Genomic DNA, 72,089 nt, shown 5'->3' with positions numbered 1-72,089 from the left:
TCAACAGTGCTCATGGCCTGAATACAAAGTAAACACATGTGGGACCTGTGCAGCAGGGAAACAGTGGCCTGGCTGTAGTGGTTCTGGTTTCTTGCTCCATACGAATCGAATCAAGGCCCCTGACATTGATTACTTCCACCAGCTATTGCATTTCCTTCTATTCTCTTACCATTTCCTCTCCAACCACAAGACAGATTTACCCTTATGGCACAAAACGCAGCCTGCCCCGGCCCTGCTCTGCCTTCACATGAGTACTGTTTGCTGGAATCTGCTCATCTTTTTCATGGATAATCTTCAGGACCATGTTTTAAACACCCCTATTCTTTTCCTTATTTGTTTGGGTGGGGATTTTTTTTTTTGTTTGTTGTTCTTTATAACTGGGGTTTTTTTCTGTCATGATCGATGCTCCCTCTCTCACACTTTTGATTGACTATTCCATAATTGGGTTGGGGGGGGGAATGTGCCACATAAATTGTGTTTATTATTTATAAGTATAATGATAATAATAATTCTGTATGTCAATCCGGCACCAGTCACACCAAGTCAGGATACTACTGAAATATTAAGGCCAGAGGACCTCAAGGAGTAAAAGGGTGGGAGGAGTTTTGCAAACCCCTAATTTCCAAGGACACCAGTCCTTTCAAGGCCTTAAAGACTAGTAGGAGCACTTTGTGCAACTGAGCTATCTAGATGTGTTTCATGCCAGTTGCAAAGGGATTTATTAGACATAGGCTTCCTATCTTCTCAGTCCAGAAGCCTCTTTTTCAAGTTATGTTCGCATTTCTAAATCCTGTAAATCTCTTCCCAGCCCCTTCCCCTTTGTTAACAATACAACACTTCATATTGGTGCTTCTCTGTTTGCATCGAGTGAGTTATCACATCCCAGTGTGATTTTAACATCTTGTCATCTTCTTTGTAGCAAATCCTATAAATACTCACCCGATTCCCACTGCGATGAACTATTTGCTGAGTTCCAGCCAACACTGAGAGTTTGTGATCTGGGTGGATGTGCTGAGATTGCAGCAGGGTGATATATTTCCCACCTCGGCCAATAAGTGCATTTTTTTGATACTGCTGGTGAATAGGGAGCTCCCCCATTCACAACTGTAGAAAACTATAAATGCATTGGGGGTGGGGGTGGGGCAAGAAACTGAGAAAAGATACTTCAATTAAACATCATCCAATGCAACACTAGTCTAAACTATTATCTATTTTATGGTTCTTGTCCTTTCAAAGCATCACATAAGTTTTATGGGATACCCAGTGGGAAGAGGACAATTTTATGTCAATTCTGTAGCATTTTTAATCCTAACTGATCTCAACTACCATTTTCATACTGTATATCTCTGACTACAGGATATCATCATTTTTGCCACTACCATGAGAAGATCTGTATTGAATTCCTGGTTTAGGTTCCTCCATTTACTGCTGCTCATCAGGGTGTGCTCATCACCTTCTCTTCAGTGGTGATTAAACAATATATTGGAAAAAGCTGAACACCCTACCTTGATCCCTAGGGGAAAAAATGGGAAGTTATATAACAGTTCTGGCTTGGCAACCAGTTCTTTTTTCACTTAGTCCACTTTACACTGAAACTTTGTGTTGGGCAAGTTTTGGAGTACTAGAGGTAAGCATTTACTTTTTTTTTTTTGTGTGTGTGTTTTATTTCATTTCATTTTGTTTATTTGAGATGAAATAAACAGCATAGATGAATAAAAAGCAATACAAGAAGCAAATCAGATCCCTATCCACCAACACCTCAAAATTTAAAAAAATTCAAGGTCCTCCCCCGTGCCTGCTTTAACACTCCCGGATGCCTCTTCCCCATCATTGGACTTTAAAGTCCAAATGGGACAGAAGCAATCCCAAGTCACTTCTGCCCCACTGAGTTGGCCTAAGTGCTGTTAAGTAACAAGGAGACAAAGTTGAAAGATTCCAAATTACCTCTCTCAACTATAAAGTAGGTTGTCAATTCAAACAAAACACACACTTTGAAATGTCTGTATATAAATTCCAGAAGTCTAAAAATAAGATGGGAAAGTTAGAGTGCATAGCACTGGATGAAGAGGTAAATATAATGGACATCTCAGGGACCTAGTGGAAGGAGGATAACCAATGGGACACTGTGATACCAGGATACAAATTATATCCCAGTGATAGGATGGATCAAATTGGTGGAGGAGTGGCGCTATATGTTAAAGAGAGTATTGAGTCAAACAGGATAAAAATTCTGCAGGAAACAAAATGCACTGTAGAATCCTTATGGATAGAAATGTACAGACGGACAATGAAATACTAAAGGAAATTAGGTAAGCTAATAAAATTAGCAGCAAAGTGTCAGTATGCTTTTGGTGCGGTATCTGGAAGTGTCAGAACCTGTGCATAAGACAGACCACTTGTTTGTCCTTCACGGTGGAAGGAGACATAGCGAACCAGCTTTGCAGGCTACCATAGCGCATTGGATCAAGGAGGTGGTCATGGGACCCTATATAGAGGCAGGAAAGCCATTACTCTTTCAGATTAAAGCTCACTCCACTAGGGCTCAGGCAGTATCCTGGGCAGAAACTAGACTGCTGTCTCCTGCCGACATTTGCTGGGCGGCGACGTGGTCCTCCTTACACACCTTCTCTAGGTTCTATCGCCTGGACCGAGAAGATGCTAACCAGACCACAGGCAGCCTCCCGTCCCTAACAGGAGTAACTTTTGTACATCTCTTTGGTCCTGAAACCATTTGGCTAGACGCTAGGACATGGAGAAATTACTTACCTGATAATTTTGTTTTCCTTAGTGTAGACACAGATGGACTCAGCATCCCATCCACAGCTGCCCAAGAACGGTGCCAAGGAATCATCCATGAAATGAATATTGATTCCAAGAGGTCGCCTAATCCCTAGATCAGGGCATCTATAATCTTGCTGGGATTCAGTGTTTATGTTTGGTTCAGTACAGTTATGGTTATCTGTTTTTAATCAAGTTTTAATCAATTCTTTTCAATAGTATGTCCACAATGGCTTTTGAAGAGAATACTGAAGGGCTGAGGTCACTGCAGAGGTGTATCTAAGGTGATGTCAACTTTGAAATCTAATTCCGTCTCCATCTGCTAGCAGGGGAGCATATAACCAGTGGTTCTGAGTCCATCTGTCTACACTAAGGAAAGTGAAATTATCAGGTAAGTAATTTCTCCAATTTAGGGCAGTAGGAGAGGTTTTGATATTTTTGATTCCTCCCAGTGCTATAACCCCCACCTTTTGGGGGGATAGGCTTTTTGGGGGTATATAGAATGTTGGCTCATGCCCAGTGCTTCAGAGGATTAGTGGGTCAGGAGCTAAGGAGAAGGAAGAAGGCTAGAGATTCATCCAGGATCTCAAGGTATACTTCTTGTAACCCAAAGGACTGTGTCAGAGATCTGTTTGCCCATCCGACCAGTTAACAGATTGGGTGAAGAGAAGGATGTAGACTTTTGAGCCAAAAACTCATGAGACTTGTATTTTTTGAGAGTTTGCATTACAGTTGAAGAGTTTGACTTTTTTGAAATCAGTTTGGATATTGTTGCTTGCAGATATTTTTATTTTTCAGCCCAGTTCATGCCAGAACTGGAACTACATTCATTATTCCATTTTCATTGTGAGGATATTTTCAATCAGGATGAAGGTCCAAGAGCAGGAAGGGAAGTGAACTGAAGAAGGATGGACAGAGAACCCATTTGCTTTCTATTGATCATTGGATGTACACTGATTCTCTGCTGTTATTTTTCCACAATCTGGTACCTTCTGGAGATACGTATTTGATATAAAGTGTGAAGTGCTTACTGAGAAAGTGATTGCCAGTGCCAGGGGCCCCTGAAGAGAAGCCTTCCTCTCTGTCCAGACTTGAACCCAGACCTGTAGCACCCCAGTTAGGATAAAGCACTGAAACGGGGGACTAACTACAAATGGACTATGTTGACCAATGGCATGCACAGTTTAGTCTTTCAATGTATGGCTCTTTTTCACTGGACACTATAATTTTATTTTACTATCTAGCTGTTCTTTATCCTTTAAAGGCAGGGATCACAAATCCACTTGTTTTTGACCCTTTTGGCTTGCACCTTGCTTTCTGGCTACCCAAGAAATTAACCTGATAATCATAGATTTAACAAAGTGTTGGAGGAGCCATTGAGGATCACTAACTTTACAAAGGAAAATGGAATTAATTCTGTAAAATGCCTTCAATTTTTTACCAGAGGAAAGAAATAGACTACAACAGAAAGAGTTCATTTCCTGCCTCTATTCATCCTGACTGTGAGATACCTGGGAACCTATGATTAGTGCAAGCCCTTCATGCTTCAAAATTCACCCCGAGGTGTGCTTCAACAGTTTAATCCGAGTATTGTTAGCCTGGTATGTACCTGAAATGCCCTGTAATCAGCCTTTTTAAAGAGATTATTGCCCTAAATTTCCATACAATTTGCTCTGGACCAAAAAGAAAAGGTTGGAAAAATAGAAGAGACCTTCTGGAGAGATTTCTCTGTGCACACTGATGCATGAGATCTAATTAGAAATATTCAAAACAATTAAAAAAAAATGAAAACAGAAAGTGTCACAGTAATGAGGAGCCCTGGGGAACTCTGAGGAGAATCCCTCATTCTGGTTGACAGAGATGAGGTTATATCTGCAGTTAGAGCCGAGCATGCATAATGCAACTAACTCCCCCAATATACAAGTGCATTAGCAGTCATGCTTACCATATACAGAATATGTTAACTAGAAAGAAAAAGAAGGAACTGAAGCCTTGGACAATCAGATTGTTATATTCAGGCTTGTGGACCCTTGGCCGGCGAGAGGATGGTATACCTTTCGGGGGGTCCGTAGGTTCTCTCGTCGGGTGGCGAGGCAGAACAGGAGGCAGGACCAGCTAACTCTTGGCACTGGAGACTGAGGCAAACACGGAGACGATGAAGAGACGAGATGGCGCTGTGTCTTCACCACTGGTGGGCTGCGGTCCCCCCGGGAGGAGCCCATAGGGACCCGACCACTGGGACTTAGGTGGACCTAGGGAGGTCAGAGCAACGGTGCAAAGGCCAACTGGAGCTTCGCCCTGGAAGCCCGTGGTCCCCCCAGGAGGAGCCCGTAGGGACCCGGGCTGCTGGGACTTAGGTGGGCCCTTGGAGACGGCGTCTTGAAGGAGTCCTAGGTCGAGTGCCAGAGGGTCGTCGCTCACCAGTCCGAAGTCATACACCAGAGAATCACCGCTTGCCAATCCAAGGTCGGGAACCAGAGAATCACCATAAGCCAATCCGAAGTCAGGAACCAGAGAATCACCGTAAGCCAAGCCGAAGTCAGGAACCAAGAACACCAAGAAGGGAAAGGAACCGGAGTCCAAGCGCAGGGAACTCACCGAAGCAAGCAGACTAGACAGCGAGGAAGGACGTTGCCAAGTCGAGGAATGAGCAGCGGAAGCCTTCCTTTATACTTCCCTTGCTCAGGCTGATTAGACACAGGTGCAGCTGGTTAAAGGGATCAGGTCCCTTTAAGCCTAGGAAAGGGACGTGGCCTCGCCCCTAAAGATGGCGGCGGCCATCTTGGATTTTCTTCGGGGGAAACACTGCAGGACACCGCGAGGGAGGAGCAGGGACGGCTCCTCCTGCGGCGGTCGGCATGGGGAACCCGTGCTGGAACGAGGACCTATTGTTTGTAATTGTTAGATGTTACTCTGTTCATCAGCTGTTTTGAAACATTTATTAGTTTAGTTTTACATTTACTGGTATTTCTGTGTGTGGATCTATAGCAGCTTGGCTTTTTCTGTTTTCCTAATTGGAGGTGTATTGGTGTTTGTTGCGCTGGAGGTGGACCCTTGGCTGGTGCAGGATTGGTATGGCCCTCTGGTCGGACCCAGAGAGAGCCTGCCACCAGGAGGCGGAGCACACTAGGAGGCAGAGGCTAGCTGGAGCTTCGCCAATAGCAATCCGGGGTTTCCGCAGGTTGAGCCCTTGGGTACCAGGACCGTCTGGACTTAGCTGGGCCTCAGAGGGTCTCCCGGAGAGGTAGCAGAGAGGTGTGCCCACCACTAGCAAAGGTGCGCAGCTGATGAGGAAGGGATGCACTAGACCTGGATCACTGGAGATCTCCGGAAGGAGATGGGAGGTGAAGGTCTTCCGGGCGAGATAGGCAACACCTATGGGTCTAGTAGGAGGTAGGCCACTGGTAGCGTCTGAGCAGGCTGGTCTGGTTGTCACAGGAGCGAATAGAGTATCCGAGTGTAGCGCAAGGGTCAAAGCCAGGGTATCAGTCCGAGAATGGTCAGCCAAAGCAAGGGTCAGTTCCGAGATCAGAAGGCAAGCAGTGGTCGGTTCCAGGCAGCGGTCAAACGTGGTTAGTAGACAGGCAGTGGTCAGTTCCAGGCAGCGGTCAAACGTGGTCAGTAGGCAGGCAGTGGTCGGTTCCAGGCAGCGGTCAAATGTAGCAGAGATCAGTACCGTGAAACAGTCCGAGGAGGTACGACAAGAGGAGGAGCGAAGGCAGGAATCAGGAGAGACACTGGAACACAAGGAGGACCACGGGAATGCAGGAGCACTGGAACGAGACTGGATCAGGCAAAGGAACAAGGAACAGCAAACTAGCGACACCGAAGTGTTGACCCGATTGCCAAGGCGAGGTTCTGGGGACAGGGCATCGCCTTTTATACAGGAACTACGTGATGTCATCACCAGGCACCACGGACCGGGTTCCCGCGCTGGGCCCTTTAAAAGGGAGCGCGGTCCGAGTGTGCACACCTACGCTGAGGAGGACGCCAAACTCCTGCGTGAGGAGCGCTGAGAGTCGGAAGGCTCCAACGGGCCTGGGGATGCCTGGGAGCGCCGGGGACGGCGGGAGCTGGCCGCAGCAGCCAGAGATGAGAAGCAGGAGCTGGTGGAAGGGAGCGCGAGGTGAGCAGGCCCGGTCATGGCACCAACGTGGCCGGGGCACGCAACAGTGTTTAGGCCTGGTTTAATATTTCTAGTGTTGCCTTTTTATAGGTAGGGTTGTTACTGTTTGAGTGTGTTCCATACTGCAGGTGAAATTTTGTGCAGATTAGTTTGTGTGCATTATTGCAGATCCTGGAACTATGTTAGGTGCTATATTTCTGTTTCCATTTCTCCAATTTTGTATGGTTACAGAGTGGATTTTTGGGCTTCGATTCCAGTTTCTGTCTCCATATTAGTAATTTGTGGTCTTTCTGTACTTGGTGAAGGTCGATCTTGTGTGTATGACTGAGGTATCTTAACTAGCATGTAGGATAGTAAAATACCTCACGCACGGGCCGATACAGTACAGTGCGCTCTGACGGAGCGCACTGTTAACCTGCCATTGGACGCGCGTTTTCCCTTACCCCTTATTCAGTAAGGAGCAGAAAACGCGCGTCCAACCCGCTGAACCTAATTGCGCCCTCAACATGCAAATGCATGTTGATGGCCATATTAGGTATTCGTGTGCGATTGAGTAAGTAAAATATGCAGCCAAGCCACACATTTTACTTTCAGAAATTAGCTCCTACCCAAAGGTAGGCGCTAATTTCTTTGGGCACCGGGAAAGTGCACAGAAAAGCAGTAAAAATTGCTTTTCTGTGCACCCTCCGACTTAATATCATGGCGATATTAAGTCAGAGGACCCGAAGGGTAAAAAAAATAAAAAAAATTTTGAAGTCGGCCAGTGGCTGTCGGGTTGAAAACCGGACGCTCAATTTTGCTGGCGTCCGGTTTCCGAGCCCGTGGCTGTTAGCGGGCTCGAGAACCGAAACCGGCAAAATTGAGCATCGGCTGTCAAACCCCGCTGACAGCCGCCGCTCAGGCCAAAAGGAAGCGCTAGGGGCGCACTAGTGTCCCTAGTGCCTCTTTTTGCCCGTTTCTAGCGCCGAGCCTAATTTAAATACTGAATCGCGCACAGGCGAGTGGCCTGTGTGCACGCTGGGAGAGCGGGCATTCGCCCGCTCTCCCGCAGACCTTACTGAATCGGCCCGCTTATTTGCTGTGTTTTCTCAATAGGACATGCATTGGTGGTGAACTGCTGTCTTTTTATAAGTAGGCTATTACGCCTGGGAGTAGAGGGAGTTTGAGTTGCTGTTATTGAGATAACACCAGAATATCGTTTTTGTATGGTGAGTTGTACAGGGAATGTTCTAGTTCTGATTTATACTCATTGCTGAGGGGTGGGGAGTTCCCTGTGGACACAAACTGTACATTTACATTTAACCTTATGACTGTCATGAGTTCATTGTATTACACATGTGAAAAACATCTATCAGGTGTGATTCGACAGAAAAAAGGTTGAGAACCACTGATCTATACATACTCACACATTCTCCATATTACAACCAACCCAGCATCACATAAACCCAGAGTCAGTTCCAGTCTCAGCCCTTCCATATTCTGTAACTCCTATGTGTAAACACTCCTCTATCATAGGTACTGTATGGTGGCTGATTTGATCAGGTTCTTGTGTTCTCCTCACTCTAATATTAAATCATTGATTGCCATTATTTTGTAATACATGAATAAGTCTGCTGATGTTATGATCTATGTGTGAATTAGTTGTGCATGAAGTATGTTTTGTTTTGTTGTATATTGATATCAGGCAATTGAAGTATTTTTGTTAGGTGCTCCATTCTGAGCACTTGTTTTATTTATTTTAGTTTTTTTATCCTATTCTTCCATACATGCTCAAAACAGGTTACAACATTAAAACAGTCTTCATAAACAAACCAAATAACAAGACAGATAATTAAAACAGCAAAAAGTAAGAAAACAATAAAAGCATTGCAGTGGAAAAGCAGAATATAAATTCTACATCAGTGTTGATGAAGGAAGTTACCTCTCGAACCTGATGTTTTAAGATAGTTCAATAAAAGGTCTCACCTTACAACTTGTTTGACTCTTTTTTTCCTATATAATACATATTGAAGTGGACCACAGCACTATACCTATGTGCAAATCTTTGATAAATCTAACCCTATTTCCATTCAGCTCCCCCATTATTTGTCAGGGCTTTGTCCTCAAAAAAAACATTCAGGTCATCTGGGCAAATGATTAGACCATGAATAAGGAATGTTGAGAGGGTAGTAGTTTCTTTCTACTATTCACCCGCTGGGAAATACATTCAGTACCAGGTAATGGCTTTTAATTCAGAATTCAATTTGATCCTGCCCACCTCTTTGTAAACAAGCAGCAGCTTTAAGTTAGGACATCTGCCTATCCCATCTCTGAAGGTGACAGCAGCTGTCATGTGGCACGTTAGATGTGTGGAGCTGGAAGAGCATTTTAATAATGCCCTAAACTCTGTAACACATATAATCACTGCAGAAGAGACTGGGGCTTCTACCATGCATACTCGTGCTTTCCAGCTTTGTAAACACTATGATCATAATTCTCAGAGTGGCAGTTGCTACCCTTAAGAGAATCATGGGGATAACCTGCACGGCATGGCGGGAATACTGCCATAAGAAGGCTTGCCTGGCAGACTGGATGGACCATTTGGTCTTTTGCTGCTGTCATTACTATGTTATCTACCTTATAAATGGGCCATGACCGACGGCCCGCAAGGACGTCGGTCTTAGCCAGCGTAAAAAAAAACCAAACATGGCAGCGTCGGATGGAAGCGGCAGCGGCGATGGCGGCGGCGGGTGGCAGCGGCGATGGCGGTGGCGGCGTCGGGTGGCAGCGACGGCGGCGGCAGCGACGGCAGCGAACGACGACGAGGAGCGGCGGCGGCCAGTAGCGAGTGAGAGAGGGAGGAGAGAGAGAGGGAGGGACGGACTGAGTGAGAGGGAGGGAGGGAGGGACGTGGGAGGGACTGAGTGGAGGAGGAGGATTGAGTGAAGGGGAGGGACTGAGTGGGAGGGAGGGAGGACTGAGTGAGAGGGAGGAAGGGATTGAGTGAGAGGGAGGAGGGACTGAGGGGAGGGAGGGAGGGAGGGACTGAGAGGGGGGAAGAGGGAGGGGAGAGGGAGAATGAGGGAGAGGTGAGAGACAGGGATGTGAGTAAGTGGAAGGGTAAGAAGTTGTGGAGCAGAGAAAAAGGGAGTGGAGGAGGGCTGAGGGAGAGGGGATGGGATTGAGACAGGGTGGGGAGTGACTGAGGGAAGGAGAGAGGAGGGAGTGACTGAGGGAAGGGGAGGGAGGTGAGAGTGAGGGGAAGGAGGCAGTGGGAGACAGAGAGTGAGTAAGACTGAGGGGTGGGAAGGGGGTGAGTGACTGAGGGGAAGGGGGAATGAGGGAGAAAAAGTGTAGGAGGGTGCTGTTTTCGAAAATGGACCGAAAACAAAAATGTAATGTAGCCCGTTGTGACGGGCTTAACGGCTTGTTTTATATATTATTACTCAAAAAGAAACTGTGCACTTCACTTTGTCAACCATGCTAAAAAAAATGTACCAAACAGGGCAGAAACATAGAAACATGACAACAGAAAAATACCATATGGCCTAAGACGAATCTAAAGAGACACACAAGAGTTTTGTTCCATGACACATTGAAATTCTTGGGACATTTTAGGAATGAAACAATTACATTTAAGTAAGGTACTGGGGGACTATTTTTGTGAATAAAAAACAAACAAACATAGTTCTCTACTATTTACCAGAAGGCAGAAATTAAGTTTAAAGGAGTGCATGAATGTCAAGATATGCTATGTTATGCTATGCTATAGTTAATCTTAAATTTGCTGTTTTACTTAAATGCAGTCTGGTGGCTAGATCTTTACACCTTCTGAAGAGAAACCAATGTTGAGACATGCCCTTTAAAGCTGTTTTCAGAAAAGATCTCTAATCCGTATCCCTCTATGCCCCTGCTCGCTCGCCAGGGTTTCTTCAACAGTAGCATGTCTCAACACAGGCTGCTCTCAGTGTTGCAGTTCCACTCTGGTGGCATGAATCAGTTTTAAATGAAATACATTACTCCTTAGCCAATCAAAAATTAATAGCAGATTATTCAGAGAGAGCCTGGAAATAGAGAAAAATAATATAATGGAGTTAAGTAAGTAAAAAACTGTCCCTGACTATGGAGTGTAAACTACATTTTCAAATACTCACAGGTTCAATGTATTCCCAGTGGTAGATATTGTACAATGCACATTCGGGTTCCCCCTGATTCATTATTTTCTTTTTGTTCATATATTTGGTTTGCTGTTCCATGTTTTATGTACTCTCGCATTGATGTTTTGTATCTTGTATGCATTGTGTATTTCGCTTTGAGTGGTGGTTTCAATCAGGGAAGCAGTATAGAAATAAGTTTAAAGTTCTCAAAAGTAGATAGCAGAATGAAAATTCATCCCCCTGCCCAGTAATGGAAAACAATTGGTTACTCATTGATAGATATTCAGACATAGCTGGCTAAATCTTATCTGGCTTACTTAGTAGCTGATTCACTAAGGGTTTTTCTCATAGACACAAAATTTTAAATATTTGCTATAGCTCCTCAGTAGGTGAGAGAGAGACTCTCTCACCTACACCCTGGAGGAAAGGAGGAGGAAAGGAGGAAAGGAGGAGGAAAGGAGGAGGAAAGGAGGAGCAGGGGTGATATGATTCAAACTTTCAGATACTTGAAAAACTTTAACGATCCAAAGACAATGACAAACCTTTTCCAACAGAAAAAAATCAGCAGAACCAGAGGTCACGAGCTGAGGCTCCAAGGAGGAAGACTAAGAACCAATGTCAGGAAGAATTTCTTCACGGAGAGAGTGGTGGATGCCTGGAATGCCCTTCCGGAGGAAGTGGTGAAGTCCAAAACTGTGAAGCACTTCAAAGGGGCATGGGATAAATATTGTGGATCCATCAGGTCCAGAGGACGCATATAAAGAGCAGGTAGTAAAATACTGCACGGAGCGGCAGTAGCCACAGAGGCATTCACGGAGCGGGATGCCAGTGGCCAGTGGTAGGTGTCCACCTTCATGGAGCGGAAGGATGTAGGGCTGTCATCTCCCAATTAAATAAAAAACAAAAACAAAAAACAAAACAGGGATGGGATCCATCAGGTCTAGAGGACACATATAAAGAGCAGGTAGTAAAATACTGCACGGAGCGGCAGTAGCCACAGAGGCATTCACGGAGCGGGATGCCAGTGGCCAGTGGTAGGTGTCCATATAAAGAGCAGGTAGTAAAATACTGCACAGAGCGGCAGTAGCCACAGAGGCATTCACGGAGCGGGATGCCAGTGGCCAGTGGTAGGTGTCCACCTTCACGGAGCGGAAGGATGGAGGGCTGTCATCTCCCAATTAAATAAATAATAAAAAAACCCAGGGATGGGATCCATCAGTTCTAGAGGACGCATATAAAGAGCAGGTAGTAAAACACTGCATGGAGCGGCAGTAGCCACAGAGGCATTAACGGAGCGGGATGCCAGTGGCCGGTGGTAGGTGTCCACCTTCACAGAGTAGAAGGATGAAGGGCATCCATCTCCCAATTAAAAAAAGAAAAGAAAAAAAAAGAAAAAAAAAACAGGGATGGGTTCATGGGCTTATAGGTATTACCAATTATTAGGCTTTTCAATATTTGATGATAGTTAATGTGACTTTCAAGGCATTCTTCACTTTCGGTGCATGTCCGGCATGACTCCTTGCTTCAATGACAGGGGAAAAGAAAAACTGATACTTCACACATTTCCAGCATTGCCCTCTGCTTCATGGCAGAGAGCTATGCTGCCGCTTACCCAACTAATCAAACTTAATATTTCACTTGGAAGCAGCTCCAGCACTGCTCTCTACATTAATGGTGGGGGTGAAAAGGGAATTAGAACATAAGGTTACTAAGAGCCAAGAGAAACAGTTAAGTATGAGAACAAATGTGTGAAGCTTGCTGGGCAGACTGGATGGACCGGTTGGTCTTCTTCTGCCGTCATTTCTATGTTTCTATGTTTCTATGTTTATAAGGCTCAGTCTGATACTCTATATATGGACCACTGTAAGGGAGCACTTTGATTCAGAGTGAGTTTTTGAGAGGTGGGTTGAGGATGGGGGGGGGGGGAGGTGGTATTACAGATACATTCAGAGGTATCGATTGTAAAATTGACATCATTAAAGAATTTTAGACCTTACAAGTGATGAAAAGGAGTTGATTTGTTCACTTCAGCTGGCAGAGACTGCAGTGTACAAATCAACTCCTCTTGTTAGAATTTTCATCACTTGTAAGGTCTAAAATTCTTTAATGATGTCAATTTTACAATGGATTCCTCTGAATGTGTTCTCTTCAGCTGAGAAGGTGTTAAGTATCTTAGTACATGAGTATGGAAAACTTGACAAGCTGTTCAAATTAAGTTAAAGTGACAGAAATTCAGTTGCTTTCATAGACACCTAAAAGGAAATGTTCAAAGACAAGATAGGCATTTTTGTTGTGACAGTTGCTTGTGTGCTCAGGATATCTCACATATAACTTTTCCTGTTATTTGTTTGACTTCAGAGAGTTCTTTGTACCTGGCAGAGTGCAGCTTGCTCCATACAGCATTAATAGAGTGAACCTCCCTTTCGCTGGTACACAGCAAAGTAAGAACAAAGAATTCATCACATTCTCCTCACTCATTGTCTATAGGAAAATCCTTTGATCTATTGGGTCTTGTATCCTTATGTTCACTAATCCAAGTTGATACTGTATTTGGGCAGAGTAGATGGGCCTGTTGGTCCTTATCTCATATGCTATGTTGTCTAGGCCAGGATTCCTAACATAGGAACCTATTAACTAACCTATGGTAAAATAGCACATTAACACACCATTTTACCACAAGTTATTTCCTGCAGGATTTATTCAGGTTAGCCGATGCCAGTTTGAATTACAGCACTGGTAGAGTACAAGTAATTGGGGATTTTTCTGCCCCAGGGGAGGACCAGAGGCTACTAATAGAAGGTAAAGGGTGAGAGGAAGGGTGAACCCTGGGGCAGAGTGGCCTGTACGGGGAAGTAGGGTAGGGTAAAGGAATTTAGCAACTTTTTGTGTTGGGGGCTACAGTGTGGGCTTATGTTAGAAGGGCTGAGGAATCTCCAGGAAGGGATTGTGCTGGGGGAGTGATAGAGGAGTAATTGGTTTGGAGGTGGGGGCGTTTGTGCAGGGGATGGCGAGTGTAACTCATACCTAACTGGCACTTTAAAAATTGTAGTCCGGGCAGTAGGGTGGTCATGAGATCATCGGCAGGCACGTTAGCCTGCTAATGCTCATGGGAGAAAATTAACCTCACCTTTATTTGTTTGTTTAAAAGCATTAATCACTCACCCCCTTCAAAATTCAGGGAGGGCACAATAAAATGTTCATAAAAATAACAATCAAACAAAACAAACCAAATATCTGCATGAGAGATCTAAACAAACTTGGAGCCAGATTGAATGCAAATGAACTGCCAGGTGGAGGATAGAAACTGGAGGGGAAAATAATTATTGGAAAGCTTCAATAAAAAAGTTGGTTTTTTTAATAACTTCTTGAATAGCTTTGAGTCTTGTGTGAGCCGTAAAGAAACAAGGAGGGAATTCCACAAAATAGGGCCATATATATATATATAAATAACCCTAATGTGTGGTGGACATCGAGCAAAAACTGACTAGAGGATCGAAGAGTCCGGGCTGGAGCGTGAATGCGCAGAACAGTGCTAATCCAAGAAGAATTGAGGTTATAGAGCTGCTTGAGAGTGGAAATAGTAAGTTTATATTTAATACCCGGAGAGATTGGTAGCCAGTGCAGGTTTTTTGAGACAGGGGTGATATGGTTGCTCTGAGCAGACGAGCAGCAGAATGTAGAACTATTTGTAATTGGCAGAAAGAATTTTGTGGAAGGCCAGCATAGAAAGAATTATCCACTTGGTTAACAAGATTTACAAGTAGTATATAGTGTCTTAGTAAATAAATTACAATAGATAGATGGAAAGAAGTGAGCTTGGAATACGGTGTGAAAATTATCCGGTTGCAGTAAGGGTTTTAAATGTCTAAGCATCCTTAACTTATAGAAACAGTTTTTAACCAATTTAATCTGTGGTATCAAGGAAAGATTAGAGTCGAGAGTGACACCTAGGTTACTAGGGATGTGAATCAGGCTTCGGACGATTGAAAATATCGTCGATATTTTCAAAATTATCAGAAATCGGGGGCTCCCCCGAAACGATAGGAAAACCCCACGATATTGATCGTGGGGGTTCTCTTATCGTTTTGGGGGAGGGTGGGAAAAACGGCACACAAAAATAACCCCTAAACCCACCCCGACCCTTTAAAACTAATCCCTTTGCTTCCCCCACCCTCCCGACCCCCCCAAAAACATTTTACAGGTGTGATGTGAATCGGAACCAGAATCGGTTTGGATTCCAGTTCCGATTCACATGTGGGTTTTTTTTCATCGGGCCCGATCGCGGTTTTGTTTATTGGCTGTGCCCGAGCCGATAAACAAAAAACCCGCCCTGACCCTTTAAAACTAATCCCTTTAAAACTAATCCCTTTGCTTCCCCCACCCTCCCGACCCCCCCCCCAAAAACATTTTACAGGTACCTGGTGGTCCAGTGGGGGTCCCGGGAGCGATCTCCCGCTCCCGGGCCGTCGGCTGCCACTATTCAAAATGGCGCCGATGGCCCTTTGCCCTTACCATGTGGCAGGGTATCCGTGCCACTGGCTGGCCCTTGTCTCATGGTAGGAGCACTGGATGGCCCGCACCATTTTTAAAGATGGCGCCGGCCATTCAGTGCTCCCTCCATGTGACAGGGGCCGGCCAATGGCACGGATACCCTGTCACATGGTAAGGGCAAAGGCCATCGGCGCCATTTTGAATAGTGGCAGCCGACGGCCCGGGAGCGGGAGATCGCTCCCGGGACCCCCACTGGACCACCAGGTACCTGTAAAATGTTTTTGGGGGGGGGTCGGGAGGGTGGGGGAAGCAAAGGGATTAGTTTTAAAGGGATTAGTTTTAAAGGGTCAGGGCGGGTTTTTTGTTTATCGGCTCAGGCGCAGCCGATAAACAAAACCGCGATCGGGCCCAATGAAAAAAACCCCACATGTGAATCGGAACTGGAATCCAAACCGATTCCGGTTCCGATTCACATCTCTACAGGTTACTGTTATCGCGTGCCAGCCGCAGCAGACCCGTGGCTCGGCCCCCTCACCTCTCTCAAAGTGATCCAGCGCCTGATCCTTCATCTCTGGCGGCTGTTGGCCATCGGCTCCGTTCTCGGGCCGCCCCTGTGGCCTCCGGCTCTGCTACAGATCCTGATGCTCCTCGTCGGGCCTCTCTGTGTGGCCCGTGGAGAGATGCTGTCCCGATCAATGCTGCACCCCTCCCTAGGCGCGCACATGTGCACAGTTGATCCTTTAATAGGGCCCGCAGCAGGAACCTGGCCACAGCCCCGGATGATGATGTCAGCTAAGCCCGGGCTCCGCTCTCTTAAATTGCCTTTGCAACAGGTCCCCTCGCTAGTCGAGTGCTCATTGCTTCTTCTGTTCCTGGTTTCTGATCCTGATTGCCTTCGTTCCTGTTTCCTTGTTCCTGTTCCTTCGTCTCTACTTCGGATTGCTAACCTGGTTTGACCTCTGCATCGCCTGACTACTCCGTTGCCTCTCTCTAGCCCTGGACCTCTGCATTGCCTGACTACTCCATTGCCTCTCTCCAGCCCCGGACCTCTGCATCGCCTGACCACGCTGTTGCTTCTCTCCAGCCCTGGACTTCTGCTTCTTATTTGTTTATTTATTTTTTATTTTTTATATACTGACATTCGATCTGAGATATCACATCGGTTTACATTCAGGTACTGTAGGTATTTCCCTATCCCCAGAGGGCTTACAATCTAAGTTTGTACCTCGTCCAGACCTTAGCCTTGCTTGCCATTGCTTCCAGCCTGCCGCCAGTCCTGAACCCAGCTTGCTTAAAGACACCTCGTCAGCCTTTTTCCTGGACGTGGTTCAGTCAGGCTTCGGCCTGCTCTTGCTCGGGTGCCCTCTGTCAGACTGTGTTCCTATTGGCGCCTGGGTCTCCGGGACTCCGCCTCGTCCAGTACAGACTGTTACCTACACTGGTTGCTGCATCTAGGCTGACCTCGATCCATCCATCGACGACCACTGACGGAGGACACCTAAGTCCAGCCGGCCCCAGCACCCAAAGGCTCAACCTGCAGGGAATGAGGGCTGGTATTGGTGAAGCGCCAACCGGCCTCCGTCCGTCAGCCCTCTCTGCCTGCCAATGGTGGGGACCTGTAGGATCCCTCCTATGTGTAGTGTCAACCCCACCTCGGCCCAAGGGTCCACCTCCGGCACAACAGTTACAAGCAGTAGAAAAAAATAGAAATAGTGTCATCCAGAATTTGAACGGAATTGGGTATTGTGCATGGAGGTTGACAATCCACAATGTGACTATTGTGGGGTTTTTTTAGATTTAAAACAATCGATTAGCAGAAAGCCAACAACAGATAGTTTGAAGACAGATAGAAGCAAAAATAATTGTAGCAGTCCAGGATAAATAGAGGGGGGGAAAAAAGAATTGTATGTCGTTGGCATACAATTTATAAGACACCAAGTTACCCAAGTAGACAACAGAGGGGTTAAATATACATTGAAAAGTGCAGCAGATAGTGCAGACTCCTTATTTATTTATTTATTTATTTATTTATTTATTTAAAAGATTTTATATACCGTCATTCGTGGTTACATCACAACGGTGTACAATGACTTTAAATCTTAAAAAATAACAACAGAAATAATCATCTAGATACAAATAGAAAGGTATAAAACATTTAAAACATTTAGATATACAACTGAAGAAATAGAGTCTCAAGATGAAGTGGTACCATTAAATTTGGTCTGTTATGAACAGTCTGAAATGTAAGAGGAGAACCAAAAAAAGATAGATCCAGATATATCGATTTCAGAAAGACGAGACAGTGAGATCTAAAGTATCAAAGGCTGAAGAAAAATCTAAGAGAAAGAGAATATAGCAGGTGCCAGAATCAAAATCACGGTGTATAGTGTCAAGACTAGAGAGAAGGTGTAGTTAACTTTTCACATTTTAACACAATTTATAGTATACCATTTAATATTAATGAGCTGCTTTGCATGTATTTGCTTGTAATGCAGCTCATTAATATTTTTTGGGCATTTTGCAATTTTTTTCTTGTGATATTGACAATATTCACACAAGTATTGTCAATTTTGTGCAATACATGCATTGCCGCATTATTGTGGCCTGGTAAATCGGCCCCATATAGTAGCTTTATTCAGCAGTTGATGATAGTAGAAAGGGCAGTTTTAGGAAATATACTTTAATTCTAATCATATACATTGTAATAGATTAGCCTAGGTAGAGCAAAAAATGGTAAATGCTTTTAACCATTTGGCACATGGCATAGGTAGAGAAATAAAGGAAATTAAGATGTAATCTCTAGATCAGTAGTTCTCAACAGGTGTATCGTGACACACTGATGCATTGCGAGGAGTGTCGCCGGGCCAGTAGAAGACTGCTTTCTCCTCATTAGGGTGGGAGTTGGCCGACTTCTCCTTTATTGAGCATGACAGGAGACTGCTGTCCCTTTCTTCTTCTCTTCCTGTCCCACTGGGAGGTTGTTCTCTCCTCCTTCACCCAGATCAGAGTGAGACATCATCAACTCCTGTGCTTCTGGGCCCAGTGCGACACTAGTTTTATCTTCCCCCACCGGGCATGGCAGTGATGCTACTGATGCTCTCTTCTCCCAGCAGGGCCCGGAAGTGATAGATTGAAGGAGCAAGAGAGAGAATGATATATTCTTTAAACGCATAGTTACACTGCTGACTTCTGCTGCTGCATCCTACTCTCCCCAAGGCTTCTTACCCTCATTGCTACCGTTAAGTAGAGAGAGAAATTCTGGACTGGCCTGGAGGGAGTCTGAAGTCTGCTGGGCAGGAAGAAGTAGGGAAAAATAGGTTGGGGCTTCTAGGCAGGGAGAGGTGGAGGAGAAGGGGAGGTGTGGGGGACTGCTGGAGAGAGTTGAGGTTGAGGGGCAGGGATAATTGAAATGGGGAGAGGGGTAACATAGGGAAGAGGATGCAGGAGGGGGATCGGGAATGCTGAGCAGAGATATGAGTGTGTGAGGTGATGATTCAGAGTAGTTGGGAGAAGTGAGGGATGATGAAGTCATGGAGGAGAAGTGATAGGGTGCAAGAGCCATAATATGCCAGTATTGGGAATGTGCATTTCTTCTCTCTTTGTACTTTGCTTAGTATAGAAGGAAATGTATTTCTGCATCTAGTTCTCCAGTTTTGTACTGCATGCAGAGAGGTTTCTTGGATTTCCTTTCCATTTTTTTTTCTCACATTTTTGATTTGTGTTTTCTTTTATTTTGTATTTGGTGAAGGTCAGACTGTGTGTGATCAAGTTGAGGTATTTTAGTAACATGTAAGAATTTTTATCAGTCTTATTTGTTGCGTTTTCTCAATAGGGCATGCATTGGTGGGGCACTGCTGCCTTTTCGTAGGTAGGGCTGTTGCTGTTTGAGTCCTTGGAGTTAGTGCTGCTTATACTATGGCAGGTTTGTTGGACAAGCACAGTTTGTTTATTTATTTGAATCATATTTCACTTTGTGGCACGTCCATGGGAGTAACATAGAACAATGTGCAACCTTTCTCAGACATATCTCTCCCTAGAATAACACTGGAACAATCGATGAAACTGAATGCTCCATTGACTAGGAAGGAAATTGTGGCTGGTATTCACAAGGCTGAGAACCAGGGATGTGCAGAGGGACACCATACGTTGCATTCGGGATTTGTTTTCGTCGGGGGGCAGATACGTTGCATTTGGAAGGGGGGCCACCGATACGTTCATGCATTAATTCTTATTCGTTTCCCAGCTAAAATTGAATTAACTACAACCCCTCACCCGCCTGACCCCCCCCCCCCCCCCAAGACTTACCAAAACTCCCTGGTGGTCCAGCGGGGGGTCCGGGAGCCATCTCCTGCACTCATGCCCTCGGCTGCCGGTATTCAAAATGGCGCCGATAGCCTTTGACCTTACTATGTCAGAGGGGCTACCGGTGCCATTGGTCAGCCCCTGTCACATGGTAGGAGCAATGCATGGCCTGCGCCATCTTGTGCTCCTACCATGTGTCAGGGGCAGCTCTACTGCCTCAACCTTTATCCCCTTACAGGGAAATTTAGATTTCACAGCAGAAGACCAAGTTAAAACGTTTCACACTTGGGCCAGTTTGGGTATCACTAGACTTTGTCATGGGATGGGTTATGTACGTTACAGTAAATACCCTTAATATAAGGCTTCAGGGTAACCTGCACGGAGCAGCAGTTACTACCTTAAGAAACTTGCTGGGCAGACTGGAAGGACGGTTTGATCTTTTTCTGCCGTTACTATGCAACAGTGCGGAGATACTGTGCTTTCAACCGTTACAAGAGCAGTACCAACTGAGTAGAAGAGACATTTTTGCTTACTTGCAACTGAAACATTATGTACACTCTCTCAATCCCTCACAAATTGTCTTATAACAAGAAGCAACTCAAACTGAGGAGTTTTTCTTAGTGGAAGAGTTGGAATAGGTTACCATCGGCACTTTACAAATCCCTTCATAAGGTGTCCTTACGGGATTGTTGTGCAGATTTGCTAACTTCATGGCAGAGAGTTGGATCTGATTCCCACCACTCCGGGCTTGCAGGGCTGCTTCAATAGAATTAGGCAACTGAGTAGTAGTCAGGCTCTAAGAGAGAGATGTATTTCAAATTTTTGCTTCAGTCTTAGCACACAGGGCTGGAATAACAGAGTCCGATGCTTGTTTGAAGTATATAGTGATCCCTGGCTCCCTCTCCCATGTCTTTTGAACAGCTGCATGTTATAAAATCCGGGGTCGGTGCGCGCGTACTTCAAATAAATTTTCCAATGAAAATGCTTTTCTTAAGTTCCTTATAAATATATTGCACTTGCAGGGTATGAGCATGTGTATGTATATATATATATATATATATATATATATATATATATATATATATATACACACACACACACAAGATAATTACATCTCATCTTATTTTTTTGCAAAATATGGTCAGGGAAAACAATATCACAGGTAGGTTCATACTGGAATAGTTAATAAACTGCTTTCCCTAACTGCATTACAGCAGCTCATTAATTATTAATTTGAAAAACAATTTTGCACATAAAAAAGTACATGTGAAAATGTTGTTCTTTGCAATGGCAAACATTGCATATGATGCTTGCAAGCTAAAATGTAAATAGTGTGCATTGTCCCAAATAATGCACACTATTTGGGGTTTTAGCATACCAAGCGCGATTCAAGTTTTCACTCAATAATACATCAGCATTCTTGAAAAGAAATGGAAAGGTTAGTGGTGGCATTGCCACAGTAGAAACAGTAAATAGGGATGGGGGGGTTGGGGGGGGGAGACCTCAGCTTCCTGCCAACTTGCAAAATTTGCAGATGAATTTTCACAAGAGTTACACAGGTAAATGTAACATACTAGCGTAGCAATTTTCAAAAGCCATTTACCCGCATGAAGTGCACTTACATGAGAATATCCTATGGACAAATCATTGGCATATATTGTAGCAATTTTCAAAAGCCCATTACATGGATAAAGTGCATTTACACACTTAAAACCCAGTTTTACGCATGTAAATGCTTTTGGAAATCAGGCCCTATGTATACAACAGTAGTGCACACCCACTGGAAAAATTGAGAGAGGACATTGGCTGGTTAGCAGAAAAAGTAGTACAGTTATATAAATACAAAGATTCTTTGCTTAGTTACAGCCAAATACGTAACTACTAATTTTCTGAGGTCTGACACTTCCTACTTCTGCTGCAAAACCAACTGAAATTTATAGTAATAATACATCAGCCCATGTAACACTTTGGTTTGATAGCAGCTAGCTCCCTCTAGTGATAACCAACTTAAATGATTTTGTTTGGGAGAAATTAACAAATCTGCATTTGGTAATACGCCGTGACAGTGCAAAACAAGTTCTTGTATTCATAAAACTTTTGGCCCCGTAATCCATACATTCCTTATGAAGAAAACACGGTCTTCATGTGACTTTATGGCTGATATAAGAGGCCTGTAACTCCCATGCAGAGAAATCCTAAGAACTTAATCAGAAGCTCTTTAAAGGAAGTGTTCGCCACTTTAAAACGTTCCCCTGGATTATTAGTGAAGGTAGGATTGGTTCCCTGAAAACAAGCAAGATGCAGATTTGCTTACAGTAAAGTCTCACATGATGGATCCAGCAATGGGCACACAACATAAATCTTCTGGCACATGAATGCTCACAGATCAGTCTAGAAAGCTTTCAGGAACAGACTGTATGTTATGTAGAGTACTTTATGTTCATTCTGTGACCTTTCAAAGCCACTTATCCAGAGGGCCATACATCAAAAAGATCTTCTCCATATCGTTTGCCTCCATAGATATTAGTATAAGCCTCAAGCGAGGGAAAGGCATTTTTCAAAAGCCATTCACTCAGGTGAGTACCAATTTACCCTGGTTAAAAGGCTTTTGAAAACTGCTTTCCTTCCATGTGGCTAAAAGTACAGGCATTGTTCCACACTACACACCCACACATTTACCCACAAAGTGCAAAGGCCATTCGGGGGACGGGGGCGGATGCTAGGTCAGGGGAGGGAATAATGCACAAAGTTTTCCATCAGCAAAAACCATGATGATCCATGCCTTCAGATGACCCTGAAAGCAGCCTTTTTGTGTTTGGTACTTAATCACAGAACTCAGGACAATGAAAGTGCAATTTTTACAAGCTTTTCCAAATTATAACTTTTGTAAAATAAAAGAACTGCTCGAGACCAATATTCATTAAGCCATTTAGTGAACTAACAGGCCGATACAGTAAGGTGCGGTAGAAAGAGGTGCGTTAGTGCCGCTATACAGCGCCTATACAGTATCCTGGGTGTGCTGGTACCTGTCATTTCAAATGACATTTGAAATGACAGGTACCAGGAAGTGGATCCCAACTTTAAGCAAAAGAAAACCTAAAAACCTAAAATCCAACGCACCGGGAAAGCCACTCTTCAGATCGCGACTAATCCCATCCCCCAGCCCCCGCTCACCTGCCCTGGCCGCGTCTATCGGTGCCGGTCTCCGGGGCAGCCCCAGTCCTCTCTCCCATCCTCCCGGGGGCAGCTGGCGGCGAGAGCGAGAGCAGCCCGGGGCGGATCGCGAGGCGGCTTCCAGCTGCCCTCGCCGGCGATGGTGAATGGGCGCACGCCGTGACCTCTGACCTCCAGCCGGGCGCTCAGGTCACGGCGTGCATTCATGCACCCTCGCCGGCGGGGGCTGCTGGAAGCCGCCTCGCGATCCGCCCCAGGCTGCTCTCGCTTTCACCGCCGGCTGCCCCCGGGGGGATGGGAGAGAGGACTGGGGCTGCCTCGGAGACCGGCACCCATAGACGCGGCCAGGGTAGGTGAGCGGAGACTGGGGGATGGGATTAGTCGCGATCTGAAGAGTGGCTTTCCCGGCGCGTTGGATTTTAGGTTGGGCAGGCAAGAGTTTAGGTTATGCTTGGAAACAGGTCCTTCCTTCCTGCTCCGGAGCTGTCAGCGCACCCGCACGGGAGACCGGCACCATGGACGCGACCAGGGTAGGTGAGCGGGGGCTGGGGGAAAGTTTGCCCGATCCTGTCTCTTGTCCCGGGGGGTGAGGGGGTCGTTTGCCCATGAAATTTCGTCTCTCTGACCTGATGCTCCACACTAAAGCAGGGGTAAAGGTAGGCGGTAAGTTAGCAGGTTAAACACGCGGCAAAACTGCAGGTTAAAAAAGTGATAATTGGGGTGCACGCTACTGTATGGGAGGGAATAGCTAATCCGATCGTTTGCATCTCATATACATGCCGCGGTGGGAAAGGGTTTCCTGTTGATTTAAAGAAGCGGTAAGGATGGGTTAAAAGGGATAGTGAATTGCGGGTTGGACTAACGTGGCCAAATTGTGAGTAGAAAGCAGGTTAACCGCGGCCGCACTTTACTGTATCGGCCTGTAAGTTATCCAGCTAGAGTGAGCTGGATAACTTTTCCTGTACATTTAGTGGGATAAACATCCCACTGAATATACTTGCTTCAAGTTATCTGGCTACATGTAGCCAGATAACTTAAAATCTAACCAGCTATGTTTGAATATAGACTGGTAGATTGTTAAGTTATCTGGTCTTGTGTGGCCAGATAACTAGCTACTTAACTGGATTCCTCAAAGAAATCCGGTTAAGTAGAGATCTGTAAAAAGAAAACAATATATATATGTAAAAGGGCATGTGGCCCATTTCTTCCTATCCTGTACAAAATTATAAATGAGACCCTGTTGGCCTTCCATCTACCCTCCCCCAAACTCAATAAAGTATATTTAAATGCCCTAGGCCCACCAACCCTGTTAGCTATTTAGAGAAATTGTAAATCTTCCTTTCCTCCCAGACCCTCCCACCTATTCATGGTTTAAAATGTGGTCAGTCAATTCCCCCCGACCCCTCCTCCATCCCCCCACATTGTTAAATGTTAGATTCAGCTCTGGAAGCATAAATAGTGCACAACAATCACCCTCCCTAATACCTGAAAAGTACAAACAATGCACAAGTAACAAACCTCTCAATGGAAAGCTGAGAGTTGTAGAACGAGGAGGTTATCATCTGGAGCTCCTAAAAGGTAGCTGAATGAAAGACATTAAAAAATATTTTTCACTACCCACAAGAAACTCGTTCTATATCTTCCTGTCCATTGAAAACAAATGTTGTTCCTCATGCACTATCACACCCCTGTCCAAATAGGATTTATCGATGCTACATAAATTTAAAATACAATTTAAAAAAAACAAACTTTTGGAACCTGCAAGTGCTCTTTAGCCATTTCAGAACTATACTATAGATCAGGCTTTCCAAATTGGGGGCTGGCAACCCAAATGGGGTCAAAACATTCAGCTAGGTTCAAAGTGCCTCAAATGGCAGCATTCTTTAGGCACCAGCAGCGTTAGTGGTGGAAGTCAGCATGGGGCCTGTGAGCCAGCATGAACTTACAGGTCCTGCGGTGATCCTGCTCTTGCATGAGTTTCTGCGGTAACAGGAAGCCCTGATTAGGGTCAGTTCTGGGCCTGTGAGCTGACTTTCATTACTAATGCTGTTGCTGCTTCCAGATCATCGTCTGCCTTCGGTCCAGCCATATGGGGAGGATCATGGGAGGGGAGAGCTGAGCATGGACTGGCTGAACTTGCCATGGCTCTTCTCTCCTCACCCACTACTGAACCTAGCCAAGAGAAAAAGGTTGCCCATCGTCAGTCTTCCCTCTTTTCATCAGCTGTCATCCACCTTTGGCTTAGGCTCCAAACAAAATGTTGTTACTGACCCTGGCCAGGGGAATGTTTAGAGAAGGGGCTGTCTGAAGAGAGTGATCAGATGCAGGAGGAGTTTGAGGACTGGATCCGCTGGAGAGTGATTGGCTGTGGAGGATGTGAGAGGGAGAATGAAAGAAGATTGATTGGGGATGTAAGAAGAGTTGGAGATAAGGGGGGACAGCTGGGAGCATGTGAAAGAAAGGTTGATAAGGAGGAGGGAAGGATAAGAGGTGATGGAGGATGGGGGATTAGTGAGGAGGGAACAGGAGATGACAGAGGATCAGTTAGGGGTTATATGAAGGGCTTGGGTGTGAAAGGGATGCAAAAAAAAAAAGCTGAAGGGGTTGAAAGAGATGATGGACTGGGAGATGAGAGGATAATAAGAGGGTATCTGCTGGGGGGCAAAGTTTGAGAGAGGATGCTGGGGGGAGGAACGTCTAAGAAGAGGTTGAGGGAAAGGATCTACTAAAGAGAGTGGAGAGTGAGAGGGGAAAGGCTGATGTGCAGGGAGTCTAGGAACTTTTGATGCCTCCCAGGCTGTGACCCACGTCTCTAGGCTCTTGCCAAATAGAAGTCTGCCCTTGAAGGGATGCATGAGCAGCTGACTCAAAAGTTGAATCCACAGACCAACTCCACAGCCACACAAATGTCTGGCTGCTATGCTAGAAGCCATGCTCATAGCCAAGGTCTGAACTAATAAAAAATGCATTTGCCCAAAGGCGCCCCCCTCCCCGCCCCCACCTCACTTCCAGTTGCACTGCCTTCTTCAGGTTTGAAACATTGCTTTCCTGCAAAGACTCCCGATTACGATGAGACAAGTGCAAACCAGCTTTAGTCACATGCTGCCACTTGGAGACATACTAGCCCAGGGGTGGCCACTTCCGGTCCTTAAGTGGTACAAACAGACCTGGTTTTCAGGTTATCCATAATGAATAAGCATGAGATAGATTTGCATATGTTGGAGCAGTGCATAAAAATGTCTTATGCATATTCACTGTGGATATCCTGGAAGAAAAAAAAAATCAGACCTGGTTGGGGCACTGAGAACTAGAGTTGGCCATCCCTGTACAAGCCCTATGAAAGGCGTTTGAGAACTGCCTCTATTCTTTTCTATCCTGTTTTTATCTTAGAGCGGTGGTTCTTAACACAGTCCTTAGGGCATACATAGCCAGTCAGGTTTTCAGGATATCTACAATGAATATGCATGAGATAGATTTGCATGCACTGTCTCCATTGTGTACACCTCTCTCCTACATATTCATCGTGGATATCCTGAAAACCTGACTGGCTAGTTATGCCTTGAAGATTGTGTTAAAACCCTTGTCTTGAGTGCTGCACCACCCTCCAGAGGAATTGTAATTCTCAAATCACTGCACAAGCCAGTGAATCCACCTCAGGAAAATGTAAGTGTCCTGCTTCTTGGGAGATAAGGGGAGACAGTCTCATCTTTCTTCTTTTTTTGGCAAGCAAACCCCTTTAAAACTGGATTCAGGAGAATCCTGTTCCAAAAAATTCCTTGAGTGACTAGAGCAACAGCAACCCCACACTAGTTTCCAAATACTAATCAAAATGGGATCTTGTAAGATCTTGGGACCTTCCTCCATTGTTCCCTCAGAAATGTACTGCACCCATAAGGAATGGAAAGTTAAGAACAGCTCTTCTTCATGAAACACACTGACCATAGCAGAGCTGTCTTCCCCTGCAGGAGAACTCTCAAGTCCCCCACTGGCGCTCTCCTTTAAGACATTTAGGGCTAAGGAGAACCACTAACTTACAGTACTTTTTTTTTTGTTCTACTTGCTCATCCTCAGTACCTGAAATCTCAGGATTGTTCCTCTGGGAAAGTGAAAATCTACAATAGGGAACAGAGGCTGTGGTCTATCCCAAAAAGAATGCCTATTGCAGACATCTTAAAAAGGTCCACAGAAATGCTGACAAAAGATGCAGAGGAGACTGACATCAGGGAGAGTAAACTGCCACTCTAAAAATCAGCAGCTAATGCAGCCCTAGAGGAACAGGCAGTAGGCTCCTGCAGGGTGGAAGGCAGAATTCAAACCTCTTGCTGTGCATACAAAATGGTTACTGGACAAGTCACTGGCAGGACCCAACCATGTCACCAGCCCCACTGGAACAGTCCCCCCTCCAGAAGATATACCTTCTGCTCCCCGAATTTCTCTCTTTGCACAAGTGTGAGTCAACGGACCTCTTCTCCCCTCCACGTGTACAGAGCATTGGCTTTCCTCCCTGCTTCAGAGGACATATCTGCTTCACTGTGTAAAACAAAACACCCAAGAATTGAAAAAGAGAAGCCTGATTTTTTTTTTTTAAACTGCGATGCTGGCTGAAGCATTGGTGAACACAGAGCCTCTCAAAAGCAACACACCATCCTATACAGAAATCCTGCTTTTTAATGAAATTTAGCAAGGCAGAGGGAGAATCAGAAAATAACTCAGGTTTGTTTCCTGTCTCTTCATTTATTTTGAGATCCACTCAGAGAAGAGAGGGAAAAGGAGAGGAAACAGTAACAGAATGAAATGTGGAGCCCAAACCAAATGCTTGGAAGCCCCCCCCCCCCAATTAAAGGCCATCGGCAACTTAGGGAAAAAGTACAAGGCTTTCATCACAGCAGCTGCCCTGCCCATCCTTTTCAAATGCCTAACTAGGCCTTATCTCAGAGGTGGGATGTGCTCTCCTACCATCTGCTGGAGAGAGAAAATACTAGCAGGCTGAGAGCAGCAGAGAAGCCTATGTAAGGTGACAGCAGCAAGCCTGTTAATCTCTGCCTCCATCTACTGGTTGGACATAACCCATGCATTTGGACTGGTCTGGATGAAGTAGTCATCAGGTTTTATTTGAGCCAGTCAATTAGCAGGTTTAAAAGTATATAAATAAGTTCAGTAATACCTCTCTTACAAAATAGCAACCTTTGCGCATAATTCTGAACCACACCCAGGTACAGCACTAGCCCCACATACTTGCAAAATAGAAAACACCTCATCTTCTTGATGTTTATAAAATAGCATGAACATGCTATTTTTATGCAAAATCCCTTTGAAAATTCACTGTGTGAGCAATGCAAGGAATGAAGAGCATAGGTGTGAAATAAAAAAAAGAGTAGCATTTTCTTATATTTTGAGATAGTGGCATGGGAGAAGGAAGACAGAAAGCAGTCTATGAGGCCAGCATGCTGTCAGGGACTGACCGGGGCATAGGCTGTTATGGAGCAACACCACATACTTCAAGTGGCAAACCTAGGATCAGGTACCGCAATACAGAAGGTCGAGTCAGACCCAACAATCCTAGGTTCCCAACATAAGAACATGCCATACTGGGTCAAACCAAGGTCCATCAAGCCCAGCATCCTGTTCCCAACAGTGGCCAATCCAGGCATTAAGAACCTGGCAAGTACCCAAAACTAAGTCTAGTCCATGTTACCGTTGCTAGTAATAGTAGAGCAGTGGCTATTTTCTAAGTCAACTTAATTAAAAACAGGTAATGGACTTCTCCTCCAAGAACTTATCCAATCCTTTTTTAAACACAGCTATACTATCTGAACTAACCGCATCCTCTGGCAACAAATTCCAGAGTTTAATTGTGCATTGAGTGAAGAAGAACTCTCTCAGATTAGTTTTAAATGTGCCACATGCTAACTTCATGGAGTGCCCCCTAGTCTTTCTATTATCTGAAAGACTAAATAATCGATTCACATCTACCCGTTCTAGATCTCTCAGGATTTTAAACACCTCTATCATATCCCCCCTCAGCCGTCTCTTCTCCAAGCTGAAAAGTCCTAACCTCTTTAGTCTTTCCTCATAGGGGAGCTGTTCCATTCCCCTTATCTGCTATATCTTTTGAAGCTTTTGATACGGTCCCACCCAGGAGGCTTGTGAATAAAATGAGAAGCTTAGGAGTGAGTGCCAAGGTGGTGGCCTGGATTGCAAACTGGTTGACAGACAGAAGACAATAATGTGTGATGGTAAATGGAACTACACTGAAGAGAGAGCGGTGTTAAGCAGAGTGCCACAAGGATCAGTGTTGGGACCAGTCCTGTTGAATATCTTTGTGAGCGACATTGTGGACGGGATAGAAGGTAAGGTTTGTCTTTTTGCGGATGATACTAAGATCTGCAACAGAGTGGTCATGCCAGAAGAAGTGGAGAGAATGACACAGGATTTAAGGAAGCTGGAAGAGTGGTCAAAGATATGGTAGCTGAGATTCAATGCCAAGAAGTGCAGTCATGCATATGGGGTGTGGAAATCTGAAAGAACTGTATTTGATGGGGGTGAAGAGCTGATGTGCACGGAACAGGAGTGAGACCTTGGGGTGATAGTGTCCAACGATCTGAAGTCAGCAAAACAATGTGACAAGGAGATCGCTAAAGCTAGAAGAATGCTGGGCTGCATAGAGAGAGGAATATCTAGTAAGAGAAAGGAAGTGATGATCCCCTTTGTCCAGGGCCTTGGTGAGGCTTCACCTGGAATACTGTGTTCAGTTCTGGAGACCATATCTCCAAAGGGACAGAGACAGGATGGAGGCGGTCCAGAGAAGGGCGATCAAAAAGGTGGATGGTCTTCAGAAAATGACTTATGAGGAGAGACTGAAGAACCTAAATATGTATACCCTGGAGGAGAGGAGGAGCAGGGGTGATATGATACAGACTTTCAGATACTTGAAAGGATTTAATGATCCATGGTCAACAACAAACCTTTTCCGTTGGAAAAAAATCAGTAGAACTAGGTCACGATTTGAAACTCAAGGGAGGAAGACTCAGAACCAATGTCAGGAAGTATTTCTTAACGGAGATGGTGGTGGATGCCTGGAATGCCCTTCCAGAGGAAGTGGTGAAGACTAAAACTGTGAAGGATTTCAAAGGGGAATTTGATAAACACTGTGGATCCATAAAGGCTAGAGGATGGGAATTAAGAGAAGAGCCAGGGGGGTGGTTTGCTGGAATGGGGGCTACTACCCGGTGATTAATACCGTTACTCAATAAGCCTTCACACGGTTAATGCAACTCCAACATCTTCAACAGCAAGGGGAAATGTGGAAAAGAGGATTTGCATTCAGAGAACAACCAACAAGGACTGAACTACACTCTGGGTAAACAAATATATGCGGGGGGGGGGGGGGGGGGGGGGGGGGGGTAGCTTGCTTATTGCGGCGGTTACTACCCTAAACCAATTAAGCCAGATACTTCATTTTGAATGCATATACAGCATTGCTCTCTGCTTCAACAGCAGGGGGACATGTGGAAAAGAGGATTTACATTTAGACAACATCCAACAAGGCATTGGTCTGTGCAGTCTGGGTAAACAAGCATCAGGGTAACTTGCTTGATGTGGCAGTTACTACCCTTAACCATTAAGCCTTATGCTTCACCTTTGATGGAACTCCAACATTACTCTCTGCATCAATGGCAGGGGGTGGCAGGAAATTCGAATCAAAGTTACCAACAAGGGCCCTGAACTTGGTAGTCGGTGAAACATAAGTATGGGAAAATAAGTGTGGGAGCTTGCTGGGCAGACTAGATGGGCAGTTTGGTCTTTTTCTGCCATCATTTCTATGTTTCTATACATTACCCCAAAAAAATTAGCATAATATAGTTTTTCCCCAACCTTTTTAAGCCCAAAACACACCTACATTCACAAAAATGTCTTGTGGTGCACCACCCTCCATGATCAGGCAGTGAGGATGGAGTACATGGAGAGGATTCATATGGCCAAAAGAAGAGCGAGGGAAGCATTTAAAGCCCCAAGAGCATCTCTTTCAAATTTTAAAACTAAGGGAGAGAGGGAGTAGAGACACATATGAACATATAACAATGGACCAGCTTCCTCTATGTACAAGTGCAGGAGAAGGCAGAAGTAATGTGCATCAGGCAACTGCCTCAGTTCATTACATTAACTACTGTGCATGGCTGCCAAAGCTCCTCCACTGCTACTGCTCCCAACCCTCAGAGTGAATTGCATCAGTACATCAGACAGCTCAAAATAGAGAAGATGCGGAGGTAATGTATGCTGTACAAAGCAGGGCCCAACTATCCATGCCCATTAATTACCACACTCCAGGGCTCATGCTCTAGCTAGGAAGAAGAGGCATGCATGATTACAAATGTTATCAGAAAGGAGCTCCTACATGTTTAAGACCCTTTGCTGGTATCCTTTGTTGCTGCAAGGTGCTGGTCTGGCTTCAAGTATCAGGAAGTGGTGAATTTTCTGTAGCACACCTGATCAGGTCTGAAGGCACACTGGTTGGAAAACAATGGCATATGTGCAACTAGGCCACAGTGCTGTGGTGATGGAAATCTGGGTTCGAGTTCCCTGTTAGCTGTGTAGTTACTTGTATTTCCACTAGGAAATAACATGATTCCACAGTTTAAACATTTCTGTAAATTAAGCAAGCCAATTCTTTTATGACTAGAGATCAGATTACTGTAGTTCAGGCCTTTCTCTTATCTCATTTAGACTATTGTAATAGCTTATCAATTACAATCTCAAACATACATTCATTGTTTACAGCTCATGCAGATGTTGTAGGTATAGCATACAGGGCTTTAATAAAGCAAGCACAAAGCAAACATAACTAGATCCTGGCTTACCTTATACAGGGGAAAAACAAAAGATAAAGGGCAACTTCCTTAAGAAATAAACAAGGTTTTAGGTTCACACACAACTCCAAACAATTTCAAGATACATTCAGAGTTCAAATCAGGAGATAGGAGGGTGCCGATAAGAAATGGCTGAACACAGGAAAAAGGAAGCTTAATCTCATCTCATTGTGCCAGCAGCTCGACTGCTTGCTTAGGGTTTAAACAGGGTGGATGTGAGGGGTAGGTTTCCCTTTGGCTCAATGAAGGCTTCTCTGGGTGTGTCCAAGCACTCAATAGTGGAAGGATAGGAATAGTGCCAGTCTCCTAGATCTCCATAACTACTGCAGATCCACCTGGAAAGAGTCCTGGCCTGCTATCCCTGTGGCCACCAGTCTGAGACCTGCTGATCCTGCCATGTGCCTAATAAAACTCTCCAATGGCAAAATGATGAACATTTCTACCACAGCTGATTGGGTTGTTTGAGATTAAATTGAATTGACAGAGCCTAGAGCATGGGTTATTGTTAAGGTAAAGAGTTAATAATTAGCACTTAAGCAGAATCCAGCTTGTAGCCCCATTAGATTAATTGGGAAATTATGTATATATAAAATAGCATTTGTACACCAGTGTATTAGATAAATGTGCAGCTAACATTTCTATCAGTCTAGTCCAAGAGATGTGTTACCTATTCCTGAGCTTCACAAGTAGTTTAGATGAAGAAATTATATTCTCTACATAAAGTTACACCTTCCTCTACAGAAGAGAACAAAATCCAGAGAAAACATCCGACAAGAATGCCTTACCACTTTTGCTATCAGAGGAAACTACCAAAACATGCGAAATATCAAATTAATTTTTAGAATAAAAATATTTCCATGCTTAGATTGCTTCCCTTTTAAAATGTGTTTACACTACCATTTATTTCCAAATAACACACTTTTACAGAAACAAGAGGATCTCACGAGCAGTATAAGGAAGACATTCAAGGGCCGATACATTCATCACATTTTGCACATGCATAGACTCCAACTTAAATAAAGAGGATTCTAGTAAGACTGAACTAACAATGCACTTCACAGAAAGTCAACATCTGCCACAAGAAGAAAGAGCATGAGAGAGACAAACAGGAAATGGAGCTAGGAGACAAGCGATTAGGGTTAGAAAGAAAGAAAAATAGAATACAACATCCACGGTCACTTGTTTATTTTAATCTCACACAAACTTTGAAAAGAAAGAGGGCTTTGTTTCATACAGATACTGGAAACCGGCTGTGCCTTAATGCTTGATACAATGCAAGTTTTGAACTTTACAACTATAAAACTTTATATTCATCACCAAATGGTAGAAAACCCTTGTTTTGTTCCAAATATAAACATATAAATTAGACAGGGATTTTGCTGTTTTACCCTTTTAAGTAACGAAAACAAGACTACATAATTCAGATCAGCATTCTTATGGACATTTTTTGGTTTAGAAATAGTTAATAGACTGAAGATGAAAAAACCGTAGAAAAAAATTCTCTCAAAATTTTTTCGGATGAAGGTAGATCAAATTTCACCCTCTTGCCTTTAACCCCCTTCTCATCCCATGGGAAATAAGTCAACATTTACAGATAAAAAAAAAAAGTTTAACTAAGAATTTGTTTGGCTCACTGCGTGCAAACGCATGCACGCAGACGGGCCTTAATCTCATGAGCATTTCCACTTTTCATGTGTGAACACAGTGCTGTAGTTACAAAGCATCAAGAATGTTGTCAATTTTGGTGATCAGCTCCTGGCGCTTGTTCGAGTGGAGTTTCTCATTTTCTATGTAGTTGTCCTTCTTGAGCTTTCCAGCAACAAGACGCTCAGCCTCCACAGAAGACTTCAGAACCAGCTCCTTTACCTGGCCATCTAGTTTCTGAATCTCACCCACCTTTCACAAAAGGAAACAAAAAAACATTAAAAAAAAATGCTAAGACCACCCAGAGGCAAAATACTTTTTATTTTTTAAGAGTCTTCCATAGGCTTTAGAAGACACTAATTGATCACCACATTTTTTGGCACCGACTTGTCTAAACTGTATTTTGATCGGTGCAGAAAGATGAACTTTTTATGTGAACTGTACAGGTTTTTTTCTTTGCTAAATTTGATGTAATCTGATTCAAATTAAAACTTTTTGAATGTATGCAGAACAGAAATGCAAAAATCAAATCAAATATACATAATATAGGTTCAAAAGGAACAGATGTTTCAATATAATATTTTAGACAAGCTAGTAATTCCCAGAGCTATAGCATCATACATACACACTAGTGAAAGAAAAAATAGGCAAACACAAAAAATTAAAAAGTGTTCTGTAAGTGAAACAATATCTAGTAACAAAAACAAAATGAACACTAATGAACTAACTCATATCCATATACTAAAAATAAGAAAATTGGTTCTTACCAGTAGTACTATGGATCAGTCCAGAGAAGTGGGTACTGTATCCCTACCAGCAGAGGGAGTCAGAGAACCAAAACTTTGGGCACTGCCATATATACCAGAGTGCCATCTGCAGTTAGCCAGTATTGTCCTGTACCCAAGCCCATGAGCAACCTAAGAAAGAAGCGGGAGGTAGCACCAAAATCCCAGACAACCTCACCGCTCCAGACAAATTCAGAAACAACTGTGAACAATCCAACAATCATACTTCAAAGGAGCTTCGTAAGTAAACATAGGCCAACGCTAGCCAACACAGTCTTTCGGAATCAGTAGTAAGAGGTGGGCCTCTGGACTGATACTTAGTACTACTGGAATGAAAATTAGCAGGTAAGAACCAAATTTTCTTTTCCCAGTACGTACAGGATCAGTCCAGAGAAGTGGGATGTACCCAAGCCACCCTACACCGGGCAGGCACCCGAAAGACCCGCATGCAAAACCCCTCCACCGAAGGGTGAGTCTTCCACTGCCTTAACATCCAATCGGTAATGCTTAGTGAAGGTGTGAAGAGACGACCACACCGCTGCCCTGCAGATCTCCTGCGGTGACAGTAACTGACACTCCACCCAGAAGGTAGCCTGGGCTCTAGTAGAGTGAGCTCTGAGCCTGGGGTCGGCAAGCCCCCTCGGGTATATGTATGCTGAACAAATGGCTTCTCTAATCCAACAAGAGATGGTCGCCTTAGACGCCTTATCCCCCTTTTTTGGACCACAAAAGAGAACGAACAAATGGTCAGAACGGCGGAAATCACTGGTAACCTCCAGATACCGTAACAAGACGTGCCAAACATCTAAGAGATGAAGCTCCCTGTCCTGAGGAGAGTTCCGGGACCAACGCGGAAACCCCGGCAACTCCACAGTCTGATTTACGTGAAACACCGTAACCACTTTAGGAACAAAGGACGGGACAGTGCGCAACGACACCCCGATTGTCGGAAATCTGCAGAAAAGGATCTCGACACAAGAGCGCATAAAGTCTGAAATCCGCTGGGCCGAACAAATGGCCACTAAAAACACCGTCTTCAAGTCAGATCCTTCAGGGAAGATCGGCGAAGAGGCTCGTACGAAGCGTCGCAGAAAACCCGGAGCACTAAGTTCAGATTCCAGACCGGACAAACAAGTTTGACTGAAGGTTGTAAATGTCTGACCCCCTTCAAAAAATGGGCAACGTCCGGGTGCACAGCCAAGGAATAGCCATTGAACCGGCCCCATAAGGCCCCCAGAGCTGCCACCTGTACCCGGAGAGAATTGAATGCCAATCCCTTAACTAGCCCCTGCTGCAAAAAAATCCAGCACCCGAGGGACCCCGATCGATAATGGGTCGTAGTTTTGAAGGGTACACCATGACTCAAAAACCTTCCAGACCCTAACATAGGCCATAGAGGTGGCCGGTCGTCGCGCCTGCAAAAAAGAGTGGAAATGACCTGTTCGGAGTAGCCTTTTAAACGTAAACGTCGCCTCTCAAAAGCCAAGCCACGAGAGAGAAAATTGATCCTCCCGGTACGAGAAAATGGGTCCTTGTCGAAGTAGACACGGGAGATGGGCCAACGGTAATAGTCCTTCGAGAGCCAAACGCACAAGATCTGCGAACCACGGCCTGAGCGGCCATTCTGGTGCCACCAGTACCACCCTTCCTGGGTGAAGTTCTATCCGACAAAGAAGCCGACCGATGAGAGGCCAGGGAGGAAAGACATACAGAAGGATTCCTGTGGGCCACGGACACACGAGAGGGTTGATGCCCATCGAACCCTGCTCTCGACGACGACTGAAGAAACGTTCTGTCTTTGCATTTGTCTGTGTTGCCATCAAATCCAACTAAGGCACTCCCCATCTGGCACAAATGCGGTTCCACGCGTCGGCAGATAGCTCCCTCTCCCCTGGATTGAGCTGTTGTCTGCTGAGAAAATCCGCCTGAACGTTCTCCACCCCCGTGACATGGGACACGGCGATGCCCTCGAGATGATGCTCTGCCCAGGTGAACAACAGGCGTGCCTCCAGTGCCACCACGGGACTGCGTGTGCCGCCTTGTCGGTTGATGTACACCACTGTCGTCGCTTTGTCGGAGAAAACGCGCACCATTTTGCCCTGAATCCAGGGGAGGAAGGCTTGTAAAGCCAGCCGCAATGCCCTCGTCTCGAGGCGATTGATGGACCATGAGCTTTCCATCTGCGACCAGAGACCTTGAGCTGACTTCCCCCCGCACACCGCTCCCCAACCGGTGAGGCTGGCATCGGTGGAGATGATCAGCCAATTCGGGGTGTCCAAGTCCACCCCCCCCTCCGCTCCAGATTTCCGCAATACAGTCACCATGATAGATTGATTCTGGACTCCCGAAGAAGTGGCATTGGTAGATGAAATTGTTCCGACACTGGACTCCACCGAGCCAACAGTGCACGTTGTAATGGCTGCAAGTGAGCAAATGCCCAGGGAACCAATCCAGGACCTGAAGATGATGCCACACTATGGGAGACAGTCTCCATAACAGGGAGTGGACCTGGTCTTGTAACTTCATTATTCGATCCGCTGATAGAAACACTTTGCCTTGTAAGGTATCAAATCAAGCTCCCAGATAAACCAGCTCCTGAGTGGGTTCCAAGTGACTTTTCTGGACGTTGACCACCCACCCTAATGACCTCAACGTGGTCATCACCGTGTGGACTGACCTCTCGCACTCCTCTCATGACTTTGCGCGAATCAACCAGTCGTCCAGGTACGGATGTATCAAGATCCCTTCCTTCCGAAGGAATGCTACCACCACCATCACTTTCGAGAACGTTCGGGGGGGGGGGGGGGGGGGGGGGGGGACTGTGGAGAGACCAAAGGGAAGGGCTCGAAACTGAAAATGTTGTCCCAACACCTTGAAACGCAAGAATCTCTGGTGACGCAATCTGATAGGTATATGAAGATACGCCTCCGTAAGGTCCAAGGACGCCAAAAATTCTCCTTTCTGAACTGCAGCCATCACTGTGCGCAAGGTTTCCATCCGGAAACGCGGTATGCGAAGGCAGCAGTTCACCTTCTGCAGGTTGAGGATGGGGCAAAACGGGCCCTCCTTTTTGGGGACCACAAAATAAATTGAATAACGGCCCCGGCCCTGTTGCACCTCCGGAACCAGAACAAATCACTCTGAGGTCAAGGAGTCGATGCAGGGGTACCCGGACCGCCTCGCACTTGTGGCGTGAGGCCACCTGGGACTCCACAAAGACCTCCCGGACCGGACGTGAGAATTCCAAGGCATAGCTGTCCCTGATGACCAAGACCCAGCGGTCTGATGAGATCCTTGCCCATTCCGTGTAAAAGTTGGATAATCTGCCTCCGACAGCTTCTACGACGGAATGGGCGTTCGTGGCTTCATTGGGCAGCCTTGTTGACTGCGGTACCCAGGCGCCCCGAGTCTCTCCCGGGGCGCCAACCCCCGCGAAAGGACTGTTGACAACCTGGAGTCGGCTTAGAAGAGGTTGTCGTCTTATATCAACTAGTCCTGTAGCGACGGCTGTCCCGAAAACAAGATAGAGGTGGGAAGGGCTTCTTCGACGATCTTCTGTCTTCAGGTAAACTGTTGCCCTTTGATTCCGCCAACAACTTTACCAATTGGTCCAGTTCCTCCCCAAAAAGAAGCTTGCCCTTAAACGGCAGATTGCACAGCCGGGATTTTGAGGACAAATCCGCCGCCCAGTTCCGCAGCCAGAGGAGTCGTCGTGCGGAAACCATGGACACCATACTTCTCGCCGAGGTCTGCACCAAATCATAGAGAGCATCTGCTACATAAGCGGTACGGCCTCCAAATGGGCGGACTGCAACGCCCCGCTGCTGCTGGCGCCAACACTGTCCATAGTCTCCTGAACCCAACACAGGCATGCTCTCTGCATGAGGCTAGCACAGATCGCCACGCGTAAACTCAGAGCTGAGATTTCAAAGGCCCGCTTCAACTGAATCTCCAGTTTTCGATCCTGCACATCCTTCAGAGATGCCGCCCCAGTCACCGGGATTGTGGTGGTCTTAGTGACCGCTGAGACCGCAGCGTCCACCTCAGGAACCTTGAGCAAATCCAACACGTCCGTTGACAGGGGATATTAACTTCGCCATCGCTCTCTGCCAACCTTCAGTCCCACGTCAGGAGTATCCCACTCCCTGTTCACCAGCTTTTGTACTTTCTTCAGCAAAGGAAAGGAAGTAGTGGGGCCCCTAATGCCATCTAGAACTGGGTTCACCCCTTCATTGTCTGATTCCTCTTGGGAAATTTTAAGCCCTAGCACCTCCAAAACTTGAGGAATAAGAGGGCGCAGCTCATCCCGTTTAAACAGCCGGACCACACTGGGATCGTCACCCTCCGCCGACAGGACCTCCAGGTCATCAGAAACATCCGTATCCACATCCGCCTGGTCCGGATCTGTTCCCGAGACCACCCCTGTGAGTGGAGTGGCACCCGATCCCGGGCCCTGGGGAGCCTGTGCCCCCACATCTCTTGAACGGGTCTGATCCCCGGGGAGGTGACCTGAATCCGCACCCCGAGATTGTTTCTCCGGTGGGTGTCCTACGTCCCCTTGGGGTCCAGGCCGCTTGACGGGCGCACGCTGGCGTGCCAAAAACACCTCATGCATGAGTACAAATTCCTGGGAAAATCCCTTCGGCCTTCCCTCCCCCCCCCCCCCCCGAGGGGGGGGGGGGAACTGTGGGCACCGTGCCAGCACTCCCTAAGGAGTCCGCCCCTATAGGGGCTAAAACAGGAGGAGCATCCTCCACCTGTGAATCCGTATCTAGAAGACCTTGTCCCTCCGCCCGAGAGGGGCCCTCTGACCCCAAGGAGTCCCCCGACTCTGAGGCACAAGTGGAACACAGGGAATCCGCATCCAGAACCTGACCTTGTGTACGATACACGCGGCAGGCCGGAGATTTCGAGTGCGGACCCATCAGGCACTAAGAGGCGCTAAGAGGAACAAGGCTGCGAAAATCAAACCCCCGCTCGCAGCTGCGACGCAGGAAATCCAGGCCAAGACAGATCAGTCAACTACGGGGGAGAGACTGCAGTCGCGATGCGGGAAAAAACAAGAGGCAGGTCGGAGGAAGCCGGCTCCAAAAAAAACGCTGAAAAAACACTCCCCCCACAGCCCAGCCGTGCCTACCCAGAACCAAGTGAACAGGAAGGAAGAGAAGAGAAAAAAATCCGCCAAACACCTGCGGCCGTGAAAGGACCCCGCCCGGATTTGAAAACAAAACTCACCCCTGTGCCTTCGATGTCCCCCGGACCCCAGGGAGTGGAAGGACACCGTGCTACCAGCCTCCTGTCCCGGTCGTAACAGACCCGATCCCTGTGTGCTGACTCCTTACCTCCGCTCCGAAGGCAGCTGGCCAGCCTCACAGCAATGAAACAAAGCTTTTTTTTTTTTTTTTTTTTTAAATAAACTTTTCTCCATATGCTGAAGCAGGGATCGAAGGAGCAGCTGTAGCAGTGTCAGTGGGGATAAACCAGGAGTCCCTGGAATTCACCCACCAACCCGAGGCAGGTAAGACTCAGACAGGGATTCCCAATCCCCCAGACGCCCGGCTTCCACTGAGGGATGGCCCATGAAGGGCTTTAAAAATGTTTTGATTTTACATTGGTTTTCTTTTAACATTTTTTGTAGAATATCTGTTGCCTCTATGTATATCCCCTGATGAAGCCCTGTTGGGCGAAACAAAAAAGGCCTTTGTCAGGTTTCTCCGAATACAGCTATTTCTGCATTTTGGATTTCAACATTGCTTTTATCACAGAGGATTTTTCCCTCGGTTTCAATGAGATATCCAGCACTATTCGTTCTGGATACTATCAGCATAGAAGAATATTTTGATTTTTGGACTTATAACAATTTGTTTTTTTCCAATTCATTCATTAACTATATTGAAGTATTATCACGTTATACAAGTTACCTGCCATCTGAGACTGGCTGCCTGCAGTCATTCTTTGCTATCTGTACTGTGACTATCTTTTGAAAAAACTGCTCATGACTGTGTGTATGTTTTTTGATGTTTTGCAAGTTACTGTTTGAAAAAAAATGTTATAAAATAAATGCAGATTTTTAGTATATGGATATGAATTAGTTCATTAGTGTTCTTTTTGTCTTTGTTTATGTGTATATACACACATATATACATATACACACACATACTGCAGTTAATTTCTCACTTAATGTTAATTGCTATACCAATAAAGAGCAGTGGAAGCTGAGTTCTATTAGTTCCTTTCCTACCTAGAGTTCTTTAACTAAAAAAAGGACAAAGCCCAGCCGGATATCACTAGGGCTGCCAACATTTCCAGAGACCAGGTCTAGACACTTGAGGAATGGGGGGAGGGGAAGAGGGGATAAGAGACATGATGTCCCTCATGTGCATTATTTTAGACAAGCCGTTAAGCCCGTCACAACGGGCTACATTACATTTTTGTTTTCGGTCCATTTTCGAAAACAGCACCCTCCTACACTTTTTCTCCCTTATTCCCCCTTCCCCTCAGTCACTCGCCCCCTTCCCACCCCTCAGTCTTACTCACTCTCTGTCTCCCACTGCCTCCTTCCCCTCACTCTCACCTCCCTCCCCTTCCCTCAGTCACTCCCACCCTGTCTCAATCCCATCCCCTCTCCCTCAGCCCTCCTCCACTCCCTTTTTCTCTGCTCCACAACTTCTTACCCTTCCACTTACTCACATCCCTGTCTCTCACCTCTCCCTCATTCTCCCTCTCCCCTCACTCTTCCCCACCCCCTCCCTCTCTCAGTCCCTCCCTCCCACTCTGTCCCTCCCCCTCACTCAATGCCTCCCTCCCTCCCTCCCCCTCACTCCCTCAGTCCCTCCCCCTCCCCCCCTCACTCACTCCCTCAGTCCCTCCCCCTCCCCCCTCACTCAGTCCCTCCCCTCCCTCAGTCCCTCCCACTCCCTCCCTCGCTACAGGCCGCCGCTGCTCCTTGTCGTCGTTCGCTGCCGTCGCTGCCGCCCGACGCCGCCGCCACCCGCCGCCATCATCGCCGCTGCCACCCGACGCCGCCATGTTTTTTTTTTTACGCTGGCTAAGACCGACGTCCTTGCCCGCAAATGCGCAGTAGAGCTGTGCTCTACTGCGCATTTGCGGGCCGTCGGTCATGGCCCATTTATAAGGTAGATCCTGCCAGTGAACTGCATAATTATTGTAGATGTATACGCATTAAAGGGTGATAATGAATTGACAGGCTGCACACAGGCAACAGTTTCTCTTTCAGCCTCTCAGGGCAATGAAGGGGGCCACCTGCCACTAGCTGCTGCCCATTTCTTTTCTTGTGGATTATTAGGGAGTGGTGGTGGGTAGGGCAAACTTTTTCCTTTGTCCCTCTCATACACATATACATTCATTCTGTCACACACAAACACTCATGCATGCTCCCTCTCTCTTTCATACAATCTCAGGTGGTCAGAAGCATGCTGGGCAGGGAAGAGGTGAGAGAGGAGCAAACCAGAGCTGTCAGAAGAGGCAAGCAACTGCCCAGGATGCCAGGCCCACGGGGCACTAACGTACCTCACCAGGAAGCATTATAGTGGAACAAGCATTCCTTAAGCCCCTATGTGGCTGCTGGCTCAGCTGGCCAGTCATGTCATCCAAGTAAGCATTGCTTGCCCCTACCCACCCATATTACCTACATTGCCTAGGGTACTGAGGAACCCAGCAATAGGCCTGAGGGGATGCCAAGAAAAGGCCAGGAGAGGGGTACAGTCATAGGCAGAGAGGGGAAGGGAATCACTGCAGTACATTATATGCTTTTAACATTGGGTAAATTCCAAAGGTGTTAAGGGAAAAGGCATGGGTCCAGAGTGAGACCTGAGGGGGGAAGATACAGCCTATAGAGCAATTTCCCAGACACTGCAGCTGTTGGCTGGACTGAGCAAGAGATCCTGTGAGCCATTCCCTCCCTCCATGCCACCCCCCCTACCATGCTCCCCATGTGTTTCTCTTTCCTTTCCTCCCCTTTTGTATCTGTCCCCTGTTTCTGTCTCCTCTCCCCACCCTGTACCTTTGTCTGTCTGTTCTCCACCTTCTCCTCTGTGACTGTATCTGTCTTGCCTGGCTCACTGCAGCCCCTCTCTTGGGTCCTGGCCCAGTATGCCATGAAAGAGGGGGGATCAAGAGGGCATTGCTTCAGAAATCTGTGGAGCCACTGATTGCTGAGGGCTCTGCTGTCCAATCACAGCAAAAGAAAAGAGTTGGGAGCAGGAATACAACACAGCTCTCTTCTGAGAGGCTCTGACCCTGCCTGTCTCTCCCTGTAACTAGGAAACTGTGGGGGAGAGGAGGATCCTCCAGCAAAACTGGAATTTTAGCATCCAGTTGGTGCTTCTGACTGGACGCTGCACAGCATGCCTGAAAACCTGGCAGTCCGATCCAACACCGAGCAGCTGGCAATCCTAGATATCACAGATATACCTAGGCTTCAGATTGGTATAGTTTTTTTTGTTTTTTTTTTTGGTTGAAAAAGAGTTTATTCAGTAAGAAAAACAGAAATGTACAAGTATCACTGGTACAGTATAGGACAACATAATTCAACGGAAGCTAGTACATTAGAAGTTGTCTGTGTACATGCGGTAACCAACCTCCAATTCCAACAGAAAACGTAAGGAAAACTCCTTTCAACCCTTTGTAAACTGTTATCCGTGCCCCCCTCCCTCCCTTCCCCTCCCTCCCCCCCATCCCTTCTAGCTCTAACCAACAATGGTATCATTATGGTATCATGATAATATAACAGTAATAGTAATAATAAGAGACGGTATATAATATACGATATCAGACATTTCTCCTGAAAAGAAAGTTGTAAAATTGACCCTTAAGGATGACCCTTAAAGATGACCCTGAAAGAGGTATGGGAAAATAGGAATCAATGAGAATTACCCAGTAAGAAGTGTACTGTGGTAGGTAATCATCATGTCAAGTCAAGAGGGACACTTTAAGGTAAGCAATAAGATATATGAGACTGAAGTATAGTGACTAAGATGCCCCCCACCTCAACAACCCAACAAGCCCCTGCAGGCAACAAGCTATACCTCCCCCAGTCAACCGGGATCACAGACTCACTGACTCACTGGGATCCCCCATCTTGCCCGGCTCCACGAACCTTGTTTGATTCAAAAGTGATATGTAAGGTAGGGCTTCCAGGTGTCCGTTAGCAGTTTTTTCAGATTGGTATAGTTAAATAATATAAACAAAACAAAATCCATATAGCTAAGTAAAAATGAAAGACTCCTTACTTTGTCACTCATGTCAGATCCTTCAGCTTTGAGTTTGGACTGCAGAGAAGCAATCTCATTTGTAAGGCCCTTGTGCTCTGTTTCTAAGGTTTTCTTGCCACTATTCAGAGTCGAAATGTCCCTTAACTGTTTGTATTTATTCACCGCTTCATCAAAGTGGCGGTACAGTCCCAGTCTCCTGTTGACTAGTGTCAGAACTTGTTCTGTGATGCAGGCAACCTTCATCCGGGCTTCAGCAGCTGGATCCTGTAAGTAGGAAAAAGATGGTAAGCAACTTAGGAGTAGAAACAGCTCATACCCTTTCTTTGTGTGCAATCAACTGATTCTGCTGTAAATAATGCTCACATTACCACAAGGAATCCACAAAACCATTCAGCTTCCTAATGTCACATGCATTCTATTTACAGTATGGCCTCATAACACTTAAGACAAATGCAGTATTGTCTGAGAGATGGACTATTAATTCCTGGAGGAGGGGGAACAAGGGGTCATTCAAAAATAATTCAGCCTCACCTTAGTGATAGAGAAGTCCAGTCTTACATACAAAATCACTGTAAAGAACAAAATGTAAAAAGCTCCGACTACCAGAAGAGGTTCCTGGAGCATCAGTATCTTATTGAAAGTGTAGTGCACCTGAGGAAAAAAGATGTTCCGAGATCAGGAGTTAAAACATTATCAACACAAACAGAAGGCTGAAAAAAGTGCAGAACAGGTAATGAATTGCCAAAAATTAAGGTCAGAAAATCTTCATACTATGCTTCCTATTGTTACCAAAGCACTTCTTACTATCCCATCAATCAAAACAGCAAGACTAACACAAGTAAGAGAAAGAGGACTATCCTTGGTAGGACCCATACTATGGAACACCATGCCCTTGGAGTTAAGATTACAAAGTAACAACAAAACCTTTAGAAAATTTTTTTTTTAAAAACTGGCTCTTTAAACAAGCTTATCAAAAAGAGAAAGGAGAATAGTACCCAGGGGAATGCAAGGTACAAACAATTGAACAACCATGCACATAACCAAAACCAATATATGTGTAATTTTATTTTAAGCTTTTTTTTTTTTAGTTCATCAATAAAGGATGAAAGTACAATGATAAAGCTAATCTCATATCCAAAACTGTTACAATGAGAAATGGACAGGATTTATTACACTTACCAATTAATATTTGTTTACAAACTATGTTACCGAACCTTAATGGCACCTGTGTAACTTGATATACCTGAGCATCATTTTGTGCCTTACTGTAAACCATTGTGATTGTACCCACTGAACAACGGTATAGAAAAATGTTAAATAAAAAAAAATAATTAAAAATGTCAGGCTAGGCTTAGCAGGAGGCTGCCTGCCAGACTAGTAAATGTGAGAAAGGAAAAAAAAATAGTATTTCCTGTAAAAAGTATTTAAAGAATGGCTTGTGATTTCCAAACCAAACCAGACATTTGTCTATGAAAAGACAGTATAATGCCTTAGCTTAAGCTGAATAAAATGGCAGCATTTTCTTCCTCAAAGATATAAATTAAAAATGTGCATTCTGCATTTGAAGCTGATGAAAAATTATGTGCACCCTGGACATTTAGTTATATTTATTATCGCTGCATGCTATCTTCCTTTAAAACGTTCTCTCTCAGAAGCAATTACAAAACAGAGAGAAAATATGAAATTTTAAAGTCTGCATAAATCATTTGAGGAAACCAGTTAACTTTTTTTCTATGAAACAAACAGTTGAACCTATCCATCCTACAAGTCGCAGTAAAGAGGGAAAAATGAGAAACCTACCACAATGTCCTGAATGTGCTGCTCTACCAGGTTGTTCTTGTGTGCAACAATTACAGGACGCCCAAATGTATCCAAGTAGGTATAATGCAGCTCATCCTGGGCTCGGTCTATGTCATAAGGGCTGTCTACATGGATATTCCTAAAGAGAAAATTACATTCACACCTTCATTAAAAACTAAAAGATGTGTTCCAATCTGGATTACCAATCCCAGACTTTTTCCTTTGAATCAACAGTAAAGAAATAAAAGTTTGCTCATTGTAAGATCTGTGTTTTCCATACATAGCAGGAGGAAATAGCCATATGATGTAGGTGACGTCATCTGGTGGCACTGAAAGGAGTCACTTCTCCTAGCAAGTAAATATTTTAGCTCTACTGAGCATGTGCAGGAGAGACTTACCTGTAACAAGTGTTCTCCAAGGACAGCAGGATGTTAGTCCTCACACACAGATACCACCACGTGTCCATGCGGGGTCCCTCTTTAGTCTTATAATAGAGTTTGCGAAAAATAAAATAAACCGAAACAACCCAACTCTGTGGGGTGGCAGGCGGGTTTTGTGAGAACCAACATCCTGCTGTCCTTGGAGATACCTGTTACAGGTAAGAAACTCTTTCTCCAGAGGCAAGCAGGATGATAGTCCTCACACATGGGTGACTATGTAGCTCCAGGCCATTCCAAACATGTGCAGTAGACAACCAGTGCCAACGTGCACAACTAGAGCTGCAACAACCCTAGGAACAGGCCTGCACCCAAGGAAAGGGCCCACAGAGGGAGAGTTGGGTTTTCATGGCTGGAAGAGGTTACAGAGGATCCCGCAGGGTCGGAAACCAGACCTGATGGGGCCAAATGGGGGCAATCAGGACAATGGAAGCCTGATCCTGCTGAAGCTTCTGGAGTATTTTTGAGATGAGGGGAAGCGTACAGCAGCCCAGTATCCCAGTGAATCAAGACTGCATCTGCCAGCGATCCGCTGCTCCTCCAGCCTAGAGAGTAGAAGTGGTCCACCTTCCTCTTCTCCAGAGAGGCGAACTGGTCTATGTCTGGGGTCCCCCATAAGTGAAAGATCTTGTTCGCTACCTCTTGACTGAAGGACCACTCGTGAGGTTGAAAGGCACATCTCAGGGAGTCCGCCAAGGTGTTGTCCAGCCCTGGGAGATACACCACCCTGAGGAGGATGCTGTTGTCGATGGCCCACGACCAAATGCGGACTGCCTCCTGACAGAGGGTGAAGGATCCCATTCCCCCCGTTTGTTCAGATACCACATAGCTACCTGACTGTCTGTCTGAACAAGAACTACCTTGTTCATGAGCCACTCTCAGAATGCTTGGAGTGCATATTGAATCTCGCACAACTCCAGAAGTTGATCTGAGACTGCAATTCTTGAGCTGACCAAAGACCCTGGGTGTGGAAATCTGCCAGGTGTGCACCCCACCCCATCCGAGATGAGTCTGTGGTGAGGGCGACCTAGGGTTGTAGGCTCCAGAAGGGGGATTCCCTTTTCTAGGTTGTTAGGAGTCACTCACCACTGAAGGGATTGATGTAGCAGTGTGGTGAATGCATACAGTGTCTTGCGAAGCCTGGCACCATAGCGTCCACTGTACCCTGCACACATGCAGGCGAGCAAAGGGGGTGACATGCACTGTTACTGCCAAGTGGCCCAGCAACCAGATGAACTGGTGTGCCAAGACATGAGAGCACGCGGCAACTGTTTGAGCAAGAGCCGCAAGGGTCTCCGCCCTGACCCGAGGCAGGAAAGCGTCCACCTGGGCAGTGTCCAGTTGGGCCCCAATGAAGTCCAGTTGCAAGGACAGCTGGAGATGGGATTTGGGATAGTTGATCAGAAGTCCCAGGTTTCCAAAATTTGGATTGAATTGTGCAGGGTACTCTGCACTCCCTGTCCTGAAGTGCTTTTGATAAGCCAGTCGTCTAGGTACGGGAAGACATGGATCCCCCATCTCCGAAGATAAGCATCTACAACCACTAGACTCTTGGTAAAGACACAAGGCATAGATGCCAGGCCAAAGGATAGAACACAATACTGGTAATGACTCCCATCAACCAGGAATTGAAAGTATTGCTGAGCCGCATGAAAGATGGGGATATGGGAGTATGAGTCTTAAAACTAGGAGGCAAAGCCAATCTCCCATCTTTAGAAGGAGAATCAAGGTACCCAGCAAGACCATTTTGAACTTTTCCTTTAGCAAGAAACAGTTTAGGGCCCTCAGGTCCAGAATGGGTTGAGTCCCTCCGTCTTCTTGGGGATTGTTGTAGGCTACTGTTGGGTTATCAGACGTCATGCCCGGAGCCTGTGGCTGAACTGCAAGCACGCTAATCTGACTGCCCATGTTTCCAGTGATTTGTGTTCCAGCGTGCCTCTTCCTCGGTCTATTGCCCCTGGGTTGTCAGTTCCTGACAGTGAGCTCCCCACCCTCGGAAGCTCGCATCCGTCATGAGGGTGATCTAATTCGGTGGGGATAGGCTTACACCCTTGCTTAGGGGAGCTTCCTATAGCCACCACTGGGGCCGAAAACATATGTCCATCGGTCGGTGGAGGCAGATCGAGTAGTCTTGAGACCGCGAGTTACAACATGACAGCAGGGAGTGTTGGAATGGCCGCATGTGTGCCCTCGCCCAAGGTACTTCCTTCCAGGGTTGACGTCATAAGGCCGAGACCTAGAGGTAGCTCCACACCCTGGCGTGCATCGTGTTAGTCAACTGATGCCCTTGGCACATCAGCTTTCTTATCCTCAAGGGAAGGAGGAAGACCTTGCCCTGATTGGTGTCGAACTGGACTCCAGGTACTCCAAGGATTGGGAGGGGTTGGGGCTGCTCTTGTCCATGTTCACGACCCAACTGAGTTCTTGTAGGAGGGACCTGACTCTGCTGGTCACCTGAAGGCTCTCTTCCAAACGACTTCACCCAGATCAGCCAGTCTAAATAAGGGTGCACCAGGATCCCTTCTTTCCTCAGTGCCACTGCCATGACCACCATAATTTTGGAGAATGTTCTGGAGGCAGTTGCCAGGCTAAAGAGTAGCGCCAAGAACTGGTAATGGCGACCCAGTACCACAAAACATAGGAATAGCTGTTAGCCTTGATGGCTTGGGATATGAAAGTAGGCCTCAGAGGTCCAGGGAGGTTAAGAACTCTCCCGGTTGTACGGCCATTATGACGGAGCAAAGAGTTTCCACGCGGAAGTGAATTCTCCGCAGATGACGATTGACGCTCTTGAGATCCAAGATGGGTCGGAATGACCCTTCCTTCTTGGGTACGATGAAATAACGCCCTGTATTTACTTGGGCTGTAGGTATTGGGGTTATAGCCCTCAGACTGAGGAACCTTATCAATGTGGATTCCACTGCCAGTTTTTTGTGCTGGAAGTGGCAAGGTGAAATCATGAACATGTCCCGAGGGATGCTGCAAAATTCCAGAGCGTATCCTTCTCGTATGATGTCCAGTACCCATTTGTCCAACGTGATCTCTACCCACTGCTGAAAGAGAGAGGAATAAGTCAGCCCCCAATCTCCTCGTCCCGTGGATGGGTCGGCCAAACTTCATTGGGAATTTTGGGTCAAACCTGAGCCCGAACCCGTTCCTCTTTTTGGTTGTCGGTTCCGAAAGGACTGAGACCTTCCCGATGGCCAAGATGTCTGAAATGAGGTACCGTAGGGCCAAAAGCACTGGAAGCCCCCGGCCCAACCTCTCATGGGAGAGTGGCGCTGCGACCTCTTTCTTATCTTCCGGTAGCCAAGGCACTGGAGATTCACCCCACTTACTGGCTAGTTTTTCCAATTCGCTACCAAATAGTAGGGATCCCTTAAAGAGTATCTTTTGAGAGGTTCACCTTAGAGGTCACATCTGCTGACCAATTTTGCAACCATAGCTGTCTTCTGGCAGCCACCACTGAGGCTACTCCTCTGGCTGAGGTGCGTATTAGGTCCGAGCTTGCATCCGCTAAGAAGGCTTCAGTGTGCTCCATTGTCTCTCTGGTACGTGCCCCTGAGCTATCTGCCTCCCTCTCTTGAAAGAAGCAGACACCAGGGCACAAAGGGAAACAATCTGCAGTGTTATTGCTGTCGTGTCGAAGGCCTGCTTAAAAATAGATTCCAACCGCCTATCGTAAGCATCCATCAAGGCCACTCCTCCCTCTACTGGGATAGTTGTTCGCTTTGAGATGGCACAGACCAGGGCGTCCACTTTTGGGAAACGCAGGCACTCTTTGGCTGCCGGGTCCAGAGAGTATAAGGCCTCCAGGGCATCTCATTCCAGGTCAATCAACTCCCGGATGGCTTCCAGGATCAGAAAATAGCAAGAGGCTTTCCGTAGAGACACCAGGATGGGATTCTTCTTTGGTTCCTCCCAGGGTCTGGGAGACCAGGGCCCGTAATTCATCTCTATGGAAAAATCGAAACATGGTCCGGTATGGCTCCAGGCCTGGAGGGATTTCCCCATCCTCCAATGAATCCGCATCCCTTTCATAGTCCATAGTGTCTGGGTCCCTGTCAGGGATACCCTTAGTGAGGTGAGGCATGCTGATAGGGCTGGGAGGGCGAGGCCTTCCCAGCTGGGGCTCTGGCTGGGCAGGGGCAGTAGTAGACTGCACCTGAACAAAGGCTTGAAGGCCCCGAAAGAATTCCAACCAAGAGAAGGCTGCTGGATCCATATTTAGCCCAAGAAGAACTGGGGTAGGTGCCACTGAACTGCCCCCTCTCCCTGGGGGGGTGGGGATGCTGCCCTGGAATTGCTCAGGTCCAGGATGCTGCCAGATAAGATCATGGCTGACCCATCCTCTGACTGGGAGGGGCCGGATTTGGAAAAGTTCTGAGTCCAGCCCTCCCTGGGCTTCCTCACAGTGTTGACACAGGAAGGATTCCAGGTCAGGCTGCACAGCCCTAATATGGCAGGCAGCACAAAGAGTGTCGTTTGAACTCCTTTGCTGCTGAGGCCATAATACTCTGTAGCTTGTGCATTCAGCCGGTTAGTGCCTCTTGAGCGTGCACAGGCCTGCCTTGGCGCGCATAAAATCTGAGCGGCTGGTTGCGTGCATAGTATAAACACAAGGGCCGGCCTGCACCACACGATAACGGGGGAAAATTGCGCCGCAACAAAACCATGCACAAGATGCCACCGCCACGTGGAGTGCCCACTGAGCCTGAAGTGGGGCCTAGCCCATCAGGAGGCGGTTCAACCCCCTCGGAAACTCTCTTCCTTCGCTCTATCGGGGTCAGGAATGATGTTGGTATGGTGTGCTGAGAAAGGCGACCCAAGGAAAGACTTACCGAAGCCCTTCCACATCTCTGGATAAGAGGAGTTCTTTACTCATCTGGGCTCAGCGCTTACTGGCTGAGTTCAGAAACAGTCTCTGGCTGCGGGGGGAGAGGACTTAGGCAGTCATCGCCATGCTCTGCTTCCTGCACCTGCTTCAGCAGCAAAGTCCACGCCAAGAACCGGCTACCGGACCAAGGCAAACCTCTGAGGGATCTCTGAAATCGCCTCAGAAATTCTTAAATGGGGGAAGAACCCTTAGCTATCACCGCAGGAAAGTGGGGCTCGATCTTCTCTAATTTAAAAGTAGAAATTTGAAGGTAAATTTTCCTCATCTAAAGATTACTGTGTTCCTGATAGAAGACAGATACTGAATGGCTGAGTTCACTGCAGGGATATATATATATATATATATATATATATATATATATTATATATATATATATATATATATATATATATATATATATATATAGGGTGACGTCAGCTTTGAAACCTGACTCCGTTTCCATCTGCTAACAGGGGAAGCACATAACCCATTGGTCCTGAGTCCATCTGGCTACATGCTAGGAAAAAAGTTATTACTTAAAGATGCAGAATTTTAAATATTTTGAGCAGAATTTTCCTATACGTATTCACTGTAAGTGTTCCTTCTACTTTCTCTTTCCCTACTCCCCTGGCCACTTTGCCCCCGCAGGCCCCAAACTCCTCCACCTGCCAGTATCTCTCCCCTCCACCTCTAGGCTCAATACCTTCCACTTTATCCCCATGCCCAGAATTTGACCCCACCCTCAGTACTGCCCCTCCTTCTAGTGCACATACACATCCCCCTCATACAGGCTCCCTCACTCACATCCCTCATACAGGGTCCCTCTCTCTCTCTTGCATACACACCCACACAGATAACCTGTGTGTGCCTCACACCCCCTTTCACACAGGCAGTGGGATGCGCTCTGCATGTGGCATGCCAGGGCCTCCTCTGTCAAATTGCGCAGAAAATGACAATCTTTTGCATGGGGGGGGGGGGGGAATCTGTACAAATTATGCACTCCGCAGTGGTGCAGAATTCCCCCAGGACTGATTCCCCGAGAGATTTACACAGTTCCTTTATTTTATAGGCCCTAGAATGTTGCGTGTGCAGGGACAATTTGCTTGGTCATGGTCTGGACCCAGGCATTGCTAGCACAATTCATGTCCATCTGTGAGAGGGACATCACCTTACTGCAAATTTTTTTTTAACCCGCTGTGGGTTTCTTTTTTCTAGATATCTTAAGACAAAGTTGTCTCTTTTTTTTTTTGTAGTACTGAAAAGTGCCATTGTGGGTGCTGCAGAAGCAGTGAGGCAACTAGAAAAAAAAAATAAGTGAAGAGAAATATAGAAAAATTGAGGAATTCTAGGGGAAAAAAAAAAAAAAAAAGTTATATATGCAGAACAAGTATACGTCCATGCTGTGCTCTGACAAAAACTTGAGGCATTGCCCGTGCAAGTATTTCTGCACATGCTCAGAGCTCAAAGCTCTACTAGCTAGGTGAGATGAGTCTATTTGTTACCACCGGATGATGTCACTCACATGTCATGTCTAATTCAGCCTACCTACCAACTTAACACTTATATTAATTTCATGTTCAAATCAATATCACAGACAGTAAGCCTCCTGTCATTAATACTTGATCATAATTTGCATCAGTGCGATATTCAAGGTATTGAAAACAGGAACTATTTTACTTACTTGGCTCCTTCCGGTAGGATCATCTTTACTGTTAAAGAATCTACAAGCTGTTCATCAAAGACATGGTCAATAAACCTCATCTTCAAGGCATACTGGTCACCTGAGAAAAACAACACAGTGTATGAGGAATGCTAAAGCAATGCTTCCTGAAAACTAAACAACTCCAGACAATGGATTCTGAACTACTCTGCTACTGAGTTCTGAAAGCAAAGCATCAGCCGACTTCAGACACAAACTATTCATTGGACATATAGACTCTTTGAAAAGGGGGGGGGGGGGGGGGCGGTATTTAAAATTTGTAGGAGAGTTTTCCCCAGTACTTTTAAGAATTTCTAAATGCATGTCATCAGATGTGCCCATTGGCATGAAAACAAAGGTAAATATTTACAGATGAAAATGGTATTATAGTAGCGATTTCCAAACTGTGTTATAGAAACTCTGAAAGTAGTTCACATAAAGAGTGTGAGCAGGTGGCCTAGTGGTTAGAGAAAGAAGGTGGGAACCAGGAGCCTTGGGTTCAAATCCTAACATTATCTCAGCTACCCACCTACAGCCAGATACAGAAAAGATCGCGGGAGAATGGGCGCTTGCTGTTGAGCACCGACTCTCCCAATGGACGTCCAGCCACCTCTCCTGGGAGCACAATCCTATATTTAAATGAGGGGTCATTGTAAAAGGAGGCGCTAGAAACGATTACATGCCCCTAGTGCCTCCTTAGCCCAGGAGAGGTGGCTCTGTCACTGGGTTCAGGAAACAGACCCTCAATTTTAGGAGCATCGTTTTCCAAACCCGCTGACAGCGATCGGTTAAGAAAACTGATGTTGGTAAAATTGAGCGCCCATTCTCCCAACCAGCCCAGCCGGTATATATATATTTTTTAATTTTCTATTTTTAAATGTATTTTTTTACATTTTAGGTTCCTTCGAATTAATATCGCTAGGATATTAAGTCTGAGAGTGTTCAGAAAAGTAGTATTTTCTGCTTTTCTGTACACTTTTCTGGATTGTTCATAAATGAATGCCTGCCCATGGGCAGGCGTTAATTTTTGTGTGTAAAATGTGCGGATTGGCCGCACATTTTAATATCAGAATCACGGGTAAGTAACTAATAGCCTCATCAACATGCATTTGCATGTGCAAGTGCTAATAGTTTCCAAGGGGTTTGGCCACACATTTTCAAGGCGCTAAACCCCTTACAGTATAAGGGGTAATAGAGGCCTGCCGAAAACACGCGGCCAAACCTGTGTTACGGTGTGCATGGCCGAGTGCACTTTACAGAATCAGCCCGTTAGATTGTAATTTCTTTGGGGCAGGGACTCATTACTCCAAACTTAATTAAGAATAAATATTAAGAAGATTCCAAAGTAAAAAGCCAGCAAGATTTTGTTTTATTTATACTTAAATTAAAAACCAGAAAAATTGCAGATTTTGAGGATATGAAATTATAGTTTGAATAAATTCAGTATTGCTATGAATTTCAAATACCATTTGAGGAGGCTACATCACAAAATCAAATCAACATTACCAGTTATAAGTTTTTAATATTTGCAGAATTACATCTAAAACTTTTAGGGGCTACAGATTCCAGGATCTTTTCATGACTAATGTATTTCCTATGATAGAAAATCCTAAATTTATTCGGCTCAAGTTCTCCAGAAAAGGGTTTAATGGAGATTTTTCACCAACATATACTTAGTTGGCATTCAATAATTCACACAGTTCATAGGCAAACTCTTACCAAGGTTATACAGGTATTCATAGCTTGGCAGGTTGTATCCGACGATGTAATGAGTCTTCCAACCACCAAAGAGTGGGAATCGGGGACGAATTTCCATTTCTACTGAGTCATCCAATATAAGAAGGTGGCTGGTAGAGATATTTCCAATTTCATCTCTATAATAAACATCTTGTGCAGCTGCAGGAAGGATGGTCTATATAAAAGAGAAAGACCATGAATACTGCAGTATTTAGTATATCATTATTTTGGGAAAATTATTAATCTTCCTAAAAAACAAACAAAACTATATGGCAAGTTTAATGAAAATGAAAAATTCAGGAGGAATCGGTGAGACGTGCCTCTCGGGAGAGAGGAAGACAAAAGGACAGCGAAGGGAACCCTGATTGAGACCAGAGGGCCTAGGGAGCTGAGAAAACAATTAACCTCTTACCGGCCCTGCTGACATCATCTAGCGGCGACGGGGCTCCTGATAAAACCAGAAGGGCAGCGGCGTGCAGCCGCCGGCACGCTGCCAAAGTTGCGCGCCCCTTCTAAAGCTTTTCTTTTTGTCTTTTGCCTACCCTAATTTATGGGCAGGAAAAGGAAGACAAAAGTTTACAACTTCTTCTCTGGGAGTAGTATCAACAAGAGGTCCCATGGACTCCCATGTGGTAAGGCGATTAGGACAGTTTGAAAGACATTCTATCCCGGAGATTTCTCTCTCATCAGGTTCACCAGAGAGTCCTGCCACGCTACAATCACCCCAGGCGTCGATGGAGACATTGAGATCCAACCAGCAATGTATGGTACAGGGGACTGGGGGGGGGGGGGGGGGCAGTTAATACTGTTTTGCCCGGGAACATAGATTATGCTGATATACAAGTTGGGCCGGGAGTATTACCAGCTCAAGAAATAATGTTAAGGGGAGATATGAATATGGAGTTATTAGATCCACAAAATGTTACCTTAAGTGATATTTGGAAGGTACTTATTGATGTTAAGAAAACCTTAACTATTTCTACATCGCAATTTAAGGAAGACATTGTAAAAATTAATAGTAAGATAGAACAGCATACGAGTAGATTAAATACTCTAGATGAAAATGTTAAGGTTATAAATGCTCAGTCAGCAACTTTTCAAGTAGCTAGTAATTCTTTTATTAAAGATAGTTTAGTAATCCATTGGCATTTACAAAATGTTAGAGAATGAAAATAGTTCTAGAAATTTAAGATTTCTTAATTTCCCGATGACCAGACTGTTATCCGCATTCGAATTACTTAAGAAATATTTAAACTGAAATTTTATTTCAAATTTTGATGAAAAAGGTATTTCCAAGTTGTATTATATTCCTAAATCAAAAATTCAACCTCAAGCTGGAGTAGAAGATCTAGACCCTATGCAACAGGAATCTCCAAATTTAACCTCTTTCTTAGAGGCATCGATAGATATTTCTTGTAGAGCTATTCTAGTAGTATCTTTCTGTAGAGAACAGGACAAGAGCTTAATACTTCAAAAATTCTTTAGAAATAAAGGTATTTCCTTCTGTGGACATAAAGTCCAAGTGTTCCCTGACGTTGCTCGTAACACAGTTACGTCGCAAACAATTTTTGGTATTAAAAGTAAGGGTTCTAGCGTTAAGAGCATCTTTTTATTTAAAATTCCCGTGTAAGTGTCTAGTTGTTCTTCAAAAAAATAAATTTATTTTTCTGGAACCTACCCACCTTGAGGGGTGAGAATTGTAGGAAAAGAATGGAATTTGTTTCTGAATGTATAATAATATACTATTTCCTATAATTAACTTAGGTTAAATATCTTTGTATATCCTCCCATTATTGGGGACTTTAATGCTGAGGTACAGACAATATTGCTAAGATTTTCTTTTTTTCTTCTCAAAAATGTACTAAAGTCATTTTCTTGATTTTTTGCAAATGTGAAAAAATGTGTTAAAAAATCTGAATAAAGTATAAATTTAAAAGAAAAAAAAAGAAAATTAAAAATTCAGCCACACAATTCATCTTTTTATTTCTCAAATCCAGCAAGCTTTACCACAACCCAAACTATTACAACTTTCCAGCACAGAGAGGCTGGTTGTGAGGGCAACAGGAAACCAGAGATGAAGTAGGGCTGCAATAACAAATGGTCCTTACCTACCAATAGCTAGAATACATTGTAGGTAAAATAAAGACAGAAAAAAAAAAGCTTAGTGAATCAGGCCCCCCAAAAAATGGTATTACCAAGCCAGACTACACTTTGTAAACTGTATTTTGTTGGGCTTCATCAGTTCAATTCAGTTATATTAAATTCCTTTTTTTGAAACAGAAGTTTTACTCAGGACAACACACAAGCGTGAGTTCCTGTGGAGAATGAGATTTGTTTTTAAAGTTTTATTCCATGTCTTTACATAATCCTTGTATTTAATTTCATAACCTTAGGTGCAGCACAAATACCACAGTTCTCTGTGTGCATGAATTCAACATCCTGTCCTGGGACCCCACTATCAGTCAAGTTTTCAGGATATCCACAATAAATATGAATGAGATAAACCTTTCTATATGGGATCTCCAAGGCATGCAGATCTCTCGCATGCATATTCATTGTGAATAGTTTGAAAACCTGACTTGCAATGGGGTCTCCAAGGCAGGTTTGGGGAAGCCCTGCTGTAAGCCTAAAAGAACAAGCCAAGTACTATTCTTTTAGTAATTCTAACAAAATATAATAAGTGAATTTCAAATTATAAACAGCTACTGTCTTGTACTGAGGTTTGTTTTTTTAAAGGATAATAAAGTACAAGTCTGCCCCTGGCTGCAGCACAAATGGCACAGATGTGATACCCCAAACTTTAGGACACTACAAACCACTGTTTGGCATCAGTTAATTTCATTCTGTATCGTTTGGGCTCAAATACAAGGGTCTTTTCCTCCTACATAATTTTTATGTTAGAGAAGATAAACAAATTAAAGTAAGATGTCACCTTGCTCTCAACAGGACAGATGCATTATGAGATTACACTAGTTATTCAGCAATGCAGGATTGTAAATCATTAACATTCAACCTCATATGTACCAATTATTTTTAGCCCGCATTCTAATGTCCACCTTCAGGGTAAAAAAAATATATTTTGCAAGCATGACAAAAAATGCCTTTATAAAATATTTCCCATCACAAGTTAACTATGCAAAATATGTAGAATATTTAAAAAGAAAAATAAAATCTTTCTGCATACCTTAAAAGATTTGACAGAGGATATTCCACTATCAGGTTGTCTTTGGTAGTCATATCTTGAGAAAGGCCCTTTAAGAATGGCTCCAGTGTGCTTTAAGTCAACAGTCTCTTCCACGGCAATGTTACCCCAGTGAGAGACCTCAATAACGCGAACCATGCTGCTGATAGTCAGGAATGGGCTGTTATTTTCATAGTGCACTTTAAGGGGATCCTGAAAAGGCAAAAAAGAAATCAGGAATAAAAAATGGAAGAAAGAAAATATAGTAACCAGAGCCATACTAAGGGCTATAGTTCCACCCCCCCCCCCCCCCCCAAAAATAAAAAAACCAAAACACAGTATAACCTTAAACTAGAATGCCAAAAACCCTTATAAGAAATGCTGATTTATACTAGTAGTATCATTAACTAAAACCATGATAATAGCTTGTAAAGTATATGGCGGATTTTCCACATTGAATAGTTTTAGAGAGATCTAGAGATTAGCTACAAGTTCTATTTGTAACACAGCTAGGAGCCTCATAGCAATGGTTTTGCTATGCTGGAAAACGTCAAGATAAATTAATTATTCACCTGACTGAAAGGTTCAATATCTTTAAATGGTCCATATTCAATCGCATCTTCTGCCCTGGATGGATTACCAAGCTTGGTGTAACTCTCTACATTTCGGGAGGCAAGCTTAACACGAGTAGTTTGAGTCTTGGTTGGGTATGGCGAGTAGAAATAATGATTTCCCTCAAATATAACAAACTGTTTCTCTGCCTGTGTGATGTGTGTCGGGTACGGCTGCAGAACATGTGTAAAAACCACATCTATGACCACCTTTGTCTTAGCACCAGGAGCAAGGGAAGAGGAGAACTTCACTGTGAAGAACTTTTCACTGAAAGAGAGAAATATAGAAAGCAGCAGAGGGTGAAGCTCTAAACTTCTTTCATGATTTTGTTTTTAAATCAACAGCATATCAAATCAACAGACACCAATTTCTTGCCACCAACCAAAATATCAATGCTGAAAGCTCATTGGCACATACTGGCCCATAAGGACAGTGATTTTTTCATGCATCATACATCCCCTACCCCCCCCAACATACACACTTAAAACATTTCAACTTTAATTAAAACAAAAATATTCCTCCTAGGCATGAGTAGATAACCCACGCGCCTACTGCACCATAATAAAGTTTGATAGTTACAAAAACAAGTCAAGAGTATGTGGAATGAATGTGTACCGTTCTCCCAACTCAATTTAGAGGGGGTTTTTTTGTTTGTTTTTTTAATGTAAAAAGCAGTTTCTAGCCCTTTTAGCAACAACTGGGTGACAAGAGGAAATGCGGTCTCTAAACTTTAAAATCCATGTGACAATACTCTATCATCATCATTTAAAATCTTTAAAACAGAATAATTCTAGATTTCTCTATTGCCCCCTCCCTGACTTGACATTTTGTTTTAAATTAAATAGTATGGAATAACTGTCAAAACATGGCGCTGTAAGCATGAAAGTGTTGGGTCAATTCTGCAATCCACCACATACAGAGGAATTCTGAACTCCTCTATCCTCCCATGCTCAAAATTACCGTTTAAACTCTTTAGAATTGGGACAGGTACCATATAAAACAAGTAAACTGACTTGTACTGGATACAATAAATACTACATAAACAGGCTGATCTATATTGTTCCATCATATTAGATTAGAAAATTCCTAACACACAGCATCCATAAATGTAAGTGGTATTGGGAATCCAGGATTCACATTTAAAAAAAAATGTGTTGGCTTTATAAAATTGTACATCACACACACTTTCATACAAAAACAATAGAAATGTACTACAAATCAGTTCTTCTCAAATCTATCCTGGAGGACCCGCAGCCAGTCGGGTTTTCAGGATATCCACAATGATGTATGCATGAGGAATTTTCATGCACTGCCTCCACAGCATGCAAATTTTATCTCATTCATATTCATTGTGGATATCCTAAAAACTCAACTGGCTGGGGGACCCCTCAAGACAGGTTTGGGAACCTCTGTACTAAATGAAACAAGATTACTGATGCATATGTATTTTAACCAGGTGGTAAATACCAAACAATTTGAGTGCCAAAGCAAATTCTTTCCATTTTCTTTCCAATATAGGACAATTTATTTGTAGAGCAGGAGGCTCCTAGCAGGCAAGAAAGTTTCAAGGAAAAGTGAAAACCACATGAGACTCCAAAAGGCTGATGAATACAGACATTTTAATTGGCAAGAAATACTTTAATCTAGAAAAATGAAAAGCAGCAGCATCAGCTCTGAAGTGCAAGCTTACAACAGTACTATTTTATAAGAAAATACAAATTTCTTAAATTAACAAAAGGGCAATCTCACATAAGTGAAGGGACCTTCCGTTTTCAGTTTTTTTCCAGGAATTTATCAGCATTTATAATAATCGAGAGATCGAGATCGAGAGAGAGAGAGCACGAGACTTTCATTTTCAGTTTTATTTTATTTTTCTGGAATCAATGATTATAATTAATAAAAATGAGATATTCAGTAGAAATACAGCAATTTCTCCCACTGATTTTCTCCTATATAGGACCCCACATTTATGTGAGATTGCCTTTTTTGTTAACTTAATTTGCAGCCAGAAGATAGACCTTGCCCCGCCTGGTGTCGAGCCGGACTCCCAGATACTCCAAGGATTGGGAAGGCTTGAGGCTGCTCTTGGCCAGGTTTACCCAACAGTTCCTGTAACAAGGAGATCACCCTGTTGGTCACCAGGAAGCTCTCTTCCATGGACTTGGCCCAGGTCAGCCAATCATCCAAGTATGGGTGCACCAGGATCCCATCTTTCCTCAAGGCTGCCACCATAAATCGCAGAAAGTGTTCTGAGGGCGGTGGCTAGGCCAAAGGGCAGCACTCCAAAACTGATGTCAACCCAGTACCGCAAAACATAGGAAACTGTTCTTGTTGGATTGGAATATGTAGGTAGGCCTCGGATAGGTCCAGGGAGGTTAGGAACTCTCCCAATTGTACAGCCATTATCATGGAACATAAGGTCTCCATTCGAATGAGTCACTTGCAGGTGACTGTTGACACTCTTGAGGTCCAGGATGGGACGAAAGGAACCTTCCTTCTTGGGTACGACCAAATAAATGGAATAACGCCCAGGATTTTCCAGGAATGTAGGTACAGGCATCACAGTCCTCATCCCAAGGAGCCTCAGAAGTGTAATCTCCACTGCCTGCTTCTTGTGCTGGGAGTGGCAAGGAGACATCACGAGGACTGCTGTGGAATTCCAGCGCATAACCTTATCGTATGACTTCCGGTACCCATTTGTCCAAAGTGATCTTGACTCACGTTAGTAAAAAGAGAGAGACACAGACGACCCCCTATCTCCTCGTCCCGAAGGTGGGTTGGTAAAATTTCACTGTGGTATTCAGGATGAGCCTGAATCCGAACCTGCCCCTCTCTTGGGCTGCCGGGTACAAAAGGACAGAGATCTCCCAAGGGGTCAAGACCTCTGAAATGTCAAATTTCTGTAGGAGCAAAAACACTGGGAATCCCTGGAATGATCTCTCAGGCAAGGGGCGCTGTAACTGCTCTCTTATCTTCCCGTAACCGGAGAACTGAAGATTTGCTCCATTTACTAGCCAGCTTTTCCAGCTTGCTCCTGAATAGGAGTGATCCTTTAAAGGATATCTTTGTAAGATTAGCTTTGGAGGTTGCGTCAGCTAACCAATTCCGTAGCCATAGCTGTCTGGCTGCTACCAGTTAGGCCACTCCTCTGGCTGAAGTATGGACTAAATCAGAGTCCACGTCTGCTAAAAAGGCAGCAGTGGGTTCCATTACCGTTCTGGAATTCTCCCAGAGTCATCCACCTCCTGAGAGAGAAGTAGATACGAACGAGCCACCAGAGTGCAACAAGAAGCAATCTGTAAGGTCATTGCTACTGCATCAAAAGCTTGTTTAAGAATAGACTCAATCCATCTATAGAGCTTCCAACACTTGGCCCTCTTTAAAACTTGCTTCTAGGGCATCTTATTCCAGATCAATCAACTCCTGGATGGCATCCATCACTGGAAATTAGCAAGAAGCTTTCCACAGGGAAATCAGAATGGGATTCTTCTTTGGTTCGGTCATAGAATCCGCTCCAGGAACTCCCAGCATCTTCAGGATCTGGGAAACCAGGGTCAGCAATTATTCTGTAAAAGAACCGTAACATGGTCCAATACAGTTCCAATCCTGGGGGGATTTCTCCATCTTCAAAGGAATCTGGGTCCTCCTCTTCATCCATGCTATCTGGGTCCCTACCAGGGATACCCTTGGTAAGGCGAGGCATGCCTCAGGGTCTGGCGGTAGGAATGGGAAAGGGAAGGGTCACTGGCTGAGGTTCCGTCTGGACAAGGGCAAGTGAGGCAGTAGACTGTGCCTGTGTGAAGAGTTGCAGCCTCGGGAAAAACTCCATCCAAGAAAAGGCAGTCAGATCCATGCCTAGTCCAGGAAGTACTGAGGTGGGTCCAGCTGAATTTCTCTCTCCCATGGATGACCTGATCCGGCGTACTGCCAGTTAAGACTGTGACCAACCCATCAGCTTAATGGGAGGAGCCTGGCTTAGCAAAGTCCAAGGAGGCTAACTCTTCTTGGGCTTCCTCACAGTGCTGACACAAGTTGGAATCGAGGTCAGGCTGTGAAGCCCTAAAATGACAAGTGATGCAGAGAACAAGGCGCTTAGGTTTCTTGGTTGCCGGCGCCATTGGCAGCTTTAGCTGTGCATTCAATCGGCTCATGCTTAAGAACGTATGCGCACGAGTTTAGAGTGTCTAAGCGGGGCGCAGCAAGGCGCACAGCTCTTTCTGTACTGCGCGTTTTAAAAAGTTGTGCGCGCAGGGATGTGCCTGTTATGCGCACTGACGTCCTATGAGGGCAATACAGCACGCACAGAAATGCGCAAGATGGCGCCGCTGCTGCCTACCATGCGGTGTGCCAAGCCTATAGTGGGGCCTAGCCCAGTGGGAGTTGCTCAACCTGCTCGGAAGCCCAATTCCCCTTATCCCAACGACAGTGGGAACGACATCAGTACGGCGCGCCAAGTATGGAGACCAGGGGGAGTCCTACTGAAAATTCCTCTAATCGTCTCTGAATTGGAAGGTAAGTCTTCTGAGTTGTTTTTATTTTTTTTTTTTTTTTTAAATATCTGGGCTCAGTACTTACGGCTGAATACAGACATGGTGTCTAGCTGCAGGGAGAGGGCTTTGGCTGTCCCTGCTATGCTCGGCTTCTTGCACCTGCTGCCTAAGCAGCAAAGTCCACGCTGGGAGCCGGCTACTGGACCAAGGCACACGTCTAAGGGATCTCGAAATTACCTCAAGAATTCTCAACTCGGGGAGGGACCTTTAGATATCACTGCAGGAGAACGGGCCTCAAATTTCTTCAATTTAGAATGCAGAATTTCCCCTTCCAAAAAGCATAACAATTCCCATAGGGAGAGGAACGTCCATCATCTACTGGAGATGGAGAATACTGGAGGGCCGAGGTCGTGGCAGGGGTATATGTACTGTGATGTCAGCTTTGAAACCTGACTCCATCTGCTGGCAGGGGAGCATAACCCATTGATCCCGAATCCATCTGGCTACATGCTAGTAATTCATCAAGAAACTGCTCACGTATTTTAGATTTTCAGTTTACTAAAGGAAAATTAGTTCTTACCTGTTAATTTTCGTTCCTGTAGTACCATGGATCAGTCCAGACCGTGGGTTGAGCCTCCTGTCCAGCAGATGGAGACAGACCAAAACTGAAAGGGTATCCTATACCAGGACAGAGCCTACCCTGCAGCCCTTCAGTATAACCATTGTCAAAGCAGAAAACAAACATAAGTAGGAGCAAGCAAGTAACCAATAAGCTCAAGTGAGCAACTCAATAACATTTATTTATTTATTTAAAATTTTTATATACCGACATTCATCAGGGATATCACATCGGTTCACAGTGTAACGCAAACAGACGCCTGGGGAGGCGTTTTACATCGAACAGAATTATATCGAACAGTTATAACATGTTAACATAGTATGTTAACATATAACATGTATAACATAGTAAAGAACATGGTAGAACTAAGCGCTCTTGCATATACTTGGTTCTCAACAACCAAGGCTTCTGGTGTAATCGTCCGGTGTTCAGTAGGAAATGAAGTATTGACTTCTGAGAATCTGCAATAACAAGCTTCAAGTGGACAGTAGGAAAAGAGACACAGGGAAAGGAGTCTGGACTCATCCGTGGTACTACAAAAACGAAAATTAACAGGTAAGAACTAATTTTCCTTTCCCTGTATGTACCCGGATCAGTCCAGACCGTGGGATGTACCAAAGCTTTCCTAAACCAGGTGGGATCGAGAGTCCCGCTCGAAGCACTTGTTGCTCAAAGGAACCAAAAACCGGTGCTAGTACATCCAGCCTGTAGTGTCGAGCAAAAGTAGGCAGGGACGTCCATGTGGCGGCCCTGCAAATCTCTTGCGGAGAAACCGATTGGCTCTCCGCCCAGGAAGTAGCTTGAGAACACAACGGATGAGCCTTTAGGCCCTCAGGAACCACCCGACCTTGGCAAAGATAGGCCGAGGAAATCGCCTCTTTCAACCATCGCGCAATAGTAGTCTTAGAAGCCGGTTGGCCCCGATTGGGACCACTCTAGAGGACAAAAATATGATCCGAGACCCAAAAGTCATTGGTGACCTGGAGATACCGGAGTAGAACGCGTTTGACATCAAGTCTGCGAAGATCGCCCCCAGCGGTACCCGCAATCTCCTCTGGGGAGAATGCTGGAAGCTCCACCAACTGGTTGACATGGAACATGGAGACAACCTTCGGCAAAAAAGAAGACACCATCTTGAGAGAAACTCCTGAATCAGAAAAACGCAGAAAAGGTTCCCAACAGGACAATGCTTGAATCTCTGAAACACGCCGAGAGGAAGAAATAGAGACTAGAAAAACTGTCTTGAGCGTGAGGTCCTTTACCGTAGCCCGACAGAGAGGCTCGAATGGAGCCACACAGAGAGCCCGGAGGACGAGATTAAGACTCCACGATGGGCAAGTAGAGTGAGCGGGTGGTCACAGGTGCTTGACTTCCTTCAAGAACCGAACCACGTCCGGGTGGCCCGCTAAGGGATGACCCTCGACCCGTCCAAGGAAAGAGCCGAGAGTGGAAACTTGCATGCGCAGGGAACTGAAGGAAAGGCCCTTGGAGAGACCCTTCTGTAGAAAAGAAAGAATCAACGAGACCGGAGCGGAGCATGCTGAGACGCCCGACTCCGCACAGTATCAAAGACCTTCCAAATGCGCACATCAGCTAGAGAAGTCGACTGCTTCCGAGTTCGCAGCAAAGAGGAGATCATCTCTGTTCAAAGGCCAGGCCGCTAGACAAAAGCGATTGGCCTGGTCGAAAAATACAGGCCCCTGCCGAAGCAGACGAGGAAGATGGCCTAGCCGGAGAGGTCAGTCCATCGCCAGGTTGACAAGATCCGCGAACCATGGTCTGCGAGGCCATTTGGGAGCTACCAGAACCACTGGCCCTCAGTGGAGTTCTATTCTTCTGAGAACTTTTCCGACCAGAGACCACAGAGGGAACACATACAGAAGGACGTCCGCGGGCCAAGGAAGAGCCAGAGCATCCACTCCCTCCGAGCCGTGCTCTCTCCAGCAGCTAAAGAACTGGTTGGCCTTGGCATTGCGCAAGGTCGCCATGAGGTCCAGGTGAGGGGGACCCTACCTGTCGACGATCAGAGCCACGGCTTCTTCTGAGAGTTCCCACTCTCCCAGATTGAGAGACTGACGACTGAGGAAATCAGCCTGTACATTCTCCTTGCCCGCTATGTGGGAGGCCGCCAGGCACTCCAGATGCCGTTTCGCCCAGTCGAAAAGACGGCTGGCTTCTAGGGCCACCAGGCGACTGCGAGTGCCTCCCTGACGGTTGATATAAGCCACAGTGGTGGAGTTGTCGGAAAGAACCCTTACCGCTTTGTCGCGTATCAGGGGCAGAAACTCCTGCAGAGCCAGACGCACCACCCGGGCCTCCAACCGATTGATGTGCCAACGAGACTGAACTGGAGACCAGATCCCCTGGGTGGACTGGGACTGGCAGACTGCGCCCCAGCCCGAGAGACTGGCGTCCGTGGTTCCTATCATCCACTGTGGAGATAGAAGAGGCATTCCCCGGAGCAGATGAGGAAGCGAAAGCCACCACTGCAAGGCGGCGACGGTAGAGGCTGAAAGCGGGAAAACTACGTGAAATTGTTCCGACACCAGCTGCCAATGGGATAGCAAAGCTCTCTGTAACGGTAGCATATGACCAAATGCCCAGGGGACGAGGTCGATGGTGGAAGCCATTGAGCCCAAGACCTGAAGGTAGTCCCAGGCCGTCGGAAGAGGCAGTGAGAGCAGATTCCGAACCTGGTCAATCAACTTGAGAGCCTGCGCACGAGGTAGGAACACCTTGCCGATCCGAGTATCGAAGTGGGCCCCCAGGAACTCTAACACCTGGGAAGGCTGAAGGTTGCTTTTGGGAAAATTCACTATCCAGCCAAGAGATGCGAGGAGAGCTAGAACCCGATCCACCGCCTGTCTGCAGAGAGTCTCCGACTTGGCCCTTACGAGCCAGTCATCCAGATAAGGGTGGACTAGGACTCCTTCGTGGCGGAGGGCCACCGCCGCCACCACCACCATGACCTTGGTGAAGGTGCGTGGTGCGGTAGAGAGGCCAAAAGGCAGCGCCCGAAACTGAAAATCCCGGTTAAGGACGTGGAAGCGAAGATACTTCTGGTAATTGCGGTGAATCGGAATGTGGAAGTATGCCTCTGTCAAATCGAGAGAGGCGAGGAACTCTCCGGGGTGAACCGCTGCTATGACCGCTCGCAAGGTTTCCATGCAAAAATGTGGGATCTTGAGGGCCTGATTGACCCTCTTGAGGTCTAAGATCGGCTGAAAAGACCCATCCTTCTTGGGAACCACGAAGTAAATAGAACACTGGCCTGCGCCGAGCTCCTCCTTCGGAACCGGGACAACTGCGCCCAGACTCAGAAGCCTGGTGAGGGTTTGCTCCACCGCCTCCCGCTTGAGACGACCGCAAGGGGAAAATACAAAGAGGTCTGGTAGATCGCGAACAAATTCTAAGGCGTAACAGTCTCGGACAATGTCGAGGACCCACTGGTCCGACGTAATGTTGACCCATTCCTCGAAGAACAGGGAGAGACGACCGCCCAGAAAGAGGACAGAGGAATGGGTCAACCGAACTTCATTGTGTGGCGGGCTTTGGGGTGGCGTGCTGAGATTGTCCTTCGCGGAAGGAGCAACGCCCACGAAAGGGCTGAGAGCAAGATTGAGACCGGGTCTAGAGGAGCCACTTCGTCTGCGGGGTGTATATCTCCATATTCGCCTGGACGCAGAGGAGGTCGTAGAGCACACCAGCCCCATATGCTATGACACCTTCCAAACGATCAGCTGTTGAACCCACCTGAGACCCGCCTGCTGCATGAGACTGCTGCAGATAGTCGCCCGGACTCCCAAAGCCAGGACCTTAAAGATACGCTTCAGATGGGCTTCGAGCTTACGATCCTGTCCATCCTTCAAAGCCATCTATCCCACCACAGGGATAATAGTGTGCTTGGTGACCGCCGAAATGGAAGAGTCCATGGTGGGAATCTTCAGCATGTCCAAGCATTCCTCCGGGAGGGGATAGAGCTTGTTCATAGCTCGCCCCACCCAGAGTCCCGCTTCGGGAGCCTCCCATTCCCGCAGGAGCAACAACTTATGCATAGCATGAAAGGGAAAAGCACTTGCAGGAGCCCTGAGTCCTGGCAGGACTGGGTCCATATCCTTGGGCAAAGAGGTCTTAAGTGTGCCCGCAGGGGGCCTCTCCAGCCCCAGTTCCTGAAGGACAAAGGGGATGAGGGGCTCCAACTCCTCCCTTTGAAACATGCGGAGGACCCTAGGATCATCCCCCTCCAGGGGTGCAAGCGTGCTCACCAAATCTGCCATGGGATCCGGATCCGGAGTAACTGGGGCCACCGGGGGGGGGGGGGGGGGGTCAGGAATAGTGCTTTGACACCTATTGGGTTTTTTTGAGCACTTTACACAACTTACACATAGCCCACTTACTGTTTTTTTCTATATACATGGTGAGGCATAATTACCAGACCCCTTTGGTTTTTACTGTATACCCTTTGAACAAATAGACAAAAATTGATAAAATTTAGCAGAAACGTCTTGTAGACTATGTTGTTATAAGCAACAACGTTCTAAACTACTGGCTCAGTTTGTGTTCAAAGTGTCTGCCTTTAGCTTGAACGCATGCACATTAACAAAGTTTCGCCATTTGGCACTAGAATCCAGTAATTATGCCTCATAGTGTAGATATACGAAATATCTATGATATAGTGTTAAGTATAGTCCTCGGGACACACCTAGTCAAATCAGGCTTTCAAGTCATCCACAAAGAATATGCATGGTCTATATCTGCATGCACCGACTCTTGTATATTCATTGTGGATGTCCTGAAAATCTGACTGGCTAGGTGTGTCCCGAGGACTGGGTTGAGAGTTACCAAAAGGTTTAAACCTGGGGTCCCCAAACTTTCAACTAGATTCATCATTCTGCTATATTTACTGTTCGATATGTTCCATGTAAACCGCCATCCCGGCGATAGTTATCTCTGTTATCTGTGAACCGGAGTGATATGTATATTATACAGGAACTTCCGGTATATAAAAACCAAAAATAAATAAATAAATAAATTTATAGCAGAATGATGAGGCATGGGAAAAAAAAAAGGGGGGTGGGGGGGGAGACAGTGGGCAGCTGGCCGCAATGCTGTTTCACTTGCGCCACACACCATTGCCCCCCATAGCGCCACAGGAAAATGCTTAGTTATTTCCCATGGTGCTGCTGGGGATAATGTGAAAAACATTATTGCCTGTGGTACTGCCAGAAGATAACTCTGCCCAAACCTCGCTCACACTCCTCCCCCTTCCCCTAATTTGAATACCACTGCCACAATACGGCCAGTATCGCATGGAATAAGGCCGTATCGCCCGCATTACCAGCACATCGCAGAAAAAAAGAATGACCTTGCTGGGTTCCCAAGTGTCGCAAACCGGTTGGGTTTTCAGGTTTCCGCAATGAAGATGCATAAGTCTATTTGCATACAGTGGCGACAGTGTCACTGTGGCAATCATGAAAACCTGAGAGGGCCTCAGCACTTAAGGACTGAATTTGGGGACCCCCTAGTTTAAACAAATCACTCACTGAATACAATTGCTATTCCCAACATGAGAACCTAACATTTCCAAAAGATGTTTGCATTATCATCCAAAACCTATAGTTTCACTGGAAGTCTAAATTGCAGAACCATAATAAAAATATTTTGTGTAATTTAAGGCTGAATTTGTTAAAAAATTATAACATTTAGACTTTAAAACAGAAAATGGATCATCCACATTTCCACATTCTGCACATCAACAAAAACCTTAGGTCTGCTGTTATTTAAAAAAATTGCACATACCCTTCAAAATCCACAACCTATTCTTACTAAATAGAAAACTGCTCAATTCGTTCATGTCAAAACCTTTCCTTCTACTGATTAGATATAGCAGAATTTCTCCTTTACCAAACCAGTTTTGGTGAAACCTGGACACACAAAAGCCAGGCTGATGAGAAAAATTATAACAAATGAATTATTTCATGTACAAATCTGCCAGTGCTCTTCATTTCTAAACTACTCTTTCTGGGTCCTCAATTTTCTCCTTGATCTTTTGGACAGGTTTAAGTTTGCCACATACAATAATTGAAAGAAAGATTCATCCTGTACCAGGACTGTTCTTGAAATTCAGTAGTAGTCTTACCTTTTGCCTTTAACTTTTGATTCCCGCACTTCCAAACTACCACCTTCCTCTTCCTCCTCACCTTTTACCTGTTTCAAAAACAAATTTAATGTTATGGACACTGAAATCTCTTCTGTTGCTCGGTTAACAAGGCATCCCTTACAACATACACTTATGTGCAGCAGAAACATTCCACAACCTTGCGATCTATTTGAACCCTAAATTGGAACACTGCAATACATAACACGACCTATAAATGACTTCAGGAGTCTCCTTGAATGCTTGAAATGAGAACACTGCATATTAGCTATTAATTTTGAAAAGCATATTTTTATTCCTATTGTAACTGAAATTGATTTTTTCTTCTAGAATTATGTGGGTATGAGAATCTATTACCAGAAGCAAGAGAGTCAAAGTTGGGCTAGGCATAATCTTAAAAAGTGAGAACTGTAAGGCACTTGTCTTTCAACTAAAAAAAATGTAATTGAGAGGGTATTGGTCTATTTAATATTACAGAATGTTAAAAAGAAAATCTGCAAAAAGTGTTGCATAAATAATGATTTTAAGCTTCCAATAGATAGGAAAATTTGGGTTTAAGGAAGGCAAAGAACCAGATATCTGTAAATACAATCTACATTGAATTTACATAATTTAAAGGTTCGAGTTCGTTACACTTAAATATAATAGAGGCTGAATATATTATTTTGTAAGCAAAACAATTGACCCAGTGACTCGATTGTACAATTTTATCTTACTAGATCGTGTTTCAAAATATTCACATCAAATCTATTCTTCCTTAAAAATAAACTTCAGTGATAATCTGATCTTCCAAAAAAAAGTTTAAAATATGCAAGATGGCTCAATTCTCTATCTATTTAAAGGGAAAACGGTTAGAGAGTGTGTTTCGAGTTTCCGGATTGTACTGTAAGTGCCTTTTAGTGCTGGATGCATTCCCTCTGTTGCCTGGCCTAAGTACACTGCTGCTGTCTAGCAGGCAGAGGGAACCTCTTGTGCTTACGTGTCAGATCCACAGAGATGCGGAAGACCCAGGGGACTGTAGCCTGTCACTGCACACTAAAAGGCGCCAAGTTTCGATGCAACAAGCTGATATTTCTGTTCAGTACCCTGCTCTGTCTCCCCCAACCTCCCTCCCAGTCCGGGTTAGAGCAGGTAACGGACAAGCGAGGGCAGCTTGGGCGGAACAGCGCTCGCCACCGCGAGGCCCGGAAAACTGGAGCGGGAGCAACGAGAGGCCCGCGCCCCAGGCTGGGGCTCACCCCGAGGTAGGCCAGCTGGCTCTCCAGCTCCGGGTCCAGCGCCAGCAGGAAGGAGTGGGCGGCCGCAGGTCCCGCGTTGGACACGACCACTTCGGCAGTCACTTTGGCCAGGTGCGTGCTGAGGTCCAGCGTCCGCTTCACGTCCTCATTCACTAGGTCCTCAGTCCGGCCCAAGCAGGCCAGAGCGGCCAAGCAGCAGAAGAGGCGAAGGGCGCGCCCCATGGCCGGGAAGCTGGCAGATGGAGCCGGATTGAAAGCGCCACCGTCCGCGCTCGGGACCAGCAACTCGGTTCCCCTCTGCTGACGCCCCTTTCAGCCGGCAGCACCTCCCAAGCCAGTGAGGACCCCACAGGCCATGGCAACCGAGGCTGCCCGCCCGGGTGCCTGATTGCAGAAAGAGAGACGCATCCGAGGAGAAAAGAACGATCAGCTTTTTTACTGCTATTTGTCCCGGGTGTACAGGTGACGTGCTGCAGGGGAGGCGCGGCCATACCATCACCACAATCTGAACTCAATTCAGGAGCCATTCGTTCACAGTGTCCGCCCTAGTGGCAAGATGGTCGGCTGTACCTAATCCTAAACACACAGCATTATTTTACCTTCTTTGTAGTCCCCATAGCTGGAAACTTGATTTCCGACGACTCTGAGATTGTCGTGGATTAACGGGGAATAGGAATTGCACACGTTTTCTCATTACATACACTCGCAAACTCACTTTCTCTCACACATCTCATTTTCCCAACCCTGCTTACTCACTGTCACTTTCTTCTCTCCAACACACTCGCATTCTTATTTTCCCACTCGAGCTCATTCATTTTCTCTTTTCTACTTAGTTGTACACTCACATGCACACTTTCACATACACATATGCTCACTCTCACCTACACACACATTCCGTAACTAACTCACATGCTCGCTCTAACACAGTGGTTCTCAACCCTTTTCCCATCGTGACACACTATGCTCACATGTGTGACACACTGCTCATTATAATTCACGATGGAAATAAAAAATAAAGGTCTGGTATTATTTTTATTTATTTTTATTGTTAAGAATGACACAAGGGAAAGACAAGTAATCTGAACAGAAATTGCATAAATAGTAAACATCTCGTACCAAAACTCCAATTTCCAGCACTCAAACAGTAACTACTGTTTGAAAACCTAAAAAACTGAACACTGAAAATATTACACCAGGCCTTAAGACACCAATACGCCTCCTATTACGAAAACAAATCAAGCCAGGCAGCTATAGAACCCTACACAAAAACTACGCCAGCAGAATACCTCACCTCAGTCACATGTGCAGACCCTCCCCTAACAAAGAATAAAGAGACCATAAAGCATAACTAGAAACATGCAGACAAAAACTGAACTGGAAACTGCAACAAGCCAGAGAGACTGTATGCAGTATAACAAAGGAAAAAGAGAAACTTCACCACTCCTCAAAACAAATCAAGACATATAAAATCGATAATAGTAAAACCATACTAACAAAAAAAACCCAGATTTCAAAATAGCTGAGGAATGGAATATCCAATAATTAAAAACTCATATACAAAATTTCTAGATATCAATAAAATATTTCAAAATAGTAGACACAAAGACCCAATAATGAAAAATAAGGATAAAAAAATGCGTTGTCCTGCATACCTGGGAACATTTGATATCCAGGTGCCCTGAGATGAATTCTCAGGAGGAGGGATGC

The 72,089-nt window shown here is 45.4% G+C and overlaps 1 protein-coding gene across 1 annotated transcript; it reads right to left on the bottom strand.

Moving 5' to 3' along the window:
• Positions 1-33,042: 33,042 nt before the first annotated feature.
• Positions 33,043-70,781, bottom strand: RPN1 (ribophorin I). Its single transcript, XM_029601296.1, has 10 exons — positions 70,383-70,781; positions 69,127-69,194; positions 57,839-58,145; positions 57,270-57,479; positions 54,068-54,260; positions 52,331-52,430; positions 45,337-45,475; positions 44,068-44,187; positions 43,555-43,800; positions 33,043-33,770 (listed from the first exon to the last, which is right to left on the bottom strand). Exons 1-10 carry the CDS (start codon positions 70,602-70,604, stop codon positions 33,588-33,590), a joined length of 1,788 nt encoding a protein of 595 aa, XP_029457156.1. The 5' UTR covers positions 70,605-70,781; the 3' UTR covers positions 33,043-33,587.
• Positions 70,782-72,089: the final 1,308 nt, after the last annotated feature.

The sequence above is a fragment of the Rhinatrema bivittatum genome, chromosome 4, assembly GCF_901001135.1.
Source record: "Rhinatrema bivittatum chromosome 4, aRhiBiv1.1, whole genome shotgun sequence".
Lineage (NCBI taxonomy): Eukaryota > Metazoa > Chordata > Amphibia > Gymnophiona > Rhinatrematidae > Rhinatrema > Rhinatrema bivittatum.
The sequence above is the reverse complement of the archived record's forward strand: the minus strand, read 5'-3'. Positions and strand labels throughout refer to the sequence as shown.

Excerpts from the sequence above, each read along its gene's own strand:
- RPN1 (XM_029601296.1), bottom strand. The coding sequence starts at position 70,604 with ATGGGGCGCGCCCTTCGCCTCTTCTGCTGCTTGGCCGCTCTGGCCTGC. Across the intron at positions 58,146-69,126 it reads TCAAAAGTTAAAGGCAAAAG|TGAAAAGTTCTTCACAGTGA; the intron begins GTAAGACTACTA and ends TCTCTCTTTCAG. Across the intron at positions 52,431-54,067 it reads TGAATACCTGTATAACCTTG|GTGACCAGTATGCCTTGAAG; the intron begins GTAAGAGTTTGC and ends TGTTTTTCTCAG.